Source organism: Peromyscus eremicus, chromosome 11 (genome assembly GCF_949786415.1).
Source record: "Peromyscus eremicus chromosome 11, PerEre_H2_v1, whole genome shotgun sequence".
Taxonomy (NCBI): Eukaryota; Metazoa; Chordata; class Mammalia; order Rodentia; family Cricetidae; genus Peromyscus; species Peromyscus eremicus.
Window position 1 is genome coordinate 940,130 of NC_081427.1, and position 72,089 is coordinate 1,012,218.

At 47.0% G+C, this 72,089-nt stretch overlaps 1 protein-coding gene and 1 non-coding gene across 2 annotated transcripts; both read right to left on the reverse strand.

The window, feature by feature from the left end:
* Positions 1–8,465: 8,465 nt before the first annotated feature.
* Positions 8,466–8,569, reverse strand: LOC131922076 (U6 spliceosomal RNA). Its single transcript, XR_009382192.1, has one exon. It is a non-coding gene; the product is annotated as a U6 spliceosomal RNA (small nuclear RNA).
* Positions 8,570–18,853: 10,284 nt separating this feature from the next.
* Slc6a3 (solute carrier family 6 member 3) lies at positions 18,854–55,342 on the reverse strand. Its single transcript, XM_059276626.1, has 14 exons — positions 55,057–55,342; positions 52,863–52,994; positions 47,933–48,164; positions 37,040–37,178; positions 36,008–36,142; positions 33,302–33,405; positions 31,842–31,966; positions 29,498–29,610; positions 28,315–28,443; positions 27,643–27,742; positions 25,860–25,960; positions 24,384–24,551; positions 23,260–23,331; positions 18,854–18,877 (listed from the first exon to the last, which is right to left on the reverse strand). Exons 1-14 carry the CDS (start codon positions 55,340–55,342, stop codon positions 18,854–18,856), a joined length of 1,860 nt encoding a protein of 619 aa, XP_059132609.1.
* Positions 55,343–72,089: the final 16,747 nt, after the last annotated feature.

A 72,089-nucleotide genomic window follows, 5' to 3' on the forward strand; every position in this document is an offset into this window, starting at 1 on the left:
AGGCTTTGGCATCAGTGACAGAGCAGGCAGATGGGTCAGCAGAGCAGAGAGGAGAGTTCAAAACTTGACCCATGGGAGTGCAGTCAACTTGCCTTTCACTTAGGAGAAAGGCAGGTCACTGAAAGGAAGATGGGCCTTTCAATAAAGGGCAAGCAGCAACAGATAGCCACATATAAAAACACAAATTAACTTCACATGCATAAGACCTAAAGCTATAATGAAGAATGACAAATTTCCTGGAAGATAATATGAAGAAAAAACAAAAACAGATGCATTTTTGTAGGAAAACACATCCAAGGCCCAATCCAGAACAGAATAAGCTGGACAAATGTGCTGTTGTGTGGGGTAGTAATGGAAAACGTTCAGGCTATAGGGGGAGAATGTGGGAAGCCTTTGCCTTCTGGTCAGGTTTTCTGTGAACATAAACTTGCCCTGACATTTTTATATTAAGAAAAGTAATATTGAAATGTGCATGAATTCTTCACTTCCTCCTCTATCAGGTTCAGTGTATATGGTTTTATGTTGAGGTCTTTGATCCTTTTGGACTTGAGTTTTGTGCAGCATGATAAATATGATCTATTTGCATTCTTCAGGACACCAGGAGAACATGGCCCACAGAATCAACTAAGCATGGCTCATAGGGGCTCTCAGAGACTGAAGCAGCAATTACCAAGGCTGCATGGGTCTACACTAGGTCCTCTGCATATATGTTATAGTTGTTAGTCTCATGGTGTTTTTTTGGACTCCTAACACTGGGGCTGGGGGTGTCTCTGACTCATACACCTGCCCTTGGGAACTTTTTCCTCCTACTGGGTTGCCTTGCCCAGCCCTGATACAAAGGTTTGTGTTTAGTCTTATTGTAGCTTGTTATGGTGTGTTCAGTTGATATCCCTGGGATGTCCACTCTTTTCTGAAGGGAAACACAGGAGGAGTGGATCTGGGGGAAGAGGGGAACTGTGTGTGTGGGAACTGGGAGGAGTGGAGGGAGGGGAAACTGCATTTGGAATGTATTGTATGAGAGAAGAATTAAAAAAAAAAGTGTGCATGAATTAGGTCACCATGAACAAATCAACAGCAGACATCTCCTGAACCAACAGAGACATAGGGCAAGTGCTGGAGTGCCTACCACCACACAGTGAAGGATGGAAGTTCAGAAGGAATGCAGATCATAGCCTCCTGCCTTTCTATGGGTGCAGCTGGTAGGTGTGAGGACACAGCCAGGGTATTCTGTAGGACTCAAACCCTGCCCTGTCATTCCTGGAATGTTGAGTGGATGTGGCTCTCTCGGTAGCAGCAGAGAGTAATTGCAAGAGCAGAGGACTGTGGAAGACCCACACATATGACAACAGGGAGAGGCCACGTGTCTCAAAGAAGCAGGAGTGAGGCTTTTCCACTTTGGAAGCTGCAAGCCTGAGATCATAGTGTCTTCAGCTCCCACTTTGATGGGAATTGACTCTTCCCTACCTTTCTCTGGCTTCTTAGGTTGCTGGAAAGAGGTGGCGTTCCTTGGCTTATGGGCACACCACTCAATACCTGCTGCATCCTACATTCTCTCTTAAGCTCTCTTATGAGGACATGTCAGTTCTTAGATTTAGGTTCAGTCTCCATCTAACATATCTTAACTATCAGGTCCTTGTGAAGTGGTGCCCAGGCCTCTCCATGGTGCCGCCGCCACTTGTTCTTTTCCTTGGGGTGAGACTTGGTGACTAAGCCACAGGCCACTGCTTATCTTGTTTCTGGACACTAATCTTAATGTCCTTTGATGACTCTGGCTCAAACATTATTGTGCTGTTTGATGAATGGCCATTCCTGGTTCCCATCACTCTTGGGTCTGGCCTTTCATGTGTTTCAGGTTGACTTTGTCCTTTGGGCATACCACTTTGGAGCACTGCCTTACTTGTGGGGAACAGGTACTCTAGGGTCATCACAACGGCCCTGTCTGGAAAAAAGGTGTAATAAACACTTGGGATATGGGAGTACCCACGGGCAATGGTTATCCTAGTGTCAGGTTTTTTTTTAAGGAGGTAGGATGAGATACATGCTGTCATGCCAACATCTATGCTGTGTTTCATCCCACATGTCAGTTGGCTGTGTGTCTCTGTGCCATTTATGTCCAATTCCATAGTTTAGCCTGCTGCCTTCTCTCCATCCTGATCATTTTCCCCATTCACAGCCAGGTCTTTCCAGGGCAATGCTGTCCACATGACAGCTTATGGCTACAATAGGCCTTGCCTTAGCACAGAGGAGAGGACATGTTTAACTCTCTCTCTCTCTCTCTCTCTCTCTCTCTCTCTCTCTCTCTCTCTCTCTCTCTCTCTCTCTCTGTGTGTGTGTGTGTGTGTGTGTGTGTATGTATGTGTTTTGTCTAGGATCTTGAATGTGCTGAGCAACTACTCTACCCCTAAGTTACATCCACAGCCCCTGGCTGTTTTAAGCCAGGGTCTAACTATGTTGCCCAAGCACTGAAGTGACAGGGTATGACCTCCCCTGAGCTCCTGACTCTTGATGTGTTCTAGGCAAGGGCCTCAAATGCACCTTTTGCATCGGTCCCCACAAATTATGTCACTTGTTCTGATTGCCTATAATGTGTTTGTTTGCCTCTCATTTCTGGAACACACACAGTGATTGCAGAATTGCTACGTCTCATCTCTGTGCAGCCCAGCTTCACAAATGAGGTCAATGCACAGCTACTCCTGCCTTTCTTCTACTGTCAGAACTCTACCTCCACAAGAGCAGTTCACTGACTCCTCATACCAGTCTAGGGACTCCCTGGTTAATATTAACCATGTTTCTTTGGAGAGTCTATTGCATTTCTGTGTTCCTCCAGAAGGAATACCAAGTCCTTCTCAGCACTTGCTCCTCCAGACAGGAAGATCCCTGTTTTGTTCTCTCCCCTGACCCTTTCACTCTTGCAAGGGGTGGACATTCAATTGGAAGGAGAATAAAGATGGCAGGGCTGCAGAGGAGTGAGGGTTCCTTAGGTCCTGGTGCAGGGTGCCTAGTGGCTGGCCATACACAGGCAAGGTAAATATTCCCTGGACATTGATGTGGGGAACAGCCCAGCCAGGGGTGCCCAGGCGAGGCAAAGAGGGGCTCAGGCTGGGCAGGGAGTCCAGGGACTCATGAGGGTACCAAACTCTAGCTGTGCCTGATGGGGAGGCTGTGCAGATGGTAACACCCACTTTAAACCCCATAGGCAGAGTCTCTGTTGAGTTCTGAGGAGACCTGGGTGGAGGAAGACAGGATCAACACCAGTGGAAGGGCCACCCTTCCCCCACCAACACCAATGGACACTGACACCCCAGGAAAGGACATCTGAGACCAAGGTATAAATGCTAACACTCCACAGGGAGCCAATGCAGAGCCTTCCCTACTTTGCCTGACACACCTGGATCCTTGACCAGAAAATGCCACCTCTTCATTAGCAGGATCCATAAATATCCACTGTCCCCAGGTCAGTTGACTCACCTTTTACCCACTCTTTCCTAGGTGGATTCATGGTGATCAGACATAAAGGCTGGTTGCTATGGCTTGGTGGTGATGCCTTTTCTGATCTCTCTCTCTCTCTCTCTCTCTCTCTCTCTCTCTCTCACTCTCTCTCTCTCTCTCTCTCTCATCTATCTATCTGTCATATCATCTTTCTCTCTCTCTCATCATCTATCTATCTATCTATCTATCTATCTATCTATCTATCTATCTATCTATCTATCATCAACCTTGATGTGATATTAAGGGGTGGAGCAGCAGCTGTGGTGATGCACACACATAGTCACAGATACTTAGGAGGCTGAAGCAGAAGGATTACTTCAGTTCTCAAGTTTGAGACCAGCCTGAGCAATAGAACAAGATCTTGTCTCAATAAAGGGGACTGTGGGTACAGCTCAATGGTAGAACCCTTGTTTAGCACAGGTGAAGCCCCTTCAACAAAACGGAAAACAAAAAATGTAAGGGGCTTTAGGAGACGAAGGAGCTGTGGAGTCCTTGGTGAATGAACACGGGGGTAGTTTGTAGTCCTCCCCGCCACCACATATCAAGTCTGAAAGTGCTTGGGCTCATGCCTTCAGAGTGATGAACAGTAAACTTCTACTTAGGTCACCAACCTCAGGAGTCTCTGACATAGCTCGTCTTCACCATCACAGTGTGGCTTAGACATATTCTACCATCTTCCTCATAGGGATGAAACTCAGGTTCTAGGAATTGAGGATGGATGATGGGGCTAACCTTTTGCCACTGTGAAAAGGGGGAGCCAGGAACAAAGTCCAGAGCTTCCCCTGAGTGGCTGAACCCAGGCACGTTGGAATTGTGGCTCTCTAGCTTGGGGTCCCGAGTCCCAGAAAGCATGTCTTAGTGTCTCAGCAGGTCTGATCCTCAGCTCGACACAAGGTCCTAACCCTGTGTGTGGTGATATTTTATATGTATGTTAATAAATAAAGTTTGTCTGGAGATCAGAGGACATAGCCAGCCATAAACAAAAGTCAGGCAGTGGTAGCACATGCCCTTAATCCGATCAAATGGCAGGCCAAGTCTCTATGTATTCAAGGACACACTAGGGAACAACCAATCATGGTGATACATGCCTTTAATCCCAGTACCAACCATAGAGACCTGGAGGTCTGTACAGACGGGCAGTGACAAGGAAGTGAGGTAGCTGGGCTAAGAGCCAATGAGAGGGCAGAACAGCAAGGCAATAAAAGCCTGGCGGTGGTGGCGCACGCCTTTAATCCCAGCACTCGGGAGGCAGAGCCAGGCGGATTTCTGTGAGTTCGAGGCCAGCCTGGGCTACCAAGTGAGTTCCAGGAAAGGTGCAAAGCTACACAGAGAAACCCTGTCTCGAAAAAACCAAAAAAAAAAAAAAAAAAAAAGAAGCCTGGGTAGACGGGAAGTAGCTCTCTCTCTCTCGGGAAGCTATGGTGGCATGGTGAGCTAAGGTTGTCTGGTGGCTCTCACTATTTCCCTGGTCTCTACGGCTTTCACCCCTATATTTGACTTTGTGTTCCTTATTTAATAAGACTGTTTAGAAATTCATCTACACCTGTGTGGATGTGGAAATCTGGGGATGAATGCTGGGCAGCTCTGGAGCCCTTTCAAGGGCCTGTTTCCTGCTGTGCTTCAACCACAGATTTCGGTGGCTACTTCTGTCCATTCTGTGAACCTTTCCCCTAATACTAAACTCTCTGGCTGAATGGCCACATGGACCCTGCCTCTAGATCCTGCTCCTCTCCAGATTTCACAAGAAAAGCAGTGTGCTTTCTTTGCATATTTCTCTCCCTGGCCAATTTGTGCTCTTTACCCATGTGTTGGGGGACAGTAACAGGACACAGGTGAGTGTTCCAGGGTCCTCTCAGTACTCTCTCAGAGCACATACACACTCAGATGTGCACACACGTGGATTCACCCATACATGCATTCCTATATGCAAGCACACACAAATTCACTCCACACTCCCATACATACATGCCCTCACATATACATATACCTTACATACACGTATTGCCAACTCCAGTAGTGCTGCTGACACTGGAGATGTACACCTCTCTGCTCTGTACTGTGGAATACTGTGCAGTGTCCATGGCCTCTTCACCCCACAGAGTAAGAGTCTAGTAGCTCAGCTGAGCTTACCTTGATTGTGTTCTGTGGGTTGAAGAGGGTTGTAATACAGGCATGATATGAAGATGTATGAGCTCGGGGTTGGAGTGTCTGACAACTTGGCCTGCACTTAGGAGGTCCTGATGGTGACGGTAGTTATGACAGGTGTATTAATTTACTTTCTCATTGCTGTGAAAAATGCCTGGAAAGGAACAACTTAGAAAGGATTTATTTGGACTCATGGTTTGAGGGTACCCATAGTGGTGGGAAAGCATGGTGGTTGAAGTGGCTCATGCCTGCTGTGGCAGGAGCATGAGGCTGCTTCCTCATCTTGGGAGACCATGAAACAGAGAGAGAGAGAGAGAGAGAGAGAGAGAGAGAGAGAGAGAGAGAGAGAGAGAGAGAGAGAGAGAGAGAGAGACTGGAGCCAGAACTAGGACAAGGCTTGCCCTCCCGTGACCCACTTTCTCTAGATAGGCCTCTACCTCCTAAAGATTCCGCAACCTTCCCAAACAGCATTATCATCTGGGGACCAATTGTCCCACCATGTGAGCATATTGTGGACATTTTACATCCAAAGACTAACAACAGGGATCTAAATCGACTCAGGTATAGAACCCATGTATTCCTGAGCCCCCTGGCAGCCAATCTGAAAGGGACTGACTGAGAACACACACACAAGCACATGAGGGTCCTTGTCATAGAGAGGCTAGGCAGAGAACCCCTCCCAAGGTTTGCTGCTGCATCTGGTCTGCTCCATGGACATGCCTACGAGTCCAGGGCTGGTCCTTCTAGGTGGCAAATGGCTAAGCTTGCTTCTCTAGTGTGTTACTTCTTCTGATTCTCCTAGGGCCATGCTGATCTTCCCTTACCTTTTGAGAGCACAGACAGCTGAAGAAGCGGCTCCTAACAGCCTGGCATGTTTGGACAGAGCCAGCCTGAAGGACAGTGGCTTTCCTGAGCCTTCGCTGCCCAGCTTGAACAGGCACTTGCAGACAAGTATGTGCTGCAGCTGCTCCTTCCACCAACACTGCATCAGAAACCAAGGCAGTTTTAGCCTCTTGTTAGACTCTGACACATCTGCTGGGTCACTAGCCAGTCTTCGAGAACTGACAAATCATATTAGTCTAGGGACCACACTGAGTCAGGACACTGGCACTCCATGCTCCTTTCTAAGTGTTTGCATCATTTAATGCCTGTGGTCCTTTCAACAACCCACTGTGCTGGATACCAGATCCCTATGAACAGACGAGTAAAGCGAGGGTCGGCAGCTGGGATCCTTGTTTAGGAAGGAAGGAGAATCTGTTTAACTTGGGCTGTGTGGCCCCAAGTCCTACCTGTTTCCTTCCTGTGCACCCTAAGTAAACAATCATTCATGGGAACTGAGAACTAGGAATGAGTCTAGAGCAAGGTGTTGTTTGCTGCCTTTTGGTCATGGATCACAAGTGGTTGATTTCCCTCTTTCCCCCCTAAGCCTTTAAAATGAGCACCTTTGGAATGACAGAACTTTAAGATTTTAGATTTCATCTCCCTGTGTCCACAAAGCTTCCAGGGTATCTGCATACTCAGAGGCTGATGACCACAGTCCAAATGTCAACCTCAAGCTCAGAGCCAGACATGGGCTTAACCATGGACCTGCAGGACTTGGTTGATGCAGTGTGCAGCTGACGGGCCCGTTGAGGCCAGAAGCATGATTCTAAAAAGGGCATTTCTGCCTCACTGATACTGTGTAAATATGTACACCATCCAAATGTAATCAAATAAAATGTTCTGTCTGATGGAAGCCTTCTCCTATATGGCAAATAACTCCAAGGAAAAAGGAGCTTAGCTCCTGGAATAATAAGTAAAATTATTTAAATTCTAGATAAACACCTTTGACGTTTGATACATTCAACATTGGTTCTGTGTATGAAGTTTAGTTATAAGTGGAATCTTTTGCATTCACTCAGGAGAAAAGCATTTTTAAGCAAATGTAGTTTGGGGATTTTCCTTGCATACCATCTGTTTGCTGGTGTCTGACACCTGTATTGGGGACCTTCTGGACTAGTGTCTTTAAGGGATGGCTCTAAGTGCCTCTCCAGGACATGCTGCACCCACCCAGGGGCTTAGGATGGACTCTTGGGGTGGTCATTTATCCTCTGTTAATTTAGCCATTTGAGGCCAGACAGGAAAGAGCAGAAGCATTCTTGCTGTTTCATCTGGGCATGGGGGTGGGCATGTATGGCCTGAACTTGGTATGAGATCCTGTGGGATATATTTGTTGTGTCTTTCTTTCTTTCTTAGTTCTTAGAGAATTTCATACAGTGTGTTTAGATAATATTCAACTACCCCTACCCCAACTATTCTCATCCACCCAAATTTATATCCTTTTTGAAAACATCCATCAAGACCAAATATTCTTGGATATGTGTCCTATCCCTGGAGTGTGGTCAACCTACCAGGGGTAGAAAACTCTCAGAGAAAATTATATCTCCTTCTCTCAGCAGCTAACAATTGCCAATAGCTTCAGGGTGTTACTTATACACTGGGGACCACCAGTGCTAGTTCCTCAGGATGGCATGACCAGCTCCCTCTCAATACTGGGATTTGTTCTGGCTTGGGCTTACTCATGTCTTATACCTACTGTCACAACCACTGTGAATTCAGATGTGCAGATGAATTGCTGTGTCCAGAAGACACTGCTTCCTTGTAGTCATGAACTACCTCTGGCTCTTACTTTTTCTGCTCTCTGTTCTGCAATGATCTCTGAGCCTTGGGAAGATGGGGTTCAGTATATATGTTCCATTTAGGGATGAACATTTTCCAATCTCTTATTGTCTGCATCTTGGCTAGTTGTGAGTCTGTGTTAATCATCATATACTACAAATATAAGCATCTCTGAGAATATAGAACACTTGACAGATTTGTGTGTCAGCCTTGTGCAAGGACCATGCTAATTTTCTCTGTATTCCAATTTTAGTATATGTATTGCTGAGGGGAGTAGTGACATGTATCTTTTTACAACTCCTTGGGTCTCAGAGTCAAGGTTGAGTGTCCAGCTGTCCTGTCTGCACAGAAGGCTTTTGCCAAGTGAAGACACAAGGAAGTGACGCAGGACAGCCCAGCTCCTAACTTTGTCACAAGCCATTGGTTTATGAACATTTCTCCTTGGAAGGTGACCTGGGGCCCCTGAGCCATGGACAGCAGGCCCTCTGGGACAGCGCTGTGCTTGACTTACATACAGGCCAGGGCTTGGCTTGTGCTGTGTGTGGCCTGTATGAGATGATGTTGCACTGGAAGCATTCAGGGATGGCTAGAGGTAGCCCCATCACCAATGACCTCGACTCTATGCACTGCAATGTGGATGAAGCTCCAAATGTGGCTCTCTGGTCTTTCAGCTGTGTGAAAGGTGGTGGAACACAGAGCTGTTGGCCCAGGGCAGCTCCCATTCACTCCCTTGCTGGCCTCTGGGATACTGTGGCTGTCGTTATTTTAGCCACGAAGAGTTAGTAGCTGCTGGTGCCCTCAATAATTCTGATGAATACAGCTGCTGATGTTGATGTTTCATTAGTTTACCCAAGTAGAGGTCTACATTTCTGACTTATGTTTCTTTGAGGTTTAATGGTTCTGGAAGTTAACAACACCCTCTCTGGGGAGTTAACCCTAGACCCTGTAGGTCTCCAGTTCTGTTCTCTGGTCACACTTGGCCTTACTGTGCAGATTTCTTGGTGCTCTGCCTTGATTCCAGTTGCAGAGATGCTATGAGCATTAGAACATAAAGGTGTTTGTTGAATTTTGAGACAGGGTCTCATGTAGCCCAGACTGGCCTTGAACTCAGCCTTCTGCCAATGCTGATCTTGATCTTTTTGGTCTTCTTTGCTTCCACTTCCAAAGTGCTGGGATTACAGGTCTGCACCACCATACCTGACACATGAAGGCATCCATAAAGGCATCCAACATGGGGCTGGGGCTGACTGATCATGCTCTTTTAACAACCCCTCCTCATCTCAGTTGGTATAAAACACAGTTTTTGCCTCTGAGGGTATAAGAGATGGTTTATTCCAAATATGAGTGATCATGGCCAGTGAACACAGATTTATGCCACTCCAAATTCCATGTTTTAATGTGTTAACAGTTTGATGAAGTTTTTATAGTAATGGAACAAAGAAAGTCATAACTTTTTAAGGCACTTTTCAAATACATTGGTGGAAACATTAAGTAGATATGTTGAACCAAAGCAAGGAACTCTTGTGCTCTAGGCCTTAGATGCTATATGATGGATCTTTGTCTTTTTAGCTAGTGTAAACTGGGGTTCTGTTAAGGTGTTCCAAAAGATTTTATGTTAGGTACAGGATGTTAGGTCAGACACAGAGATGGGCAAAGAATGGCTTGCATGAGAACAGCTAAAGGTAACCCAAGATAAATTGTCATTAGGCTCTGGACCTGCAACATACCAACCTCTCCTCATTTATATTCTAATCAGTTAATCAGCCTGGCAGAAGGTTTGGTGGAGGGTACAGCTTCTGAGAAGTTTTGTTCACACTCTGCTTACTGAATGCCATGGCCTTCAACAGCTAGGACAGCCAGGAGATGCACAGCCTAACTCCTCCACCGCCTCCACTTGCGGCTCCATGGCTTTTACAATTTCCCTGCTTTGAGACCTTGCCACTTTTGAACTTAGGGCATAACAGGTTAGTGGTGCTAAGGATGAAAGTGACTCCTGAAGTCCTGGGAAGCCTGGGATAGCTGGTCACCCACCTAGGTGAGGGCATCCAAGCTTTGATCCTGATCTAATCTCATATTTGGCACTGAGAATTTCTTAGTTTGTCTTGCTCTTCATTCCCCCCTCCACCCACAAGTTCATAGCAGGACCTGCCCCACTACCAGCACCAGCTGGCTTTTGCATCTTGAGTAATGACTGAGAAGTTGCTTGCTGTGTTGGCCCTACCCAACTAGCCGTGGTCAGTGAAAAACAGGCTACAGAAGTCAGGGGGTCCATCTTACTTCTGTTTTGGTGGCTCCCTGGGTCAGACCCCAGCACTGGCAGTTTGGTGTTGGTGTGAGGTCTGCTTGGAGAGCCTGAGACTTTTAAACCTCTAACACTGAGATCGATTTGGCATTATAGCTACAGTGTCAGGTTGGCTGTGGTTGTGACCTGGAACCCTGGGAAGAGGAAAGCAAGCGGCACACCTGAGGTCCACAGGGACCAGGGACACAAAACTTACTAATTATCCATTTTTTTTCAAGGATGGAACCATTTTTTTTCTGTAGTCAGTAATCAGGGAGCAGGTAGATGCTGTGACCTTTGGGCAGGGCCAGTCAGACAAATCTGCAGAGACTGAAGGAGGATTGCAGGGAAAAAAGCCAAACAGGAATCTGTTTACCCTTTAAGCCAGGTATTTCACTGTTGCAGAGCTTTTATTAAAATGCTTCTCTCAGAGGAATCACGTGGCTTTTCTGGGCTTGAATACTCAGACTTTGTGTCTAAAGGTCAGTCAGCAAAGAGCTCAAATCCGATGGTAAAGAGCAGAGGTGGTGGTGAGGCCCCACTGAGCAGAAAGAAGCGGTACAGCGGCCCTCCCCATTTGAGAGCTCAGCTCCAGCACCCAGTTAATGCAAGAAGAGAATTCTGCTTCATGTATTTCAAAATTAACACAACAGTCCAGCCTCTCTTTGGAGAACAAATGCCAAATATAGCATTCACACGTCCAGTCATATAGGAGAAATGGATCGGACCAGACTTGTGGATGTAATACAAGACCACCTATCCACCCACCCACCCATGCACACACCGGTCTATCCACATACCCATCCATCTACACACATATCCATCTATCCACCCACCCATATCTACCCACCAATGAACCAAACTCACCTACCCATCACCCCTCTGCTCACCAATCTACCCACCCATCCACATACCTACTCACCCACCTATATATCTATCTGCTCTTCTGCCTGTCCACTCATCAGTTCACCACATTCACCTATCCATCCACCTACTCACCCGCCCACTCATTCATCCTCCTGTACATATATAAACATATTCGGTGTCCCAGGCCTTTTCAAGACACCATTGGAAATGAATGAAAACAAGCCAGCGTCTGCTCCCAGCCAAACTTGGAAGGAAGAGGAAGGGCAAACTTTATACAAAATGACACCTAATGGTGAAGTCTGAGGAGAATGGTGGGTTCAAGGAGTGTGGACCATGGGCCAGAACCTTGAAGCTTTGGTCAGTCTGACTTCTAGGGGTGATATCTGAAGGAAAATTGGCTGAGGTAGAGTTTGGAGAGTGGTGGGTGGGGTGGGAAAGAAAAATTTTCCAAATGTAGGGAACAAGTGGGTAGTATAAGACACGGACAGAGTGAAGCCTGGATAAGCACCATTGAGCTTTGCAGTCTGGTGATTTGATTTCTTCAGCACCTGTAAGCCAAATCCTGGGGCTTCCTGGGCTACTGTGATGGTTCTCCAACAATACAAGTCTATTTAATATGGAGATCTTGAAGACTTGAACAATTTGGAAAAACTCTCAGAAGAATTACGTAGGTTATTTGGAAATCAATATGGTGGTTTTTCAGAAAATTCGGAATTGATCTACCACAAGACCCAGTTATACCACTCTTGGGTGTATACCCAAAGGATGCTCAATTATACCACAAGGACACTTGCTCAACTATGTTCAAAGCAGTTTTATTTGTAATATCCAGAACCTAGAAACAATCTATATGTTCCTCAACTGAAGAATGGTTAAAGAAAATGTGGTACATTTACACAGTGGAGTATTAATCAGCTGTTAAAAACAACGACATCATGAAATTTGAAGGCAAATCGATGGAACTAGAAAAAAATCATCCTGAGTGAGGTAACCCAGACCCAGAAAGACAAACATGGTATGTACTCAATTATTAGCTGTAAAATAAAGGATAACTATACTACAATCCACAGACCCAGAGACTCACTAGGTAACAAGGAAGGTTCAAGGGGGGAATGTCCAGATCTTCCTGGGAAGGGGAAATAGAGGAGACTTTGTGAGTGGACTGCAGGTGGGTGGGGATGGGAACATGAGAGATCAGGCTATGGGGGTAAAGGGGGAGAGTACCAAAAGAGACTACTGGAAGGGGGTGTGTGTTTCAGGGTCAGATTAAAAACCTGGTGTGAGGGAATCTCCCAGGAATCTACAAGGATGACTCCAACTAAGATTCCTAGCAACAGTGGATACATAGCCTGAACTGGCCATCTCCTGTGACCAGGCAAGACTTCACGTGGAGGGAGTGGGAAACCAACCCAGCCACATAAACTTCGATCTACAGTCTGTCCTGCCTATGGGATGTGCTGGGGTAAGGGTGGTCTAGAGATTGAGGGAGTGGTCAACCAATGACCTGTCTAGCCTAAAACCCATGGCAGGTGAGTCATGAAACCCCTGAAAATGCCTAGAGCACTAAGACCCACAGGCTAGATGACCCAGAGACCTGTGATGGAACCAAACATGACTGGAGGGGAAAATGTCCGTGTAATGATGCCTAATGATATTCTGATATACTCATAGATTGGTGCCCAGCCCAACTGTCATTAGAGAGGCTTCATCCAGCAACTGAAGGAAACAGATGCAGACCCACAGACAAACATTAGGTGGAGCCTGAGGAATCCTGCAGAAGAGGGGGAGAGAAGATTTTAGCCAGAGGGGTTAAGGATACTGCAAGAAAACCCACAGAATCAATTAACCTGGGCTCACAGAAACTGAACCGACAACCAAGGAGCCTGTGTGGGTCTGACCTAGGCATTCTCTATATATGTTACAGTTGTGTAGTTTGGTCCTCTTGTGGGATTCCTAACAGTGGGAGCTGAAACATGAATCTTAAATTGTCTTATAATAAAAAACCAGGAACCAGATATTGAGGTAAATGCTGAAAGATCAGAGAGACAAAGGAACAACCCACTGCCATGTCTTACCTCTAGGACTCCTCAGCCTGAAAAAGTCTTTAGTTTCTGTCTCCTCATGCCTTATATACCTTTCTCCACCCAGCCACTAAAGGCATGTGTGCTTCCCAAGTACTGGGATTAAAGGTGTGGGACACCACTGCCTGGCTCTGTTTCTCTCCTACACTGGATCAATCTCATGTAGTCCAGGGTGGCTTTGAACTCACAGAGATACAGATGGATCTCTACCTCCCAAGTGCTAGGATTAAAGGTGTGTGCTACCATTACCTGGCCTCTATGTTTAATCTAGTGGCTTGTTCTGTTCTCTGATCTTCAGGCAAATTTTATTAGGGTACACAGTATATTACCACAGGGAGCGTGGGCTGTCTCTGACTCTTTTACTAGCTTTTGGGACCCTACTACTCATACTGGGTCATCTTGCTTATCTTTTATACATGGGAGGTGCTTAGTCTTACTTCAACTTGATATGCCATGTTCTGTTGATATCCATGGGAGATATACCCTTTTCTGAACACAAACAGAGGAGTGGATTGGGGGTTGAGAATGGGAGTGGTGGGGAGGGACTGGGAGGAGAGGAGGGAAGAGAAACTGTGGTCAGGAGGTAAAATAAGCAAATCAATCAATTAATTAAAAAAGAATTACATAGCCGGGCGGTGGTGGCGCACGCCTTTAATCCCAGCACTCGGGAGGCAGAGCCAGGCGGATCTCTGTGAGTTCGAGGCCAGCCTGGGCTACCAAGTGAGTCCCAGGAAAGGCGCAAAGCTACACAGAGAAACCCTGTCTCGAAAAACCAAAAAAAAAAAAAAAAAAAAAAAAGAATTACATAGGTCAGAAATAATAACAAAATGAAGAAAAAAATTGAACGACATCCTTTTCCTGTGTTTCTATCATGGAGTCTTTCTCCTTCCTCATTAGGATTCCAGTCACATTGGATTTAGGGCCATCCATAATAACATCTGTGGTACCTCTATCTTCTGCTTAAATCACCTTTGAGGGCAGTAAGATGGCTCAGCAATCGGAACTCAGTCCTGATGGCCTGAGTTCCATGCTTGGGACTCTTATGGTAGAAAGAGAGAATTAGCTCCTTCAAGTTGTTCTCTGACCTCCACACACATGCTTTGGTATGCTTATGTGAATTCATGTGCACATATACAACAAATGCAATAAAATATCTATAAAGTCACCTTTGCAGGTATTAGGGAGCAGGACTTCTTCAGGTATGTGGGAGCCATTCAACAGTTCAACCTATAGCCCTGCCCTATAAGTCCGTGTCATTAACTAAAGGTTCTACCTTACACCAAGCAGGAATCTGTTTAACGCTAACTGTGCCCAGTATGGACGTTTATGAACACTTGTGCATGTGTGTCAGTGTGGACTCTGGCACATCATTGGTGCACCCAAGACGAACACATGACCTCTGGTGGGTACAAAAGGATATACCACAGGGCTTGGGTTTGACACATGACCCTTGGTGGGCACACTGAGGTAGATTGCAGCCTTAGGTGGACACATATCTGAGGTTGGAACTCCTGAGAGTTCCTGAGCAAGATTCTTGCACCCTCACTTCATGGTGGGGCTCTTGTGAGAAAATTAGAAAGAGTTAAGAAAATAGGACAAGGAAATGAAGGGGCTAGGAGCAAGCATGGATTCAGGTGGAGTCCAACTCACCCTGGTGCCAAAGGGATGTCAGATAGGGTTGGCTTGGTGATAGGCTAGGCCTGAGGCAGGCCCTGGGGCCAGGCCACAGTGTAGGCTAGTGGAGCATCACCACAGTGTGTGTGGGGTGTCACAGCTGATGGGTGAAGGAAATCCCACACATGGGGAGAGGCTCCAACAGTACCTACAACTAGAAAGTCGACTTTCCTGGATGATGCCACACCCTCCTCAAGCCACCACACTGATGCATGTTTTTACCCAGAATGCACCAGTGCTCTTGGCCCCCATCCTCACCTACACACACTGTCAGACTTTTTAGGGTTAGCTGTTTCAGGACTGTGAAGGTTTCCTTGTGGTTCTTTGATAATGAGTGAGTCTGAGCCCTTTCACTGGATTCTGACCACTTAGCCACCCTCCTTTGGAGTGAATCTGCTGGTTAGGATCTGGATTGTACCCAAATGGACCTCTGTCCTAAAGGCTTGGCTTCTAGTTTCACATTGTTAGGAGGTGGTTGACCCTTTAGGAAGCAGAGGCTAGTGGAGGGGGTTAGGTCAGAGGCAATGCTCTTGAAAGAGATAGTGTTCCTGTTCTAACCTCCTGTTCTTCCTCCCTTTCATGTCCCATCCCATGATGGATCCATTTTGATACTCATGGTTGCCATGATGGTTGTGCTGCTGCTGCCCTGAGCCAGTAGGACCAACCAACCAGTCATGGACTGGAATCTCCAAAGCTGTGAGCCAAAACAACCCTTTTTTCTTTATGAGCAGGTTTCCTTGGGTGTTTGCTTCAGTACTAAAGATGAATCACTCGGTATCCATTCATGATTTTTGTCTGTTTTCCTCAAAGAACCACCATTTTATTGATTTGTAAGAGCTCTTTACATATTCAGAGCATACACCTCCCACTCCCTTGCTCCTTAGGACATTTTCTGAATCATGTGTTGTAGTGAGCACTAGGCAAGTCAATCTCCAGCCATGATGTTCTTCACAGCTCCTTCTAGGTTTGGATGCCTGTAAAGCTTGGAAGAGCAGCTAATGTTTCCAAGGATTGGTGTAGTGGCTGCCCCAGTCCTGAGGCATCGTCTACATAGGGTTCCCTGTGTTTTCTCAAGGTGCTTGTCCACATCACTCATCTCTGAGAGCTCTGGCTGCCACTTAGCCCCCATGCTTTCTCCTCTTGTGCTGTGCAGGGTATAGTGTGAACAGCTAAAAGCTGGAGGCTGGGAAGGGGGGGGATAGGAAGTAGTTCCAGCCCTGTGTATGTCCTGAGCCACAGACATTGGCTAGTGCACCCCTCCCCAAACCCCTCAGCAAGCACAGCGGTATGTATAGCTTCAGAGTGGCTTGCAGTATAAACAGTGGCCACAATCAAACAGGAAGTTGATCGATCACCCTTGAGGCTGCTACGGCCAGCATTCAGGCAGTGGGCCCTGGCAGTGAGGCTTTTGCTCACTCTGTGGATCTGGGGTCAAGGTAGTTGATTCCCTAATAACTTTTCAGTGGACCAAAACCTGAAGGAAGTGAGGTTGTTTTTTTGGGGGGAGGGGGTCTGGCATAGGTCATGTGGATGGAAGTGTTTGTTCTATCATGGGTTATAGGGAGACTATTGTATTGTTATGGTGTCGATGACTACATAACTTGTTACAAGTCACACTAAACCAAGCATAAGGTTTCCTTTAGGTGTGGCTTGGTCTCTCAATGTCCAAGGAATCCCTCCAGTCACAGAATAGGATATAGAACCTAGAGGCCCACTCAGAAGATCCCAGGATTTGTCTCTGAAAGGAGATCTCAGACAGCTGTTGTGGTTGGGCTGCGGGACAGAATCTGGATGTGGAGGGAGCTGACAGGATGCTGATTGGAGAAAGACTGGAGGAAGGTGGGCAGGTAGACAGTGTGTCCTACTGAAATGAGCAGGTGAGTGCCACATACATCTCAGGGGTATAGACCTGGAACAGGGTCATTACTATACCTAGCACACATGTGAGAGAGTCCCACATATGAACTTGCTCCAGGTTTGGGAGAAGCAGGTGTGGAGGTGCATGGGAAATGTAAAGTGAGGTAGGAGACATGCTGAGGGGTATTTAGATGGAAGAATTCTCTCTAGGGGAGCTGGACACACCCCTCTTTCCCATGTATGAGCAGGTAAGCTGGATGCTGTATATAACAGCCAAGAAACACATGGCAACAAGGATGAGCCTGTTTCCAACATATATTTCTTTTATTGTTTGTAAGGACCCATACAAGGTACTATGAAGACAAAAAGCAGATGCTGACAACACCTGGATATCTACATGGAGCCATTCCTCCCAGAGGAGGCAGTAAGCCTGATCCTTCTCAGACACACTGCACTCCTGAAGCCAGTAGCCCTGCATTTCCACCTGGTGGCACACTCAAATCCCTCATGCCAATGCCTGCTTGCAGAGAACACCAAGTTTGGCTCTCCCAGACAGACATGTGGTACCATTTCTGTGGGATACAGGCCAGGCCAAAGTTCACATTTATTAACTCAAAGGAAAATCATAACATCCACTTTTTACTCCAGGGGCTAAAGCCAGCACTCTGTGGGAAGGTGGTTCTTGGTCTACCTTCTTCCTATGGCATTGCTAATTACTCTTGTAAACAAAAACAGGGACATCAGCAAACAGATTTGAACAAACTAACCTTGCATTTTGAGAATAATTTTGATTCACACATACATATGATTTTAAAAAGCCATTTATAATATGGATAATGTCCATTGATGTGATGGGAGCCTCTGGGAAATCAAACCCATGAGTGGGTGTTTCCCCAAAGATCAGGCAGGACTCCAGGCCAAGGATATGATCTTTTTCTTTGGGACCCTGTGCAGAGCAGGTGTCCAGGGGTTGGGACACACTGTGAGGAACACACTTTTTCTGTGGCCTTCAATTCCATACTGAAATGACCACAGCTGAGCAGGTCTCCCAGGGGCTAGGAGTAGGGGTTGTATCCCAACCTTATTTCATGTCTATTTATCTTAGCTATAAAGGAAAAAACATAGAATCTCTGGCCACTTGCACCAAGTCCCTTGTCTTCCGTGGCTCAGAACAGACCCTGTGTGTGTGTGTGTGTGTGTGTGTGTGTGTGTGTGTGTGTGTGTGTGTGTGTAATGTATGATCAGGATGCTAAGGTCACAGTGTCTGCTCAGAGCCAAGCACCAGGAAAGCACTTGGCATGTGTTAACTGTCTTTTCTACCTTCTACACAGCAGAAAAAACAGGATACTTGACATTGTAAATTTGAGCAAAAGAAAGGGTCTAGGCAGCTACTGTGAGCACGAGGATTCTGGCACAGTGTATATACAGGTACCAAGGTCCCTCTCCTAGATTGCAGGGGACAGTAAGACCTGTTCTTCCAGGGTGACCACAGATGGGGGAGTGAGCCTTGCAGGGACCAGATACCAGCCAAATATTTTCCATCCAGTAGGGACAGGGACACAGTTGACCTCACTGTGTAGAGATGTGTGTTCTTACAACCACATACACACAGAGGCCTCTTCCTTTGTAGCATGGATTAGGTGTGAACAGTCAAACACTGAAGCCCGAGCTTTGATTGTTTTTCCATACAGCAAAGGGGAAGGGTAGAAGCGGCCCTCCTTTCTTGATGCCTGGGTTTCCTTTAGTGGCTCCCTGTCCTGCTGTTGTGAGATGGCCCACTTGGCTGCTGTCCCCTTCCACTTTACACCAACAGCCAGTGGCGCAGCTGGAAAGAAAGCATCATTTATTCAGAAGTGAGGAACAGACCTTACAATTGTCACTTATGGGCCAGTGGCCCTGTGATGAAATCAAGATGGACTCAACTCAACAGGTGGCACCACTACCCTATGGGGAGCTTACCACTGGTGGATGCCACTCTTGAGGGGCACCAAGAGCCAATGGCCTGGTAAACTTTAAAGTACTAAATTGCTTGATGAAGAAGAGACATGAAAACTAGGTGCAGTGGCTAATGTCTGTAATCGTAACACTTAGGAGGCTGAAGCAGGAGGATTGCTATGAGTTTGAGGCTAGTCTGGGCTACAGTAAGATTCTGTCACAACAAAAGAAAAAAAAGCAGAATAAAGCAAAAATAAAACAGAACAAACATAACAACAAATAATCATGCCTGTGGAGCTCAGTTGCTTAGAAGGCCAGAGTACTGGCCAGCATATTTGTGACCAGCAGTTGGAGTGAGATATGCAGTACATCTTTAGATCCAGGGCTAGCTCCATATTATCCTCCTACTGAGTTGGGAGTAGCCCAGTAGTGTCCTTCTCCCTTGCATGCTAAAACTCTGTTGGGTCCATTCCAGGGGGTGCTGCACTCCGAAGCCTGTTTTGCTGGGTGTGGGCCAGGTGCTAGTGGAGGGGGCATCGTGGATGGTGCTTATGGTGCTGACGGTGCTGATGATGCTGATGGTGTGGATGGTGTTGATGATGCGGGGACTGAGACCAGAAGCCTCCTGTTCTGCTGTCTGCTCAACTTGTTTCTGATCATGAGCCAGTTGTGGACAATCACTGACTGGAGAGATCCGTGCTGCTAAGTGTTTTCAAAACATGGCTCATAAGTCTGTTGTCTGACACACTGAATCAGAGATAGGAGAGAGGCCATGGCCATTGCTGCCACATGATAATCTTTTGGTTTCCTCTCAAATGGCTCTTTGGGGCTTCTTCAGTTCTGGTCTGAACATGCCACAGCATGGCCCGAGGTGGGCAGAGCCTAAGGCAATCTGCAGGTTAGGCCCACACAGGCACTGGCCAACTGTGGCTTGGGGCCCAGAAAAAAAAACAGAATTCTGGCTGAGGGTACACAGAGAAGGGCCAGAACCCAGAATTCTGTCCAAGTGCAGCAGATCTGGGGACAGCCCCACTCCCTCTGTCCCTGTCACCAACAGAAGCAGGCAATTAGGTGATAGCCAGAGAAAGGAGGGCACAGGGTGACTTATATTTTAAAAACCAGGAACATTGAGCTCTGAGCAAGGATCATCAAGAACTAGAACCCAGAACCTAGAGCCTAGCGTTCAGGGTCCAGGACAGGAGATGTTGCAGCTGGCACAATGGTTATGTGCGGGATACTAGAAAAAGTGACTGACGTGTATGAATCCAGAGATAGAGCAAATGAGGCTCAAATGGTAGCTACTAGAGCAGTGGGTTTGATTAGAGAGACAGGGCTAAATTATGGGCTGTTGACATAGTGGAATATTACTGAGCAGGCAAAATGGATGGACCAGAGCTACACTCAGATTTCTGACCAAAGGGGAATGACAAGACTGAATTTACCATCTGAAACAGCTTCAGTTGAACACCACAGATATCCATGGGGTTTGAAAACACTGGACATCAGATGGCCATGGTTAAATGATACCTCAGGACGAATGAATGAGGCAGCCACCCAGACTGCTGCCTGGAGGGTCTCTGGATTTCAGAGTGCAGTCAGAGCCCAGAAAACTCCCTGGAATGTGAAGGACCTACGTGGCTGGAGCTTGCTGGACAGAGCAGCAAAGAGTACCTACAGAGATGGGCTGAGTCCTGAGCAGCAAGTGTGACACCAGAGGAGCCTTGGGACAGGGTATGGGAACTGGCCTGGGACCTGTGGGGCTGGATCAGTGCCTGCCCCTGCAGCTGTATTGGAAACCCTTACTCAAGCCTGTGAGATGGCTGAGAGACAGATCTATGCCAATGCTTCTTGGGGCCCACCCAACAAGTCTTAAAAAGCATACCTCCAAAGATCCAAGGAGCTCCAAGGATATTTAAAGGTATTGAAAATATTCAGTTAGGTGTGGTGACATATTCCTCTAATACCAGCACTCAGAGAGCTGAAGCAGGTGTATCTCTGTGAGTTCAAGACCAGCCTGGTCTGTATAACAAGTTACAGACCAGCCAGAGTTACATAGTGAAACCCTGTCTAAAATAAAAACCAAACCAAAACAAAATATCCAATATATAGGGGTCTGGGAGAGGGCTCAGTTGGTAAGTGCTTGCTTTGCTGGCACGAGGGCCTGTGTTCACCCCAGGAATCTGTAGAAATGTCAGGCATGGTCCTGAGGACGACACCAGAATATCCTAGGGTGTTTTTCCAGCCTCTACAGACATGCACACCTACACATGCATGCACTGACTCCCACCCCAGCATGCACACACAGATGTTAAAAAAATATCCAGGATGCAATGAGAAAAAGGCACATGCCTTGGCTCTGATTAAACTTTACCAGAAACAAAAAGCAAAACTTAAAAAAGCTCTAGTGAGCAAAGCCTGACACTGACCCCAACTGACAGAAAAGTTCAAATCTCAGATGATCTCACTGTGTTTGTTCAAAAAGTTAAGAGGAGACATGGAAGATACAAAAGGACCCCAAACAAACCTCAAAGAAGAAACTGTAACAGGCAAGAGGGTAAGCCTTCTGCACAGGCTCACAGAAGATTACACATTCCAGAAAAACACCAACTAATTTTAAAACGAGTGGATGGATCAATAAAGGCAGAGGAAGTTCCCAGTGATTCAGTAGGCACAGAAGCATGGGCAGGGAGATACATCAGAAAGCATCCAAAGGGTACAGAGGAAAATTCAGGGAGTGAGCAGATAATGTATAGACCAGTGACCAGAGCCACTGTGCAACTGCGCCCCTGAAATCCAAATGTGAAAGCATCCAAGTGTGGATAGGTGTCCCAAAGGGCCCAGGCACGTACTCTAGAGTCCAGGGACAAAATAGAAGAGTAAAGGGGGGTTTTAAAGCACAGCTGTGAAGGGCCCTTAGGACCGGGGGGCTGTGAGCAAAGTGAAAGGATCATAGACACCTGAAGGTGGGGAGTAGGTTGTGAGAGCTCATTAAGGAGATGTCTCAAGGATCTGTTTTTAAGAACCCAGAAAATGATCCAGGAAGGAAAAATGCACACTGAAAATGTGGTGAAGTCACATCGTCAACCCCAGGTCATGGTTCGCACAAAGCAGTAACACAGTAAACCCACAGCAGCAATGTCTAACTCGTGGGCTAAAAGGATGGGCATGGAACCTAAGACAATGATCTGGTAACCAGTAGCAGGGTTAAGTCGTCGTAATTGATATTTAAAAGGTGAGTTGAGATATTAACTTTGGACTTTGAGGGAACTATGTGCCACCCTCAAAGACAACTATTTAAAGAATTAAAACATGCAGGTTCCAAGCAAGTGGAAACAGATGAGTGGAGTAAGAAAAAGCAAAAAGCTCAACCAAGAAGGCAACAAGGAGGAAATAAAAACAAAACAGGACAAACAACTAAAGGTATCAAGATGAAGCTCCCCTGTATGTGAGTGGCTCAGTCGACCTTGTCGGATCATCAGGGTGAAACTTGAGGCTTATGTTAGTGTTGAAAAAGACACCCAAGTCTTTGGGCCACGGAGGAAGCGAAAGGGATGGTTTTACAAAAGCCAAAGATACCAGGTGCAGCTACATTCACCGTCAGAGCATTGTGCGAGGGACAGCCTCTGCACATGCAGCTCACGGCACATGTCACCCACCTGTGGGACACAAGAACTCACCTGGCCTCAGAGAGGGCAGAAGTGAACCCAGGGGTCTGAGGATCCTACTCTTTCGTTGGTGCCTCCCCGGCCTGCCTGCTTTCCCATGGACGCCTGACCAGGCCTGACTATTCTCACTCAGTTTGGCCTCCCTGCCCTCAGGTACCCTGATGGACATCTGACTAACTCCAGGCTTTCATGAGCCTTTCCTTGTGAACCCCAGCCCTTCTGGCCCTGCTTCCTGAGTTACTTCAGGCCCTCTGTCTCATGGTCCTTTTCTTGTCATCTCTCCAAGAATGGAGGGCATAGATCCCAGGGACCCTCACATTTGTCCCTGCAGGGCTCTTCCCCTCATGCAGGCATCCCTGCCAATGTCACCCTGGCTGCTCATCTCCATGAACAACTTCTACTGCCCTGTCCACCACCTCAGGCTTCTGGGTGGCCCTAGATAGCATCAAAGATCTGCTGGTGTGGCAAGTGCGTTTCTGTACACAGCTTCCCGGTCTTCTGGGGCTGCTAGAGCAGCTGTGGGTCCTATGGGTGTTAGAGCAGTTAGAGGATACTATTCAAGTCTCTCTGAATCCCCTCCGAGGGTTGAACAGGGTGTCAGACTCACCGTGAACTGGCGCACCTCCCCTCTGTCCACTAGCTGGCGGTCTTTCTCAGGTGTGATGGCATAGGCCAGTTTCTAAGAGAGAATGGGGTTGTTGGTATGGCATGGGGCCCAGGTTGGCACAGACCAGCCAGCACCCACTATAACAATGAGGACTCCCACAAAAGGAGTCAGGCTCAGGGGCCACACCTCAGGTCCTTAACTCTGAATGAGAGCAAACCAACGACGCTCTGAAACACAGTGAGTGCAGTGCTAGCTGAGATCTCGATCCCTCAGTGGATTCACGCAGGTCCCTCAGGGTCTGTTACTTACCCCTTACAGGAAGTATTGCTTCCTTCTACTCATCCGTTCTTAGAGCCTAGATGTCACCTGGGCCCCCAGAATAGACTTCAGGTCCCAGGATTGTCTTTGATTCTCAGCTGGACACTGTGGCAGCCCTATTCCTTCTAAGTTTGGCAGAAGGGCTGTCCTCTGACCACACACTCTGCTTCTGTTCTAGACCCAGTATGGCCAGACTGACAGAGGGACCTCTGAGTGCCAACCTGTGAGATGAGGGACCTGCTGCAGTGTCCAACACCAAGGGACACTGGGGCTCCATGGTGGAGTCCTTGGGCCCTACAAGTACAAAGGGCTTTGCTGCTCAATCCAGGGAAACCGCTTTAAGGAGGCCCTGGAACTCAAGTGTGAATGGTCTCTGGGAACTATTAGTCCACACACAATTCCATCATATAAGTTATTCCTCCAGGAATAGTAGCCAGGGCGGGTCAAACAGGACATGTAGGCATAGACTGGTATCACATAGACACATGGGTGCACAGAGGCAAATCATATATACACACTGGCACACATGTGCACACAAGACAAATAAGTATGTATAGTCAGTCATAGATGTGATGTGCATGCACACACACACACACACACACACACACACACACACACGGTCACAATTGTAGGCACACCAGCACACACAAACATAAATATGGCATACACATACATACTCCTCTTTCCTGTTACAACAGCCCATTATTGCCATCATGGCCCCACCTCCAGCCTCCTGCTGGCTGAGATGGTCCAGGGATGGGGACACCTGAACTATTAGGGTGAGGAGCCCTCTTGAAAACACCCACCTCTCGGAAGGACCCTGGCAGGCTGCAGAACTTATAGGTTGCATAAATGGGCACCATGGCCATTGAGGATGTGGCAATGATCCAGCCCAGTGCATTGGCCCAGTCTGGGAAGATGTAGTCTCCATAGTGTGGGGGTCTGAAGGTCACAATGCTGACCACGACCACATACTGAAATAAATGGGCACAGAGGTCAGGCACACAGGCAGGTGTGAGGATAGAGCACAAAATCAGCAAGTGATCCACAGGTTTCCTAGCCACACAGGCCACAAGTGCCATCCCCGCTAGGCTACCTGGGCCTGGCCCAAGCAATACAACATCTTCCTGAGGCACCAATGGCATACCTACACACATGCTGTGTAACTACACATGTGCTTCATTCCTACATATGTGTGCTTACATGTGTGCCTACCTGACTGCTTGTGCCTAGACTGCACCCAATACATGCACTATGTATTTATACCCTGTGCTTGCACATGTACAGTGTACTTAAACATGTGCTTCATACTACACCTGTACTTTGTACCTATACATGATTGGCATGAACTGCATAATTACACATGGTCTTTGTACCTGGGCACAATAGCCCTTCCCAAACATAGGAAGTCCAGTCATGTGCATTAGGATGCATTTTTAGGAGCCAATTCTCACTTGTGTATTTCTCAGGGTCAGCAAAGTTTACTGTCCATCTTGGAAAATGCATTTGGACAAACATATCTCATACTTGGTTTTTGTTCCAACAGATGACACATTTCTTAGAAAGCACTGTGTCTGACAAAGCTACACCCCTACATGTAAGTTGATTTTGATCTGGTCAGTTTGTTGGGGAGTATGATCTGCTGCAGAGGTCACATAATAACATGCCTTCAGTGTGTACTGCATGCTGTGGCCAGGAGATAGATAACACAGTGACTTAGAGGAACACGAGGTAACATTTTATTTTCTGCTAAGATCGTAACTTTATATGAAATGGGTTTTAAATTGGGCTTAAAATTACATAAATTATGCTTCCATGAAGTTGGTGGGATGAACTGCTTAGCATAATTTATAGGTTTTATCTAATACCATGAAGCAATATAGAATGGAGCTCAAATACTTCATCGTGTCTCCTAAGATCGAGGTCAGCTCTTTCATGTTGGGGAGGGGCCTTGTCAACTAGGAGATAGGATAGTTAAAAAAGGATCAACTGTTTCAGTCAGAGACAAGAAGCCAGTGCTGTGGGGGTTCCCAGGCAGGTCCCCCTGGCCATTGATACTGGCTGTATCCTACCTATGACCAACTGAGTGGGTGCAAGAGTTTCCCTCAGGCTGCAGAGGGCTGTGAGCTGGCTTGTGTAGCTACATATATCAGTTGGATCTACGTCACTGCTAATTGCTGCATGAAGCCAGGTGAGCTCTCTGACATCTTTCTCAGTGATCTCAAGGCATTGGAATGGATTCAAGGGCAGAGGCAGGAAGTGTCTAGGCTCATGGTTCTCACCAGGAGGAAGCAGGGGCTGACCAGTTTCCAGCATAGCCGCCAGTACAGGTTGGGTCTCTGCCCTGTCATCTGCTTGATGTCATCGCTGAATTGCTGGACACCTAAGGAGGAAGAGATAGCCATGGGACTGGTCATGAAACTGGGCATACATAGGTTCTTCTTGACACTAGGGTCCTCACTCCTCAGACCCCATACCCCTGATTATACTCAGCCTACACTAATTGACTCTGATGATGCTTCCAAGAGGCCTGTGGTGAGTTGAGGGCCCAGCAATACTCCGTCCCTACCCTGCTAGAGCTCCTTCTCCAGGTCCCACATCCTCCCTACCTCCTTCTGCAACAGCAATTTCCCACCTGTCAAACACTGTGGCAAAACACATCCAACACGAAACTTACTATTTTGAGGATCAACTCAGTGGCTACCATCATTACTTTCCATCTTCAGAGTTTTCTAATCTTCCCCAACTGAGATTCTGTCCATTCAACTCCAAATCCCACCCCAACACTTAGCATTCCACTCTGTTTCTAGGGACTTGGTCCCTTGAGGGATCATATGTAGGTGGCACCACAGTATATGTCCTTTGGGGACTTGCTTGCCTCAGTTAGCATGTGTCCCTGGGGTTCATCCATGTTGGAGCATGTGCCAGAATCTCTTCCTTTTTAAAGGCTGAGTATTCCAGTGTGTGTGTGTGTGTGTGTGTGTGTGTGTGTGTGTGTGTGTGTGTGTGTGTATCTGTGTGTGTGTGTGTGTGCGCGCACGCGTGTATGTGTGTAATGATTTTTAATTTAAAGCTATCTCTAGACATTTAATAAATGGTATTTCTCTCAGCCGTACACTTTAGAAACATCCTTCAGCAATATTATTCAGCTTTTCTTATTCAGGAATTGGTAAGGAGATCTCAACAGTAACTCTCTTCACCACTTCTGGCCTGGTCTCTGGCTCATGGGACTGCAGTAGGGTGCCCAGCTTTGAAAAACTCAGCAGACCTCATGGTCTCATCAGAAAGAGTCTCTGACTGGAGCTCCGATCAAGGTCTCCTGCTTAGAGCTCCATTCATGTTCCAGGACACCACTAGAACCCCACTGTGGCAAAAAGACTGGGGGTGGGAGGGAAAGGGTGGACCACAGCCAAACACTTGAGGCCCCCAGGATCCTGCAGCTCTTAGGAGGCCTGTGAGCAGCTTGAGACCCCAAGGGACACTTAGCACATACATGGCTGATGGGCTATTCTCACAGGAGGACCTATGGTTCTGACTTATGCTCAAGCAACTCGGCTGGTCCAGGTTCCTGTCCAGTAGGTACATGTGAGATGCACCTGTGGGAAGTGGCCATGGTTTGACATCCCTCTCACAGACCAACTGAATTATATGACCAAGGTACCTGCAATGACAGGGAGACCACACTCTGCCCAGATGGACCTGAAGCTATTCTGTGCTTGTTGGTAGGGTCCTGGCTAGCTGGATGGGGTACCTTCCAGTTTACCTTTTGCCAGTTTGTTGTAAGGGGTCCAGCATTCAATAAACCTTACTCTCCCACACAACACACCCTCTCTGAACATCTCTAACCATGACATGGCTTCCAAGGTAGCACTTGGCTGTCCTTCTTGATCCAGTAGACAGGCCCTGGCCACACATCCTGTGATGCCACGAGAGCCGTGTCTTAAACTTCTAGAGTCCAGTGGAGTCCAAATGCCTCTTTTCAAAGTGGTTTGACAGAAAGCAAGCCAGAAGACATTAGCCCAGCTGACACACTGGTGTCACAGTGCTGATATGACCAAGACTTACCATAGAACCAGGCCACCCCAATCGCTTCAATGAGCACACCAAAGAGGATAGATGTGCCAGCTGCAAAATGGTCCAACAGTGTGAAGACATAGATGCCACCCTGGAAGAGAAGGAGCTCCTGATGAACTTGGGGACAGCTGTAGCAGCTATCTATCAAAAAAATTTCCATAAAAGGGAACCCATCCTGTGGGTTCACTCTGGAGATATATCCTATTCACCGCCATAAAGTTTGATTTGAGTCATGGATTCACACATAGCTTCTTAGAGAAACATCCGAAATAAATAAAATAGAAACCACTTTCCCCTTGATTTCCTTTCCCAGGCTCCAGATAATAAGCAACAGAGACACTCAAATTCCAAGCTTGGTGGTGTCACCTTGGTAGAAGTGGCCAAGACACCACAGACAGGCCTCCGCCACTTTCCAGCCCCTCTCCACCCCCAGGAAGGCAGCTTCAGTGGAAGGTGTGTTCTGGATGTTGTTAAGTGCTGAACTCTCTCTGGAACCAGCTTCCAGACCCGCGTTTGCCCTGCCTGTGACTACTGGTAAGTAGGTTTACTTGAGGGAGAGGATGAAGCTTCCTAGACATGATGCAGTGTGGTGTCTGTTCCCATGGCCACCAGCTGTGCTGCCAGGCACCAGGGCGGACATGACAGGAGCAGGCAACTACATACGTTGGTGACGCAGAAGAGAGACAGCAGGAAGGTGGCCAGGACAATGCCAAGAGTGAAGAGCTCTCGGTGCCGATGTAGTAGCTGGAACTCGTCAACAAGCCCAGTGATCACAGACTCCATGCCCCCCATCTGCAGGACACAGAGAATGGTGGTTGGCACTACCCTCCCAGGGCTTGATTTTTCATTTAGTGAGTATATGCTCAGGGTGGTTGTGAAGGGAATGTACAGCAGACTTGGGGTAAGACAAGAAGAGCCCTTGATGAGGCTCCCCGGCTGACACAGGCCTCAGAAAGATTCTATGGATGGCAGCCACAGTCACCTTGAAGTCACTGGGCCTACTAAGTGCCAAGTGGCTGAAAGTCTTATGAGAGTGATAGGGTAAATACATGACTAAAGGACACTCTCCCTCCCTCAAGGCTGGGCATTGGATATGTCCCCAAGTTGAACTGCAATGGGGCTGGCCAGGTAGGGCCTGGGGTCTGCAAGCAGTGCACATGAGATGTGCCATCTTGGATATGAGATAAGAAACTCATGGGCTACCTGCTGGGTGTATAATGGAGGTGGGGCTGTGGTATGAGATCCATGCTCTTGGGAAGAGGGGTTCCTGGTTCAGCCTTTCCAGGAAGCATACAATTGCTGAGCTCGGTCAGGGTGGGTAAATGGCATGGGGCAGCCCAAAGCTGCTACCAGACAATTATCTGGTATTAGGACTCATTAAATGGTCTTGAGCAGTTGATGGGGCTGAAGGGGTCTAAGAGTGCTCATTGGCCCCAGCCCTTTAAGGTTGTACACCAGGGGGCTGCAAAGAGTTTCCAAAGCTCAGCCTGGGCTACAGCCAGCCTCTGTCCATCATAAGGGGGTCCAGAGTCAGGAAATGCCTTGCTGTGCAGGGGTGGCCAGTCACTCTGTCTTTATGAGCTAACCTTTTTACTACTGGGGCTCTGCTGTGTGTGTGTTCAGACCCCGATACTGGATTTGGGAAGAAAAGAGTAAGTTACAATTCAACCACTACCACTCAGGTCCAGAGAAGGTCTCCGGTGATCATGGGGATGTTTGAACCTGACATGCAGGCTCTGTGCTAAGCACATGAGGTTTGAGGAACCTTGCCCCATATGGCATTATCTCCAGGAACAGGCCAACAAATGAGGCACAGCTTTGGAGCCTTGGGGTATGCATTACTCACAGCACTGTCGATGCCCAGAGTGAGCAACATGAGGAAGAAGACAGCAGCCCAGGCCGAGGACAGTGGGAGTGTGGCAATTGCCTCAGGGTAGATGATGAAGATCAGCCCAGGTCCTACAGGCAGAAACCCTCATCACTGCCACAAGCTTGCTCCTGGCTTCCCCACTTGTCACACCAGGAGCTCACCACGGCCACAGTTGGCCTCCCGATTCCCTACTTGTCACAGTTTGCTTGCTGCTACCCCACCACCCTGAAAGGCCACTTAGCCAGCCAATGTGGGCAGTCCTCGATCGCTTGGGACTTTCCCTCACTGCTTTCCTCTGTTTCTCCTCAGGAGTCCTACTTCCTGAGAATGTAGCAGACACTGGCTGGAGTGCCCCAAGAGCACGTGGTAGACAGTCATCTGAGAGATCTGCTCAGCCAGTTGCACCATTGTCCCCAACCCATAGGAATGGGAGGAGCAAAATAAAAACATGGATCAGAGAAAAGGATTGGCAAATACTTCTGCCTCAGACAGTCCCAGATGTCTTTCCAGTTAGCTTTCCTGCACAGATCATGCCTGCCCACACATGCACTAACACTTACACACACACACACTGACACACTCACACACACACACTCACACACTGACAAACACACAGACACACACAGACAGACACACACACACTCTCACACACACACTCACACACTCACACACTGACACACAGACACACACAGACACACACACTCACACACTCACACACTGACACACAGACACACACAGACACACACACACTCACACACTCACACACTCACACACTGACACACACACACAGACACAGACACACACACACTGTAAAGTCTGGAGACTGAACTTAGGCCCTCATGCTCTCGTGACAAGCACTTAATTGACTGAGCCATTTTCCCAGTTCTCCATGTTGAAATTTGATTGAAGATAGATTGATAATGAGGTAGCAGGGCCTTTAAGAGGTACTGGGTTAAGGGGGCACCACCCTCACAAAGAGGTTGTTTATCTATAGGATTTGAGTTAGGTCTCTCAGAATGGGTCTCTTGGGGCTGGATTGATGTTACATTTTGGATGTAGAACTTTCTGATGACTCATGTGTTGAAGACCTAGTCCACAGTTGCTGGTGTGTTGAAGGTGGTTGGATCTTGGGGAAATCAACACCATTGGTGGATGAATTCATACTGAATGGGCTCTAGCAGGGGGACCTAGCTGGGGGAAGTAGGTCATGTGCAGTGTCCCCAAACCCTCCTCTCCTTGGTTTCTTAGCCATCAGGAGCTCAGCAGCTTTTCTTACCGTGCTGACCCCACCATGAAGTTCTGTCTTGCCACATGCCCAAAGTGATGACTAAGGGATCCTGGGCTGAGATCTCTGAAACTGAGCCCAAACAAGCCTTCTCTTTTTTCAAACTGACTTTCTTATGTATTTTATCACAGTGATGGAAGGCTGATGAGTATAAGTAATTGCAGAGAGTGGGCACTTACAAAGCAAGGCTATGTATTTAGCCCATCTGCATTGGGCTTCTTCCTTTCTCTCTCTTCCATCTGGAGGCCCTCACCGAAGACATACTAACGGTTGTGTGCTCTTAGACCTCTGTGAACTAAATTAACCTTTGTAAAGCCAGCTTCGGACATTTTGTTACAGAAAAATGGATGAAAACACCACGTCACCTGGCCACACTAAGTCCTCCCCTCCTTTCCTACTCTTAGTCACAACTTCTGGGTGTGGAGAGATATTCGGTATCCAAAACAGTGTCCAAACGTCAGGCAAATGAGAAGGAAGGGGAGGTCATTCGCCAAAGACTCAAGGACTTTTCGGAACAGACCCAAATCTCATCCAAGCCTGCCATGATGTCTGGACACTTGCTAGGAAACATTGAAAGCTCATGTCAGAAACAAGCTGCTTCATTTTGGCAAGCCAAGTTGAAGCCTAGTGCCTTACTGTCCTGACACTACGTGACTAGAAAAGCTCAGTCTTCCCCTCCCCTGAGCTTTACATACTCCATCACGGCATGAACTCCTAGGGGACCCAAATGACAGTGTCTGATGATGTCCACTCAGACCTCCACACACTATCTACAGGGAACAGGCTGAGGGACTGAGGTGTTGGCTGAACCACTTGGTTTCATGTGAGCCCAGCACAGACAGTATGGAGGAAGCAGGGCAGGAAGAACCCTGCCCAGGGGCTTGGGCTGGGGCTGATAAGCCACACAACCACAGGCTGGCCATGGTGGCTCTCATTTGACTCAGCAGTTCTTATACTCAACATCCTTTGGGTCTGGGCCATGTCCCTCTGGCCTCACACCAGAGGGAGAGTGAGATGTGGTGGGTGGGCGCTCACCGTCTGTGGCCACATCCCCGATGGGCACATTGTGCTTCTGTGCCATGTACCCCAGGAAGGAGAAGACGACGAAGCCAGAGGAGAAGCTTGTCAGGGAGTTAATAGATGTGGTGATGATTGCATCCCTGTAGGAACAAGACAGATTGTCCTGGTACCAGTTAAGCTGCGGCTCTGGGAAGCCAGGCGTTATTACCCATTTTCAGCATCTAGGGAAGGGGATGGGCGGGCTCAGAGGACAGCTTCTGAGAGGAGCACTATCAAAGGACCTACAACTGGGAGAACCTGTCTGGTACTCCTGGGTTCTGTCAGGGCTCAGGACAGTGGAAAAGATAACACACAGCCATCACAGTACTGGGCCACCTCACCAAGAGTCCTGGAACCTGGGCATGCATAGGTTTCGGGGTGGGGGGGGGAGAAAGTTTTCCCGCACACATGGGCGTGCTAAAGTGGCTGCTCAGGTGAATCTACTCTAAGCCCTGACAATCAGGGATGGAGGCAAGCCTGGACACCACTGGGAAAGTCAGGGTCCCCCACTGTGGCCAGTCTACACTAGAGGACCCACCCATTTCACTGTGGAGTGCCCACCTAGGCACACACCTGGGCTCCAGGTAGGACCTGCCTCAGGACTGTGGTCCACACCCGCCCTCCACTCCATGCAACCTCCTTTGGTGACTTGGAACCATTTTTCTGTGTTTATTCTGTATTTTTAGTGCCCACTAAGCTCAAAGAGGGCAGATCTCAGGATCGACTGATTCTGTCTTTAGGAGAAAATGCTGCATTTTAGGTGTAGAACTTTCTGGTGGGGTTCCAGCATGTAGTTGCAGGTGACTCAGGCTAAGCTTCTCAGCACCAGGGACATCCTCCCAGGCCCAGGATCCCTCAGTTTAGGCTATGAGGGTTAGAGTCAAGTGCCCTAGGTGAAGGTTTTAGGTAAAACTGGACCCTGAGCAGAGGAGAGGAAATCCATGGGGGGCTAGGGGGTGGGAGAGCGAGGATGGAGAATAGCAAAAGGGAGAGAGAGATGAAGGTGTGTCTATAGAGTAGGGGCTGGCCTGCCACCTTGTCCTGGGGATCTGGCTCTTCCCTGAAGGTGACACACGTCACCGCATGTCTCAATATCTTCTTTAAAGCAAGACGCAAGATTTTGTTGGAAGATGGTATGTGAATCCAAGCATGATGATCCACACCTTTAATCTCAGTGTTTGAAAGGCTAATGTGGGAGGAAGGGCCATGACAAGGCCAGCATGGGCCACATAGTAAATTTCAGGACAACTTAGGCTATAGCTTAAAGACCTGTCTCTGAAAAACAAAAATAAAACTAAAGAGAGGAAATCTGTGTGGCTCAGAGACTTTGTGATTTTCTTCCAGGAATGCTTCATTTCCAAGAGGCAGACCCTGGGATCAGTGACACTGACTAGGTTTTGCAGACCATCTCCCAGCAACAGTAGCTCGAGGCTTACCTATAGCAGTTGTTGGTGAACTTGTTGTAACTGGAGAAGGCAATCAGCACCCCAAAACCGATGCCCAGGGAGAAGCACACCTGGGTGGCAGCATCAATCCACACCTGTCACAGCCAGAGACGGGAGAGCATGAGACACGATTAGAGAGAATTGTGGGATTTCTACCAGAGGGAAGAGAAGGAGCTGTCACCAGGCAGTCTCCCAAATGATAGCACAGGCTTCCCAGTGACACTCCATGTTCACCTCCAGCTGAGGCACCAAAAGTTCTCAGCAAATGGGATTTACATGCTTGGCGGTGGTAGGTATCTGCTGTCTCAGGAAACGAGCCTTCCTACATCCCTGGCCTGAAAGGGCATGGAGAAAGGGAGGTTGTGTGTTTGTGTATCAACTTGTGGTTTCAGGGGGCACATGCACAGAGCCCCAGGCCACCCGAGGCCAGACACAGATGCCCAGCAATAGCAGGTCCATTTTTCTATTCGTGAAAAGAAAGGTACAAGAGCTGATGGTTGTACCAAAATGATGAAGTCAGATGTAACCTGCGCGGGTTAGGGTCATGCTAAGACCTAAGGAGCTGGGCTGAATAGCCACTGTGCAGCCTTGGTGGAAGAGCTAAGAAAGAGCTCAGAAGTCCTCTCCCAGGAATCTACCACCTGAATTATTTGGGAGCTGGACAGTACCAGGAGTTGTTTCTGAGCATCATGTAGCCCAGGGTAACTCAGGGGCCTTGGCACTGAGACAAGAATATCAGAATCTGTCACTGGAATCTGCAGTGGACAAGCTGAGGATGTCTGAAGTGGCTGTCCTGAGCTCATGGAACAGAGGACCTGATGCTGCTGAGGAGACCCGCACTGTGGGAACCTAGGCAACAAGGGATATGGCATCTCTCTCCTTTGGGTAGCAATGTCAAGAGCTTTGGGATATCCTGAAGGGACTAGGTGTTTGAGGACAGCTGGTCCAGAAGGTCAAGGTTACAGAGACAACTAGGCCCTCAGCATGGTGCAGAGGTCAAGTCCAGAGTGGTTGAGCAGGTGGTCAGTAGAGGGGTCCTGCCTAGCAGTCCTGTGTGGCCCCTCTGTTACAGCAAGCTCACCCATCGAAGTGGTTCAGGTAGGAAGAGTATCACAAAGACGTTCTTGTTTCTCACTTATTCCCAGTGTTCACCCAGTTTATCCCCCCAGAGATTTTGGTGTGCTATTCATCAGGTTCTCAACATGCACACCTTGGGCCTCTGTCACACCCCACTCAGTGCCTCCCTGGGCCCTGCTCAGAAGCCTGCCTGACCTTACCCGGAGCACTTTCCCACAGGGTACTAGAGACAACTTCCTTTCTTTTTTTCCTTCGTTGGTTCTTTCTGTTTATATATTTGATTATCTAGGTACCTATTTCTATCATGTATCATTCAATCATCTATTAGCAATCAAATGTATCAATACTTATCTAGCATCTATCTACCTATTGTCTACCTTCCATCCATCCAGTCTTACCATCATCTTAATTTTTTACAACCTCTTATCTTTGTGACTTGCCTTTTTTTCCCTCAGCACCTCACATGCAGTCTCTCTGCTTTCTTTTGTGGGGTGCATGTCCGCTTGCTGAGACTCTAGTGACCTTCACTTTTTTTGTTTCTTGAATTCTCAAACACAGACTTACGACGACACAGTCACTCCCCGTTGAGTCTTCCTTACCCTGATCATCTCAGCCCATCTTGCCTGCTTCTGCCTCAGGTTTGTATCAGGCAGCAAACGCCTAAAGGGCCTCATGATTCAGACCCAGTATGGATCTGCAGCCCTTCAGCCTTCCAGCCCTCCTGCCCAACCCCATTGGAGACCCACGAACCTCCTGTCCTACCCCAGCAGAAATCTACACCCTTCTAGCAGGACTACCACAGTGTCTGAGCTTCCCTGTTGTCTTTGGGGTTTATCATCTGTCCCAGCCCAGCCCACATGACTTCCAAAAACCCCTCATGGAATTCTGTCACAAGTACATCTCAAAGATGGCTGCTTTCATTGCTCTCCGAAGATGGAGCTGCCCTTTTCCCATCTCAGGAACATCTCCTATAGCCTGGAAGAGCCCATCTCTTGATGGCCTTGAGGCCTCCAAATTTTCTAACCTAGAATAACACATTCCTTTACTTAAGATTAAGAAACCTTCAGTGATGTCAGGAATTCAGAGTCCTAAAGACGGACCCTGGTTCATGGGGCCTGAAGGCAGCTCAGCCCTAAAGAAAATTAATACAGAGCCACAGACTGTGTTCTTAATGACAACTTACACACACACACACACACACACACACACACACACACACACATACACACATACACACACACACACACACACACACACACACACACACACACACACACACCCCTCCTGGGACCAGTAGTATCACAGGTGAAGGTGAAGGGTGTTCAGGGTGCTCTGACTGGCACACCCTTCTCCCCATGGAGAGCCAGAGATGGCCATTCCCCTGTCTCCTTTCTCTCCATCTCAGCTCCCTTAAGTGTCTTATGACCCCTCCTCCACTAACCCTGCCTATGAAGGAGACAGGTATACAGGTGAACAGGCTATCCTGTATTTGCTGACCTCACAGGATAGGAAGGAATTGCTGCTGAGCCACAGGTTGGGCCCCTGAACCATATGCAGGAGCCCTGTCACACAGCCCCACTGGTTTAAAGGACTGCCAACCATGATGGGGTCTGCACTCACAGATGCCTCACAGAGCCGGTAGAAGTCCACACTGAGGTATGCTTTGATGCCATCTATGGCTCCAGGGAGGGTGACTCCACGCAGTAGCAGGGCAGTGAGGACCACGTAGGGCATAGTAGCTGTGATCCACACCACCTGGAAGAGAAGACAGTGTCTCCAAGGAGCCTAAGTCACATGCAGTGGGGCCTTGGTGGGAGCTTACATTGATGAATTTAGGGTAGTATGTGGAAAGGAGTGGATTTGAGGCATGAGGGCAGGGAAGGAGATTGGAGGGTTCCATGTATTATCACAGGTGTCAGGGTCATTTTGGTCAAATTGCCATGGGTACCCATACTCATATAACTGCCAAGTATTTTTGTCAGTTAGAAATAAAATAAGTTCACACTGTACACACCATTGTGATGTTTTTCTCAGTGCCCTGCTTCAAGCACAATGACTATCCTCATCCACCATGATCATGTGTCCACTGCTCCCACCAAATCATGGTCACATGTCCACTCTCATTCAACCTTGGCCACAGATCTCCTCCTTATCTAAACACGGCCATGTGTCCATGGCCAAACAAGCCATGGCTACTTGTCTGCTTCCTACTCAACCATACTCATGTTCCCACCCATACTCATGTTTACCTTCCTAATCATAGCCTCATGTCTATACAACCATACAAGGTCACATGCTGACCTTGGTCTCATGACCATTCATCCAATAATGGTCACATGCCCAAACACCAATCATGGCCACATATCATCCACTGACCGTGGCCACATGTTCACCCACCCACCATTACATGTCCATCCACCAACCACAGCCATATGCCACTCATTAACCATGGTCATATGTTAACCTACTCAACATGGCCACATGGCCACTTGCCAACCATAGCCAAGTGCAACCCATACAACCATAGCCACATGACCATATGTCTAACTGTGACCACATATCTGCTCACAAACCATGGCCATATGTTTACTCCCTCCTCCAGTCCCCCACCCATTGCCATGTGTTCTCAGGTCCTGTTGGCTACCACCTCACCTTTCCTGAGGTCTTTACTCCCTTCCACAGGCTGAAGTAGAGCAAGACAATGACCAGCACCAGGCAGGCTGTGAGCTGCCATCGTGGAGGGCCCAGGTCATCGATACCACGGCTCTGGTGGAGGTGCAGCACGCCACGCCTGGAGGAGAGGCAACAGATGATTCTGGAGGGAGCAATTGTCTCCCAGGACTGGAGTGGGACAGCTGAGTTAGTCTCTATTCTCCTCATCTTTGTCATATGGAAAGTACCTGGTATGATCTGACTAGAAATACCCCTTCCTGCTATGAAAGACCCAAGGCTGTCCTCTGAGTCACAGAACTGCCTTAAGATGGACAGAGAGAGAGGCTGGATGTCTTGCCAGGAAACCTGCAGGAGGTCAACACACCCTTCTCTGCTAACAGATAAGATTTTTGGAGTTGGGAGGGAATGAGAAATTTGGGCGTATAGGGAAATGGAGACCTAGAAACCAGGAGAAGGTATTGAATGAAGCCACCATGTACTGCTATCTTGCAACAGTCCCAGAATCCTTTTCAGGGGTAAAACCAGGAGAGTTCTGAGCAGTAAAGCTGCACATGCAGGTTCCTGGGCATTCTGTATTGACTTCTCTCATCCTTGCTCACACAGTTCCTGCCACTTTAAGGAGGCTCCCGAGGAATGATCTGATGGGGAGCCATGCATGGCTGCACTCATCGTTGAGGGAAGCATCTTAAAGAGAATATGTGGAAGAGAATATGTGGAAGGTACACTTGCTTCCAATGAACCTGGCAATACGGAAGTGGATGCATCACCTTCACAGACAGGGGTTTGAGTCCCAGCCTGTCCCAATGGTGCTTCTGCCAGAGGAAGTGGAGGAATGTGTCAAGAAAGGAGCCACCACAGCCCAGTTTGTGGGGCAGACGAGGTTTCTCAGGCAGTTAACGCCCAGCCTTACAATGCAACACAACCCACCCCAGCTTTCTGGAGATTTTCACCAAAAACAGGAATCATAGCACCAAGTTGGAGAACTCTGATCCTCATAGTGTAGATGTAACCAACCGTCTTATTAAATAAGATACACAGAGCCGATTCAGAGAAGAAAACCAAGAGGTCAGAGCTAAGAGCCTCACCCTTCCTGCTTCAGTGATCCTCTTCAGTCAAGAGAGCTCTCCGAAAAGGGGCCTACTTCCTGTGTGTATGTCTTTATATAGTCTAGCTGTTCTGCCTTCTCATTGGTTGTAAACCTAAACACGTGACTGCCTTGTCATTGCCTGTATGTACCGCCCTCCAGGTCCTTAAAGGCGTGTGCCACCACTGCCACACACTTGCTATGGCTCTAATAGCTCTGACCCCCAGGCAACTTTATTTATTAACATACAATTAAAATCACATTTCAGTACAAGTAAAATACCACCACATCATAGTCTAGAAACCACAATGGGGTGGTGTTAGCCGTTGCCAGCAGGGACAGTGCAGCACTGAAAATCCATCTCAGCTCTCCCCTCAAACTCTAGTATTAGTTAGGGCCAGGGTCCCCAGACAGGGGTCCCAGTGTGGTCAGAGTACCAACATTCTCTTCTTATAGAGTATAAGTGGTTTGCTTAGGATCCTGTCTACCGTAGATACTGTGCAAGCTCTTAGCATGTGGGTATACAGTGTGAATCACCTAAGTTAATGAGACACTATGAGACAGGCCAGTGCACCTCCTGGTAGAGTTACTGGCCCTATCTTGGCAGCGATGATTAAGGCACCTGCCCTTGCCCTGGGCTGCTGTCCAATTCTCCTTGCTTTGCTGTCCCAGTGGGACCTCATTTCTTAGAGCTTTCTACCAACAAGAGAAAAATTTCAGGATAACACTACCAAGTCTTAGATCCATACAGTTCATTGTGTCCTTCTCCATGCCCCAATTTCACTCCAGAGCCTTGTGTCTCACAGCATAGATCTCAGCCAAACCTTAGGAAGGTGACCATTTACTCTCTTTGCCTGGAGGGTGGTGTACAAAGAGCCAGGGGCAAGGGATGAGGGGTTCAGGTGGGCACACAACCCTACATGCCACAACTGTGCATCTCCTCCCAAAGGAAGGAGGTGGCACGCAGGGAGATTATGGCCACATGGCTTTACCAGTCCCTGCTAAGTCATTATTGACATAAGTTGGACTACACTGCTTTAGTTTCATTCTGTATAATAGCAGTCCTCGTTGCTCTGGAACGTTTAAGATCCCATGGTCTGGAAGCTGGGGAGATGGTAAGTAGGTAATGTACCTGTAACTGTGCAAGCATTAGGAACTGAGTTTGAACCCCCAGGTCTGCTGGTGCACAGCTATAACCACATAGGGTGAGATGCAGGGGACTGGAGAATCCCTGGGGCTCATTGGCTGCTAGCTAAGTCAAATCAATGAGCTCCAGGTTCAGTAAGAGACCCTGTCTCAGAAATGATAAAGTGAAGAGTGGCTGAGGAAGATACCTGATGTCAGTCTCTGAACTCCAGACATGTATGCACACACACGTACATGCAACCACATGAATATGTACATACAATACATAGGCACATCCAATAAGGTGGAAAGTGGTTAGAGAAGACAGCCAGAATTGACTTCTGTCCTCAGCATAGACATACACATACATGAATGTTGCATGTATTCACATGTGCATGCACATCTACATTGTGTTCATATCTACATAAACACACACATGCATATGCACCTACAAGTACATGTGTACACACCCATACAAACATGCACATACACTATGCACACACAAATTCATGGCACACACACACACACACACTCACAAGATCTCATGAACTATTTAGAAAGTCCAGCCCCCCCATACCATGCACCAGCCACAGCGTGGGAACCAGCCGCACCAATGGCCACAGAAAGCCCCACACTGCACAGCAGGGACAATGTTCCTGACAGTGAGTTCTGCAGTCAACAAGTAAGGTGATTGGGGCTGATGTGCAGAAATTTCTGGAGCTGTGTGGTGTGGAGGGACAGACATGGTTAGCCTGGCATCCTCACCTGCACGGAGAAGGATTTCACAGTGTGTTGTGTTGTCTTCTCCTTGAAGCTGAGCTCACAGCTATGAATCTTTTGCCTCAACAGGAATCTGTACTGAGGGTGTCAAGTACACAGTCTCCCTGACTTCCTGCCTCTTCTCTCCACTTTATAGACAGAAGAGCCAAGGCACAGAGAAGCCCCTCAAAACTCCACCAACAAGTGGCAGAACTGGGGTCTGGACCCAGATTCCTACCTCCAGCCCCCAGCTCTGCCCATGGGAGCATGTTACAATAGATGGATGAGGCAAGACTTCAGTATCACCCACAGGGGTGTGCTAAATGGCCATGTGGATAGCCTGGACCCCAGCCTTCTGGAAGGGCCCAGACACTGGACTGGAGGTAATCTAGGACTGTGACTTGGGGGAAGGGCACATGGGGATGAATCCAGCCAGTGCCCACTTCCACCTGCAGGAGTTCTCACCCCTAGAAGGTGGGACAGGGTTCTGAGATCAGTTCTGAGTCTCACTGAGTACAAGGAATGGACTGGAGCTCAGAGACCCCAAGAAACTGCACACTGCAGGGCAGAGTCTTGGAAAGAAGGGCCTTTCTAAGAAGGACCTCCACAAAGCTGCCTGCAAGGACATGAAGTCCTCACTGAACACCAGGGTGCAGCCTGAAGGAAACTGAGACCAGGAGGAGCATCCACTGGAGTGAGAGCTGACACTATCACAGCTCATTCAGGGCTAAGAGTCGTTCACTATCCGGAGGAGAGGACTTAGTGGTCACACAAAGCCACCAGAGCACAGAGGATAAACTATCCTTCAAGGGAAACTCCCAGAGCCATAATCACAAAGCTTGAAGCTGCAGAAAGACCACATTGCACCACTCACCTGACTTTCCAGAACAGATCTCATGTTCGTAAAGGAAGACAAACGCCAAATACTATCGTGGCATAAACCCACCAAGTCAACTATCTAATAAAAATGGCTGGTCTCCTTGCTGCATGGCAAAACCTCCTAGTCCCTGTAATCTCAGTACTCGGGAAGCTGCAGCCGGAGGACCATGAGTTTCAGGAGAAACTAGCCTTCGTGGCAAGACCTTGTCACAAGCCAACAAGACAGAAATGTCTGTGTTAGTCTTTCCAAGAGCAGTGTAAAGCCAACGGCCGCAGAAACGTGGTTCTTCAGGACAGCATCCTGACATTAACTCAGTGTGTTCTGACCTTGGTTCTTAGTTTATATTTGTTTCACACAGACATAGGTAGTCTACTTTATACTGAATCATTAAGACCCAAAGTGGAAATATGTAGCTGGCCTGGAAGGGATGAAGATGTTCTAAAGACACTTGTGTCCCTCTCCTTTGGCCATTAGATTATTGAAACAATGGACCCCAAGAAACTGGAGTCCCTCATGAATGTCATGCTGGTAGAAGAGGAAGCCCAGAGTCTGGGCCAGACAGAGGGGACACTTCTCTCTGAAGAGAGATTTACAACTTGCTAGACCACCTTACAGAAGAGATGACGATGGGTTAGTGTTGGTAGGGCCACACCGTGACTGACTGCTTAGTTATGCATTTAAGTCTGGCTCCTACTTAAACCTTATCCTCGTACTGGGATCCCCAAAGATAGACTTGGTGGGGATGTAGCCAAAATGCTTTGTCCCTCTTCTCAATGTGGCCACATTGAATAAACCTCTTTTTTTTTTTCTGTTTTTCACTATTAGCATGGCTCTTTTAATTGGCTTATGAAGGAGAAAAAAACATGAGAAAAAAAACAGCTGAAAACTCCACACCATATAAAAAAATTAGCTCAGAATGGATAAAAGAGCTAAAATCAAAACTGAAACTCAAACCTGGGAAGAAAACCTGGGGTAAGTCAGTGGATTCTTTGATATGACATAAAGAAAAAAAATAGACAAAATTTGATGTCATCAAGTTTAAAAACTTTCATGCTCAAAGAAAACGGGGATAAGATAACAGAGGGGTGAATATGACCAAAATACATTATAGATGTGTATGCAAATGTTATAATGAAACCTATCGCTTCATATAACACAAATAAGAAGGAGCAAAAACTTTAAAAGGATTTGAAAGGGACATGGACTCACAGTCCGTAAGTACACCCATGTTCACAGCATCACTATTTACAATAGCCATAAAGTGCAGGCCACCCGTGCGTGCATCAGCCACCCGTGTGTGCATCAGCCACCCGTGTGTGCATCAGAAGAAGAACAGAGAAGCAAACTGTGGCTTCCATCACAAAGGAGTGGAATTCTAGTGATGATGGGCTTAAAAACACATGCTAAGTAAACTAAACCAGATTCAAAGGGAAAGAACATTGTATTTACACTCAGGAAAGGTCCCTGGAAGAGTCAGATTTAAGGAGACAGGAAGCAGAAAGGTGGCTGCTGGGCTTGAGGGAGGATAGAGTTTACCTGGGACAGGGTTCCAGTTGGATGAGATGGTGGACAGTTGTGATGGCTGCACAATAGTGTGAAGGTGTTTTTTGCTGTGGAACTGTATGTTAAAAGTGGTTAGTCATGTACAGTTTACTATAACAACTCTCCCCACAAATATAGAAAAGCCCAGAGTGGGAGAATTACTTGCCAGAAAATCTACACTGTCAGAAATCTTAAAGGTGATTCTTCAGACAAAAGGAAAAGGGAACCAAATGGAAACTTCTTTGTGAAGCCCTGGAGACGCCAGGAAGGCTGATGAGGTAGGCAGAGAGTAAATCTCACGTCTCTGGCTTTTAAATTCATTTAAGCATAATTATTTAAAGCAAATGCAATGCATTGTGTTGGCTACAACTTGGAAGACCTGTGCTGACATCACACCAAAGATGCGGGGAAGGTGAGGGGAGTACAGTGGGCTCTGAAGGGTGTAGGAAGTGGGGTGAAGCCCCTGGGAGGAGGTAAGTCAAGGCCCATGGTGTTAATGTTATCCACTAAAGGTGGAATACCTACAGTTTATCACCCAATAGTGCAAATAAACCTAAGATGGAGTCAGATAATCAAAAGAAGAGAGGGAAAACAATAAACAAAGAAGTGAGACAAACAGAGAAAACACTAAGAGAAAGGCCTTGAACTCACCCATATTGAACAATAATTCTGGTAAAAAGACAGATCGCTACACTGGAGACAAATGAAAGAACCAACTCGATGCTGCCTCCCAGTCAATCACTTCAAACGTGACTCATTGAAGTCAAACTCAAAAGGATAAAAAAGATGTATCAGGCTAACTATAAAAAGGGGCAGACATATTTATAACTAGACACAGTGAACTTCACAAGGAGGCATATGACCAAAAGGGACATTTCCTGATGGTAAAAGGGGCAGAATGAAGGCTTAATATTTGGGAACATGTGCACTTTAAGACACCCAATCACCAGGTCCAGTGAGAGAGCTCAGTGAGTAAAGATTCCTATCACCAAGGAGAGAACTGACTCCTGCAAGTTGTCCTCTGACCTCCACATGTAGACCACACTGTTGTAAACAGTCTCAAGTGCATACTCAAGCGTGCGTGCACACACACACACACACACACACACACACACACACACACACACACACTAATGTACTAAAACAAAGACCAGAGCTTCAGATGAAGTAACGACCATTGATAGTATAACGACAGACGAAATCACAATTATAATTGTGATTTCAAATCCTATTCTCAGTAACTGTTTCAGCAAGTAGACAGAAAAGTCACTAAATAAATTAAGACCCAGACAACAATCTTAACATGAACAACATGTAATGCTCTATGTTGCCTAGACTAGTCTCAAACTCTTGGGCTCAAGTGACCTTACCACCTTAGACCCCCAAGTTCTGAAACCACAAGCATGTACCATGCAGCCTGGCTGGAATGCATGCAGAACTGACAGAGACCATATCATAGGCTGCAAGGCACATTTCAGTATGTATTAGCACTAAATTCTTATAAGTAAAACTTATAAAACATGCTGTCAAGACAATTAAATTAGAAACTGATAAAACATACCTAGACAACCCAAGTATTTCAAAGTTAAAAAAACAAGTATCTTTTTAAAATGTCCCATTATAAAAGTAGAAATTACCACAGAGATTGTGGGACACTCTAAACTGAACTAAAATTAAAACATCAAACAGTGAGATGCAGCTACAGCAGTCCATTAGAGGCACATTTCTAGCTTTAAATCTAACTTTCTGATAATTTGTATTAGAAAATAGGTGGAAGTGGTACTGAGCATTTATGGAAGTCAGGAAGTCTTAAGTGGCTACAGTCACATGGGCTTGTTGGGAGATCATATGCATTTCCCTGGCCTATGCTTCATATCTATTGAGTATATTCATAATTTCTTATCACAACCATGAGTATGACAGTACCAAATTTACAGTTTCTGCTAGGAGCCAGTTGTTTACGCATGTCTATTAAGAATGGACATTGGAGAAATGGCAGGACAGAAGGAGTAAGGGAACAGACATGCAGGGAGAAATGTGTAGTCCTATAAAAGGGCTCACTCCTGTAATCCCAGCACTAGGAGGTAGAAGCAGAAGGATCAGGCAGTATGTATGGACTGCATAGTAAGACCCTGATTTTAAATAAACAATAAAAAGGATGTGTCTTAGTTAGGGTTTCTATTGCTGTGAGGAAATACCATGACCACAGCAAGTTTGGGGAGGAAAGGTTTATTCCGTTTACTCTTCCACATCACTGTTCATTACTGAAGGACGTCAGGAGCAGAACTCAAGTGAGGAAGGAACCTAGAGACAGGAGCTGATGGAGGGGTGATGCTTGCTGGCTTGTTCTCCAAGGCTTGCTCAGCCTGCTTTCTTATAGAACCCAGGACCACCAGCCTAGATACGGCACCATTACTAAGAGCTTTGTCTCCCCCATCAATCTTAAGAAAATGTCCTACAGGCTCGTTTACAGCCCCATCTTATGGAAGCATTTTCTTAATTGAGGTTCCCTCCTTTCAGATGACTTTAGCTTGCATCAAGTTGACATAAAACTATCCAGCACAGAATGTAACTATGTGGTAGATTCCTTGTCTACCACATGTACACATGTACAAGGGTCCAAGTTAAAGACCAGAACCTTAAAAAAAGAGATAAATGGATTTAAGTGTCACTAAAATAAAGTAACATTGAGTTAGCCAGTTGATACTCTCTAGACTCCACATTCCCATCGAGAACACTTCTTGTCACCTTCCTCCAGGAGCAGTTTCTATCGTTTTTACCTAGTGCTGCTTCCCAAGAGGGAAGCTACTGGAAGAGATGGCTGACTGGGACATGGGGCCTTCTGTGGTCAGTCTCCATGGCATGTCTTTCATTGTTGGCTATGGTGGACATGGGCTGACTGGCTGCAGGCACAGGAACCAGTTCTGCATACAAGACTGGCCATGTCTGGGGAGCATACCTCATGCCTGGATAGCTGTGCTATCCCTGTGGAGTCAGAGCCTGGGGGTGACATGACCAGTGTTTGGTGTCTCACCAAGGCCAGGCTGCTACTCTCCAAGGATGCAGCAGACATGCTTGATACTACTCTTTCGCACACCTGTTCCTGCTGACATCTTAGTTGTCAAATCCATGATGTAGCATCACACAAATACAGGAAGGTTGGAACTGCTACTCATGGATGCCTATGTTAGAGGACAGAGCTTTCCTGTCATTAGCTTGGTTTTTACACACTTCATAGGGCAATGTAATTCTCTTCTTGTTCCCATCTCTGTCCTAGTCACCTTTAGTAATAGCTCAGTGTCCGGCCAGGGCTACAGGTCTTCATGGAGCACAGGGTTGGACACCTCTGCTCTGTGGCCTCTCTTTCCAGACTTCCACTGTGGATTTTAAAAAGATACCATTCTTTCCTCCATCATTCCTTGTCAAAAATCCCTAGACTAATGTACACGTGCCCTCTGATTTTCTTATCTGAAAATCACACAGAGGAATCAGTGCTTCCCACATCTTCCAAGGATAAATCAGGCAGTTCTCCAGGCTCCTTACTAACTCTGACATCTCTGCTCTTTCCAAGTGTTCTAAACCACATTGCAATCCATCTGGCAGTTGTGAGAGACACATGAACTCACAAACATAGTCACTCTTTTCTTTGTGTGATAAGCTAACCCAGACTCAAGCTCAAGCTTGGCTCTTAGCTTCCTTTGGTACAACTGCTGGATCCCCAAAGTGTAACTCGGCAGCTGGTGTCCTCAGGCACTGGTTCTCTCACATCCCTGCTGGTCCCTCTACTTTGGTTTGACACTTGTCCCATGGATAGGAACACATGACAAGTGTTTGTAAGGTTGGGGGCTTTTTCCCCTTGGAGTACTCAGTAAGGGAGCTGTAGTAGTGGACAGGTCTTAGAATGTACCAAAATCTACTTTGACAGATGGTGGAAGCAATCTTTGATCAATGCCATCATATTCTTGTTTGCTTGCCCTAGGAAAAAAACTATCTAAACATTCAGGGCAGTGCTTCACTCCTTCACCTCCTCAGAGTCTCAGTGGCTCTAGTGAGCACCACTTTTAAAACTTTAAAGGTGGAGCACTTTGTTTCACAAATGAACCTGCTTGCAGTTGGAGCAGAAATTATTTCTTTCCTATTGGCCAAAGCCCCTTCGGCTAAGCTTTTGATTCTCCTCTGTAGTCCAGGCCTTAAACTCGCAATCCTCCTGCCTCAGCCAGGTGAGTGTTAAGTTACAGACATCGGCTCAGCTACTGCTTCTGTTAAGTGGTAAGTGAGCTCTTCTACATTTAAACATGAGTAGTAAGACATGTTCAAACAGGCCAGTGAGAGTTCAGCCCTACAAAGAACACCAGTGTCCATGGGAAAACCCTGACCTCGACAGTGATTGCTTCTAATGCCCTTTGCTTATGCCTGTCACAGAAGCCACACTTCAGCAGACCCTGCTTCAGTCCCAAGAGAGGCAGGGCAACCCCAGAGTCAGACTCCTTCTCACATCTGTAGATTTACATCTTCATAGCTGCCATCTTGAAAATCATACAGGGGAAAACATTGCCTATGACAGTGTGGCTCTTTATGGTGAGCATTCACATCATACACAGACACATATGTGTGCATACATATACACATAAGCACAGATGTGCAGAGATGTGCATACACATACGAGTGAACTTACACATGCCTAGACTTCAAGGAAGGTCAATAGTGGGACTATGGGGTGGGTGTCACAGCCTTTCCAGGCTAGGCAACCTAGTGATAAAGGGTATAGAAGAGCTAATGGGAGACAGAAAGACTCAGGAAAAACTCCAGGAGTGGTACTAGCCTACAGGTAGACTATGAAAGGCCTAGCAAGGAGATGGTCTGGCAAGGAGACAGAAAACCAGGAAGGCTTGCTGGAGATGAGAGTGTCCCAGGATTGGGGAAGGAAGGCTAGCACCATGCATGGAAAAGGGATACAGTGAAGTAAGTAGACATTTTATAAAAGCAAAAACATCATGGCAAGGGGACAGCCCTTGCATTCTGCCAGCAGCTTGCCTATGAAGCTGAGGCACCCAGGCAGTGATGCTCACAGAGGCCCTTTCTGGAGCTAACAGAGAACTTGGTTGTTCTGTGCCCTGTGCCCTGGAAGCCCAAAGCTGGAGCTCCCCTTCATTCTAAGCAGTGATGCAGTGTCTTGGGCAGTTTCCTCCCACCTCACTATAGATGCAGAATGGAACAAGTGGGCAACAGTCCAGGGTCCATCCCTCCCAAGGCCCCCATCAATAGAGGCTGGATAAGGATGTTTAAGACCATCCCTTGCAATTCAGAAATACACTGCGAAAGGAACAGGACTCAGCAGCTCTGGACAAGGGAAGGGACTGGTTCAGCATGGTTTTGAGAACAACAAGGTGTGTGTGGGGTGTCCTCAGTGCTGCCCCTGAGTTCCCAGACAAGCCAACCCTCCATTCTCCAGGCTGACAGGACGAACTGACAACTCACTTACTCAAAGTACTCAGCAGCAGGCGTGGTCCCGAAGGTGTCATTGAGGCCCAGGCCATCACTAGAGTTGCTGGCATGGGCGTCGGAGCAGTTGGGGCTGTTCCAGGTGTTGTTGCAGTGGATCCAAGGGAGGTCCATGGTGAAGGAGGAGAAGAAGTAGTGCAGTGCCCAGGCGATGATGACGTTGTAGAAGAAGCCCACGTAGAAAGAAATGAGGATGACGGTGAAGCCCACACCTGGTGACGACAGTAGAGCCGCCATCAGCACGGTGTCCCTTCCCATCATCTACTCACTCTGAGTTGGTGCACAGACAACTTTTGCACTCCACAACACCTTAAAACACACAGGAAGAGTGGGTACCAGACCTCACTCTGTGATTACAGAGAAGGAATTGCCGCTTTTAAAATCATCTGTCTCTTCTAGAGATATCAATATGTCTCAGAGAGACATAGAGAGCCAGAGGGGTCATCAAAGGCCATCAAAGAGTATCTGAGACTACCCTATAAACATTCAGGTAGCCCTAAGGGTCAGCCATAGGTACACTAGACCATCCAGCATTACCCATAGCCATACAGAATAATGAAGTAGAAATAGTAAAATCCAAACTGTTTCCCTCAGAAAGCCTTCTCCTATATAGAATTAATCAAGATCAAACAACCCCACATTGCAATTCCATGCACCAAGATCCTTAGGAAGAAGGTTTTGATTTACAGTGAACTTATCAGGCAGCCATTTTGGGAAGCCATGCTGTTTGTCAGCCATGTTGCCAAGAAGCCATGTTGTCAGAATCCACATTTTCCCAAATCGCACAGCTGAAAGTTTTCCCTGAAAGGTGGCTAATGGTGAACGCTCCATTTGAAACCTTTTAAGGTTAAAACCTGGTATCTGAAGTCCTTAGCTTGAGACTTTAGGAACAACAACAAAAAAAACCCAACCAAACAAACAAACCAAAAACCCCTTTGATTATGTACTATGTTAGAATATAAGTACAATGTCTGAAGAAGGAGCTGACCATGCCTCTCGTCCTTTGGGGACCACTGTTGTGTGTGGCAGGAGTGTTCCATCTGGATTTACAGGACAGTGACAAGAACACCTTCCTTCACAATTGAGTAAACTCTGCCACTGACTGATGTGGCCCCCAGGGCACATGAGCTTGCAAGGGAGTACCCCCCCCATGTGTGTCTGTTCAGCTGTTCCAACTGCTGGGAAATGAAAACTGTCTCCTTAGGTAGGCAGGTGCAGGAGCTGACTATTCAGTTGGCCACTCTGAGCTCTGCTCTCAGAGATACAGAGCCCCAGCTGCTGAAGTGTAGCCCACCACCAACCTGACAACACTACTTTGTTGTAGTGTTGCTTCCTCCTTTATGTCCCATAAGACACAGCCTTTAGAAACCACACACACCTTTTTTTTTTTGTTTGCCACAGAATATTCTTACAGCTGAGTATAGTGGGATACATCTGAAATCCTAGCATTGAGGAGATTGAGGCAGGATGATCACCCTGAGTTTGAGGTCACATTCAGCCTGGGATATACAATATACACCCAGTCACAAACACACACACACACACACACACACACACACACACACACACACACACACACCAACAAAAAGAACAGTCTTGTGATGCTGTTACCATACAGCATATAGTATAACTACAGCTCCACTGGCTGCCCCTCCCTTATCATAAGCATGGGCTGCAAAAGTTATCCAGCTGAAATCAAGACAGGAGAGTGTTCTCATCAATCTAAGTGTTTTTTAGTGACTATAGTTCTTGTTCTCTCTCTCTCTCCCTCTCTCCCCCTCTCCCCCTCTCCCCCTCTCCCCCTCTCCCCCTCTCCCCCTCTCCCCCTCTCCCCCTCTCCCCCTCTCCCCCTCTCCCCCTCTCCCCCTCTCCCCCTCTCTCCCTCTCTCCCTCTGTGTGTGTGTGTGTGTGTGTGTGTGTGTGTGTGTGTGTGTGTACATTATACATTTACTCACAACAGAGACAAATATGGAGAAAGGTGACAGGAGACAGAGAAAGATTTAAGAACCCTTCTCTCAGATACCTTGTGATGTTGTCTTCAGATGCTGAAGATCATTTCAGCCTCTGTGCCCACCCTCAGAGCTGAAGCTATGCTTACTCATGGCCTCGAACGATAGCTGGCCCTGACTTTGGACTTCACTGTACCTGTACCTTACCTTCGACTTTTCTGGCCCTCACCTTGGACTTCACAGTGGCTCACTTTGGACTTCACTGTCCCTCACCTTGGGCTTCACTTTCTGGTCTTACCTTGGACTATCTGGCTATCTGGCTTTTGAAGCAGAGCTGCTCCCCTAGTTGGGAACAGGTAGATGGGCAGGGGGCAGGAGAGCTGGGTGACACGATCATACTTCAATTTTTTAATTCTACATTTTAACTGTTATCTTCACTGTCCATGTGGAACTTCAACTTATGAGCAATGAAAATACAGATAGTTTTCTTAACTAGACTTTGAAAAGATAGAGAAGGAAAGAGAAGTCATGTGGTCTGAGGGGGCCAGGAAAGCAAGCAGGAAAGACCCTCTAGGGATTGTAGCTGGTGTGATATTGAAGAATTCAAGGTGATGTGTGTGTATGTATGAAAGCCTAGGCTTTGCTCACTACCCACCGTCTTGAGATTCTCTCACCCACCTAGTCTCATGGCCACAGCCTTTTCTCTACAAAGCTATCAGTATCAACACCTGCTCAGTTCCCCTGTGCTCCAAGCCAATTTGTTAGCATTGCATAGTACTTAATGCTCTTCAAAATGGTTTATTGAGGCTTTACAAACAGCAAAATAATTTTAAAAAAATGCTTTAGCAGTTTTACTGAAGAGCTTGAGACAGCATTTTATGCTACCCAAGCTGTCCTAGAGCTTGCAGTCCTCCTGCCTCAGGTTACTTAGTGCTGGGATTGTTGCAGTACACCATTACTAATACCCAGAGACTGATGGAGAACTTTGTGCTGTGAGTAGGTCCCTGTGTGAGCTAACTAGCTTTCCTCTGCTGGCCACAGTCCTGGGCACTGAATCTGCCCTCTTTCTTAGTTTCCTGTTGGCCTTTCAGCCCTGTGGCTCCCAGTGAGGACTGAGGCACAGGATTGGCTGTATCCTGTGGAAGACTTAGGCCTTCTCCACAACCAAGGGGCATGAGCCTCAAAAAAAAAATCCAGCAGATCAAATTCTGGCATCACTGCAGTCTTCATGGCCACATGTGGCCACCAACCCTTGAGCTGTCCTCTATACAAGGATAGGCAGGCTGAGTCTCCAATTCAGTTATCAACTGCCACCTCAATGACATATTTGGTTGAAGCTCATCCCAGCAGCCACCACACCCTCAGACGTAGTGACTACTCCCTGGGTCACTTTAGCACTGCTAGATAGAGTCTAGGAGAACATGACATGGGTCATTCATTTTCATCTATAGCTCTTAGATTGAGTCTGCTGACCTTGACCTGATAAAGTTTATATAGTAAGTGGACAGTGAAACTCCACTTTAACACAAGAATTATCTCCTCGAGTCCCAGGGTTCCCAGGTGCCCCAGTGGTCCTCCATTAGGATCCAACGATGGTGTCAGACAGTCCTGTGCAGTTCATCTAAGTGCTGACTCCTACATTTTGATCACAATGGGGAACACCAGTGACAGTATGTGTCCCCAAAGGGTTTGTCTGTCTCTAAAGTTGTGCATGGAGGTAGGTTTTGGTGAGGTCCCTCTTTATACAGTTTCATTTCAGTGTAATCCAGGGAATCATTTTAGCCTGGGGAAAAATGCTATCCAACACTTACAAGACATAAATTCAAAACCCAGCAGCCTCTGCATTTCACATTTCCACTGCACAAGAGCAGCATATCCACGAAGAGTATGGCCTGAACAGCTGTGAGAAGCCCTTTGCTGCTCCTACCCAGAGCAGCAGTTTCTGGTCCTGGGTGTAAAACACTGCCCCACAAACACTGCACTGGGAACTGGGGCTTTCTTCAATGCAGTCACTGCTCAAATACTTCTGAGAAAATCCAATGCTGGTCTTTCAAGAGTCGTTTTCTTGGCAAATGCCAACTATTGGAGGGGGACCTCACCAGGTCTCTTCCAAGAAGAGCCTTGAAGTCTCCTGGAACTCCATCTCCTTGGGATGGCATTGAGTCAGAACAAAGGTGGTCTAAAGCTGGCTGGTGGTAAACAGGGCTGGGGTGGACCCAGAATTTGCTTTTAACACATGGAGAAGTCCTTAGTCTTTTCACTGTCAGTATCTCCCATGCAGAAGGCACAGTGTTCTCTACCTGGGATCTCCTGGGACCAAGGAAGGCAGGTGACATCGGGGAGTGTCAACCACTGGGCAGGCCACCTGGCTCAGTGCAAAGTACACCTGCCTCATAGTGTCGAAGCCTTGTATAAACACTCTTGGCTCTCACTGAACTGTATAGATAATTGATAGATACATGATTGATAAATGCATGACCGGTAGGTAGAGTGATAGATGAATAATAGATTATTGATAGGTGAACAGATAGGTATGTGTATAGATGATAAGTAGATAGATAAATAGAGATAGATGGTAGATGATGGTCGCACAGATAGATGATTGATAAATGAATAGACAGGTGATAGATGAAAAAGGTGCTTACTGGATGGACCATAGAGAGGTAAGTAGATGACTGATGGAAAGATGACAGATAGGTTTTTTTTTTTAAATCTTACCATTTTAATACCCTGACAAATTTATTACCACTTAGTTGCAGGGCTTAGCTGGTCTGGGAGCAAGGGAATGCTCTAGAAGATTCCTGGTCATTATGGTCTTTAAGGAAGGACCCATATTAGAAGAGCATGTGCATATGTCCACACAGTTTAGGAAAGCAGAACTTGTACATAATGTCATCATCTTTTTCTGAAGCCCCAGAGGTGTGGCCATGCCTCCTGGGGAGCCATGTCCCTGCACATTACCTTTCAGGACAGGGCAGATCTTCCAGACTCCAGCAGCTCCTTCTCTGTTGAACTGCCCAAGAGCCAGCTCCATGTAGAAGAGGGGCATCCCGGCAATAACCATGAAGAGCAGGTAGGGCACCAGGAAGGCACCTGTGTACAGGACAGCAGCTTCAGCTTGGGGCCACAGAAGGGGGTTGCTTTCATTATCTGCACGTGAGCCTTGATGTTGTACCTTTAAGTATGATCTTGTCACCCAGCTTCCTGTCTAGAGTGGGAGGCTCCCTGCATAGCTACCACCCAAGGGGATATCCTGGATGGATGGTAAACCAGGCCTCCTTGCCTGTCCCAGCTGCTGTCAGTGTTGGGCATGTTCCCTTCAATGCCTCTGATTGTCCACCCACCCTGAGTCCTGAGCTCAGCCAGAAGCAAGGCAGTTAAGGCCCTGAGCCACTTCTCAGCACTATTCCTAGCACTGCTGGACTCTTCAGGCCCAGCTGCACTTTTGCCCCTTGAGAGTTGTGGTCCTGGGATCTGTGACCTAATCCTGGCATTTAGAGTCTGCTTCTCTGGAGACCAGAGCTGAGTTTCTGCTGCCAGGAGATTCCTGGAGCCAGAATGCAGGTCTTGATCTGCTTAAACTGCACATTCTACTCCACAAAGGCTGCACACCCCTGGAGTCCCCTTGCTCCCCTCAATCCGACAGTAAGGCAGAGCTTGGTCACAGCCTTCTCCTCAGGTCTTGATGAGGAAGATGGAAGTCTTCTCACCTGTCTTTGAGTTACTTACTGGAGCTGCAGAGGCCTTGGGCCTCTCACCTTCAAGAGCACATAACTGAGCAATTGTGTTCATGGATTTACTTGACCCTTCCTTCCCAAAGCAATTCTCTGTATCCTGCAGCCAGTGAAGAAGACCAAGCCATGGAAATAGAGGCCTCTGGGCTCAACTCGAATCTCTCTGGTGACCTTGGTCTTTTTAGTTCCACTGCATAGCTATGGCTCTACCGCTGAGATTAAAAAGTGAGCTTTCTTATAAGCAAGGCTTGGTGGCATTGACCCATAATCCCAGCTACTCCAATGGCTAAAGGCAGGAAGACCATATGTTCAAGGTCTGCCTGATCTACGGAGTGAGTTCAAGAACTGCTTAGGAAGCAGTGAAATCCTGACTCAAACTAAAAAAAAAAATCAAGAGGGCTATGGATACGACTCAGTGGTAGAGTACAAACGGCTCACAAAAGGCTCTGGGTTCAGTTCCCATAACTGTATTTAAAGAAAGGAGAAGGAAGAAGACACACATATGAGAGAGAGAGACAGAGAGAGGAGAGAGGAGAGAGAGAGAGAGAGAGAGAGGAGAGAGAGAGAGAGAGAGAGAGAGAGAGAGAGAGAGAGAGAGAGAGAGAGAGACGAGAGAGAGGAGGTAGAGAAGATGGGTATATTTCAGTTCAGGGGCATCTTCTGCCCTTCTAAGTTTAACTTTGAATTTTACAAAGTCCAACAACTCTATAAACACTGCTAAAGTTGTCTGAAAACATGTTCTTTTGGTCCTTTAGAATTTTCTTCCAGAAGTGAAAATACTAGTGGAAGTAGAAGTCAGGACCCGATGCCTCCACCTACTCCCTTCTCCTTTTTGCTCTCGGGGTTCCGCATTCCTTGGCTGTCAGATTTTCTCTGAGCTGTCCAGCTTGGGAAGACTGAAAAGTGTTGCTGGTGGGGAAGCAGCCTGACCATCTCACAGGAGGACAGGGTTGTCTCACTGATAGCATTTCCTGTTGTGTGCGTGTTCCTGTGTATGCAGGAGCATGTGAGCACCTGTGAAGCTAGGCATCCTCCTTGGGTGCCAATTCCTCAGGAGCTGCCCACCTTGATTTTTAAGACAGTGTCTGTCATTGGCCTGGTGCTCTCTGGGTAGGCTAGACTGAGACTAGTTAGCTATCAATCTCCAGGGTTCTACCTGTCTCCACCTCCCCAGTGCTAACTAGCATTACAGATGTTTGCTGCCATGCCCTGCTTTTTTATTTGGGTTCTGGAGATCAAACTCAGGTCTCCATGCTTGCACAGGAAGCTCTTTACTGACTTAGTTATCTCCTCAGCCTTCACTGTGAGCATTTCTTGAGAGCACAGCCCTCATGGTACCATGACTTCTATAGCCTCCCCTGCACTCCCCACCCTTACATGACCCCACCCTTAGTAGGCACCGGAGACCAGGCAACACTCACCTCCACCATTTTTGTAGCACAGGTAGGGAAACCGCCAGACATTGGCCAGGTCCACAGCAAAGCCAATGACTGAGAGCAGGAAATCAATTTTCTTGCTCCAGGTCTCCCGCTCTTGAGCCTCCACTGGTGTCTGTGGTGGATTGATGAGGGTGGAGTTGGTCAGCTGCACTCCATTCTGCTCTTTGACCAGGATGAGCTCCACCTCTCTGGGACCCATGGCATTGGGCTCTTTAGCCGGGGCCACCACAGAGGACATCGGTCCCACGGAGCATTTGCTCTTACTCATGAGTAGCCTGGAACCCAAGGAACTCTGCTTCCTTCTTCTTGGCCTTCAGTCAACATAAAGAAACACACAGCAACACACAGATTCAGCAGCCATGTCTACAGGGTACCTGGGTTGAGCACAGAGACCTGAGGTTGTCCAAGCACCTGAGATGTCATGGCCAGGATGAAGGATAGCTGGGGGATGTTCACATTGATGGGAGAGACTGGCTAGGGAGACCAGAAATAGACACACCCCTACACATCCCTGTGGTTCCCTTTCCCACCAAAGCTGTCATTCCCATTAGTGCAGGCTTGCGTGGTTTCCAATTTGCTTCCTAATAACAGTCCCAGGTGTTGCCTGCACAACTTACCCAAATTCCCAGGGGCAAGTTTACACCTTGCCAATAGCATTCCACTCACTGCAGTCTTTGTTGAGGGTGTGCAGCTTTCTTTATACTTAGTAATACAATAAAAAGCAAAATGGATATAACTAAAATCAGCTATAGTAACTGAAAGTTTAAAACAAATGGTCATCATTATCTCCAAGGAGCATATATACAAACCACCCTGCCCATGACCACGGCTTCACAGGTCTTTGAGCTGACAGAGGGTCACCAGGAATCAGTCCACACTACAGAGCTACACTAGCAGCACTCCCAGAGAATGCCTTTCCTATGCTTCTGCAGAACCAGGGCCATGGCACATAAGGGAGGCAACAGCACTCACACCCAGTGACAGCCTGTTTCCACTGAACTCAGACAAGCACACTGATGGAAGCCCGGCATCTGGGTGGCTGCTCTAATGGGGTGACTTTCCTCTGCATCCCTAAACAAAAACTCCTGACAGAAGTTATTTTATGCACCATTTCTCTGTGGCCTCTTTACCCTGGTGACAAACCCAAATGCAAATTCCTCACACGTGTCAAAAATGGGCTAATGGATTTGCAGCTGCCAGGGAGCAGGTAGAACTGCCAGAGTAGGTTGGTTGTGAGAGGGGAAGGAGCATGGCAAAGGACCTGGTCCCAGGCTCTGCTCCCTGCTCTGTTACAGGCACACAGGTACAGGGGCACCTGTCTGCCACACTCTACACTCCTCAACTCATGGCTCAGAGGCGAGGTTTGGGCACAGATAGCAAAATGGCCCCTGGGAAAACATCGTTCTTCACCAGCTGGATCAGGAAACAGGTGGCTCATGAGCCAAGGTTCCCTGTCTTTCCCCACAACCTGAGTTCAGCCCTGGCTAACAGAAAAGACAAGAGAGAAGGTAGAGGGAGGGAGAAGAGAGATGGAGCTTTTGGCATGTTGTGAAAATTACCCCAAGGGGTGTGCTTCCTCCAGATCCCAGCCACTCAAGTGGCGTCAACCCACCACCGAGGATCCAGGATGCCCAGCCTCAGCCATAGACAGCTATGCTCCCTGGGAAGTAACAGCAACCTCCTGTGAAGAAGGTCTTGAGCCTGGGTTCTGTGGAATCCTACACTCTGAGGACAGGCGCTGAGAACACACCCCTTAGTTCTGTGTGGAAGGAGCTGCTCTCCAAAGCCCTGGCTGTTGGCGACTTGGACCCAGTACCTGGATGGCTCTGGTTCCTGCATTTCACACCGCGGCAGGGCCGTCTAGGGCCAGAGTGGGCTTCCTGCCTGTCGCCCCACCGCCTAGCCATCCACGGTCAGAGTGGGTCAGGGGTAATGGAGATGCCACCTCCAAGGATGTGCAAGGAGCGACCCTGGTCCTTACCTGCCTCCTGCTCTGAGGTCCTTGTAAGCCTTCAATCCTGCTTAACAGCTCTGGCGGGTCTCAGCCTCAAGCTCTTATCCAGTCGCGGGGTCGGTCCGCCTAGCCCCGCCCGCCGTCGGGGGCGCCCGCTGGCACTGGCTCCGCCTCTGTCCCGCCCTGGGTGGGCGGAGGACAGGCTAGGCATCGCTCCTGCATCTCTTGGGTACTCGGATGGCTGTGAGGACTCGGGGATTAATGAGCCTGAGCCTGGCCAGTATCTTGCGCGGTCCGAAAGCTTCAGCCACGTGGGAACAAGGTATATAGGTTGGACGCGTTGCAGACTAGACGGACAGTTGGTTTTCAGGAGGGAGCAGTCCAGGTCTCTCGTCCCTGCTTGCGCTCCTCGGGGTTGTCCCGCCAGCGCCTGCAAGGGGTTCCCAGGCAACTGGTTCCAACAAGGCTGCGAGAAGCAGAGGAGCTGATCCCGCTCCCCGCGGAAGAGAGCTAAGTGGCCAAAGCGCAGGGACCTGCGCGGAGCTCCTAAGGCTCACCCGGGTCTCCCCACTTCTCCCTTCGATGCTGTACAACTACCCCATCCTGCTCCCGTGGTCTTGAACAGCTTGCTGACAAGATTCTCCAACTCCAGCTCCGCGGGGGCAAAGCAAGTGGGACGCACCTCACAGTCCTGTGGTGGTGCCCCACTCATGTTCCTAGCCAGGTCGCAGCGTGTCTTGGCCCTGCTCTGGCCAATTTGCTCAGGGACTTTTCCTTCTCATTCCGTGAGCTCTGACCTTAGGGTCCAAAGTACCAATATTTTCCAATCCGTCCTGATTCTCCCCTACCACCTTTCTCAGGTACCATGGTCACAAGTGCGTGTTTGTAGTGTGTGCCTCTTCCCACCCCACCTCAGCGCTCTAGCTTGGTTCCTGGAGGCTCGCCTGAACATATTTTTACAGAGATCCGAGCCGTCTGATTCCCTCCAGTCAGCCTGCTTCAGAAACCTATTTCCCTGGAGGGGCCTATAATATAATATAGCCTGTGTGGTCAATATCCTGCTTCAGGGCCCAAAGGACATGAAGCTGGAGTTCTGCCCAGATATGTGATATGCGGACACCTAGGGCGGTCTAGGACACCCTAGGGTAAGCAGCAATGGGAGCCCTTTCTCAGAGTCCAAGCTCCCTCTCTACCCCTCCCTTCCCTGCACTCTTAGCTTCTCACACCCTTCTCTACTCTGCACTTCTCTGTTCCTTTCACTCTTCTTTTCCATTTCTGCTGTCCCCGAGAGTAGCTGAGGGCTTTGCCCAGAGCATGGGGGCCCTGGAGGGGGTGTCTCACCTGCGGGCCCCACTGAACAGAGTTCCTAGCAGTGTCTATTTTCACTTGGAACCCCTAAATAGCCTGGCTCCTCACTATTTACTCCTCTGTGCCCATGTTCTGTGGCCTCATCACTTTCCTTCAGCCCCCCAAACGTGGGGATGATGCCAGGCAGGAACCCCCCAGAGATGTTCTTCATGCGGATTAGAATGGGGATGGCGGACTGCTGTGGCTGTCGTGGTCAGCGGGAGCTGCTGTAACATTGATTTCTGTAAAGTCTTGCAAATCTCAGACCCCCAGGGCCACAGGTGTCTGGGGAGAGCTGCTCCCAGATCACAAATGGTAAGTCCTCTAGGGTCTCTCTAGGGCAGGAGTGAACAAAACTCTCCATGACTATTTTATAAGGCACAAATAACATTTCTGAAGTGGAGCCTTTGAAACCTGATCACCTTCCAAGACCTGATTCTGAATACCATCTGACATGAAAGAGTATAATTTCTACATGTAGATGGGGGTGGCAGAGTGGTTTCAGTCCTTGTCACTTTATCTGGTGTTGTGGAGTATTAATTTAAGATGTGTTACATTCGTTTATGCTGTGGAATATTTGTTTAATGATGCAAAGACGTGTTACATTTGTTTGATTAAATAAAATTAAACCTGGGGTCAGGAGGCTGAGTCAGCAACTAGCTGACAGGAAGTGGTAGGGAGGAACCATGTGTAGCTAGGGTTCTTAAGTGGAGCAGAGCAGAAGCCGAGCTGTTTTGGGAGAGACACGAGCTAGGAGAGAAGGTTAGCTACTTGCTATTCAGCCTCTGAGCAAGCAAAATTTCACCTCAACCTTTGAATCCTGAATTCTATAAAGGGATAGAGATCTAGATAAAGTTTGCTTTAGCAGTTATGAGAGAGCTGGTCCCGGAGGGAACAGAATTCCCGTCTGGCTAGCTAATCCGCTCCTGGTAGCTGTGGAGTTGCAATTGCCGGTTAGGACAGCAGTTGCTTAAGGGGCAACTACTGAATTTAAGGAAAACAACAATTGTCGCGTCCGCCTCGACCAGGAAGGAAGACGCGACGCCAGGCTCTTCTCCAAGCAGTTTATTCAGGAACCTTGAACAATCTTCTGACCCCGGGGAAAGTAATTTTCTTCTTCTCTCTCACTCATACTCTCTCTCTCTCTCACTCATACTCACTCTCCCATTCTCTCTCTCTCACTCACCTTCTCACTCTCTTTCTTACTCTCTCTCATTCTCTCTCTCTCATTCTCACTCACAGTCACTCTCATAGTCACTCTACTGGGAAAGTCAGCCCACGCCCTTTATAGCCACTGGGCAATCAACCCCGTGGTGCCACGTGGACAATGCCGATAGGGTCAGACATACGCAAGCAAGCCAGATTAGGTCCAGGTGTGCAGAAGCAAGCCAGATCCTAGCCTTAGCCAAATAAGGAGCATCTGCCATCGGGAAGGCAGAAACCAGACGCCGCGCCATCTTTGAGGCACGGCCGTGCACGGCTCTCTACAAACAATCTATTAACAGGGACGTCAGGAGATGATGGTGCCACCTCTAGTCTCTGATGCACCAAGGGCCACCTCTTTGCCTCTGTTCTGTAGCAATACAATTTTATGTAAATATCTCTTACATTCAAAGAGACTGGCTTTTTCTGGACCTCACAACCAAGTTAATAATACACTTTGCGATCACTGAACACATGCCCTGCCTTCCTACTTTGTAACCATCATGTTGAAGTTTAACTTGCCTGAAAGAGAACAATGTAACAACTAACCTTCTTTGCCTCAGTTTACCATGTAATGTACTCTCACAACCTATGTGAATACATACTTTAATCTTAAGTTATAGACTCTTCCATGACTCTGATCCAGAGTAATGAATGTGTGTATGTGTGTTTTGTGGTAATCATTTTCTGAAAGTAGCTAACAGCCTGGAAGCAATCTTGTATAGTAAATATCCATCACAATCATTGGAAGCAACCTGTGGATGTAGTTTGATAAAGTATCTTTGTAGTACTAAGTATTTCAAGGTCAATTAGAATCACTAATTTAATACCTTGCAAAACTCTCTTGAAGAGTTCTGTAAGGAATCTCTCATTTTCCATGCCATGCTTTTTGTTCTGTTCAATAAATACAGAGCAAAGCCTCCTGTTAGGGACAAACAGAAGACACAGGGGCAGAAGTGGAGGATTCAAACTTGAACTCACTAACCAGTGAAACCAATCCAAGAGGAAGTGCTGAATTTTCATTCCTTAATGTGACACCAAAGCTCTCCGATGACTCTGAGGTTCTCTTTAATGGGTTTTACCAACACATTGCTCAGTAGTAGTTCTGATGTCCAGAGGGGCAGGAGTCCACCATTGGCCCAGCTGAAGCCATCAAGAAAACAAGTGGCCAAATAAGGAAGAAATTGTGGGAATAACTAAAGAGGTCATTTAAGGATAGATACAGAGCAGAACTTAGGTTCATACAACCTATAAAACAGAAACAAAGGCCAAGAAGAAAGAAAATTTGAACACTGAGAATATGAAAGAATGGTCTGCACTACCCAGGGTGTAAGGAGGTAAATACCATGGGGCAAGGGGACCTCTAGAATACCCATGGTATGAGGAAGAAAATACCATAGGGTGAGGTGGCATACACACAAAACACACAAGTTCAGTAGTGTGAAACTCAGTGATGGGGAGTGATCACATGTCACCTATATTGGGTCAACATCTCATAGCCAGGAGCCCTCTACTGCCACACCTAACCATGCAGCTAGGACAATGGGACTTTTCATGTTCTCATAGAAAAGAGGCAAGGAGGCTGGGTCTCTAGTCTCACCACAAATGGCCGAGAGCTAAGAATGCTGGTATCTCCACCTCACTTTCTGGTTTATACAAGTAGATGCAATGTGGTCGACTCTGAGTTGATCAAATCTGATTGTACAGCCATTCTTTGCATGCTGGAACTTTGGCTAAATGCAGAGCTCAATTCCTTATAGTTGTTGCTGAGGCTGTAGGCTCAGAGCACTGGATGAAAACAGTTGGTGCTGGGGGTGTGCATGGAACGGGAGGATCATGTGGGAATGGAAGTGGGAGAGAGGGTAGTGATATAAGGGAGAGACAACTAAAAATTAAGAGGCATTTTAGGGGTAGTATGGGAACTTAATGCAGTAGAAACCTCCTAAAACATATACATATATGAAGACGATCTAAATAAAATCAACAAATAATGGGAGACAGAGACCCAACTGGCCATCTCTTGTCATCAAACGAAGTTTCCAGTATCGGGTTTGGGTCACATCTGAGTTGTTGGCCAAAGGGGTCCCACAGGAATCCCCAAATGACCAAAACTATATAGGTTGCTCTCCACAAACTGGCAGCAAGTCCTCATTGCTGAAGACAACACATACACAACTCATTGAACATGGAAGTGTTGAGCTGGTGTCTACATAGAGCTTTCACCCCTATGTTCCAGCATCTTTGTTACAAGAAGGTACTCTGCATGCTACCAAAAGAGAAATGTAAACTCTAAGCCAGCTACAAACCCTTTATCTGCAATGGTGTACCACCTGCAAGATATGCAAGGGCAATGATGGCACAAAGTTTGTGGGAGTAACCAACAGTGCTGGATAGTCTTATTTCAATTTGAAACAAGCCAGAGTTATCTGAAAGAAAGGAACCTCAACTGAGAAAAGTGCTTCCATAAGATCCAGATGTAAGGGACAGGCAGTGGTGGCACACACCTTTAATCCCAGCACTTGGGAGGCAGAGCCAGGTGGATTTCTGTGATTTTGAGGCCAGCCTGGTCTACAGAGTGAGATCCAGGACAGACACCAAAACTACACAGAGAAAACCCTGTCTCAAAAAACAAACAAACAAACAAACAAACAAACAACCAAACAAAAAAGATCCAATTGTAAGGCATTTTCTTAATTGATGATAGATGGGGGAAGATCCAGCCCATTATGAGTGATACCATTCCTGGGCTGGTGGTTCTGGGTTCTACAAGAAAGTAGGTTGAGCAAGTCATGGGGAGCAAGCCAGTAAGCAGCACCTCTCCATGACCTCTGCATCAGTAGTTGCCCCAGGTTCCTGACGAGTTTGAGTTCCTGTCCTAACTTCCTATGGTGATGGACAATGATACGGAAGTATAAGACAAAGAATCCCTTTTCTTCCCAACCTGCTTTTTGGTCATGGTGTTTCATTGCAGTAATAGAAACCCCAACTAAGACACCAATTAATAACTGATCTAATTTAAGGCCCACTCCACGAGATGGAATCCACACCTGACACTGCATAGATGTTTAAGAACCTACGACTAGATAGCCCAGGGACCTAGGGAAAAAACAAATAATACTGGTCTAAAAAGAAATGTAGTGATAAAATGACTCCTAATGACATTGTTATACTCATAGATCATTGCCTTGTTCAACTATCATCAGAGAAACTTTCTCCTGAAGGAGATGGGAACAGATATAGAGACCCACAGACAGACATTATGCAGATATTGAGAGACCTTGGAACACTCAGTCATGGATGGGATGTCTCCAACAATCCCTCTCTTCCGAGCTCAGGGAACCCTGAAGAAGAGGAGATGAAAGAATGTAAGAGCCAGAGAGGATGGAGGACATCAAGAAAATAAGGCCCTCTAAGATCAACATGAGAAAAGCTCATATGAACTCACAGAGACTGAGGCAGCATGCACAGGGCACACACAGGTCTGCACCAGGTCCTCTCTCTATAGATATTATGACTTCCAGTTCAGTGTTTTTATGGAACTCTTGAGTGTCCTAATGAATGGGTCTCTGATTCTCGTGCTCTCTCTTGGGCTCTTTTCCTTCTGTTGGTCTGTCTTTTCCAACTTCAATATGATAGTTTTTGTTTTATTTTATTATATTTAATTTTGTTATTTTCTAAAAAGTCAACAAATGAATGAATATAAACCTAGCCACTAGGGTAAAGATTTAAAGCATAATTGTCATTTATAACTGCTGGGAGAGGAAAAATCTGTTTTCTCCAATGGAATGACATTGGGTATATCAGCCACTCCAGGGCAAATCTCATGTTCAAGAGTAAGTTGAACAAAAAATAATGAACTCAACAAACAAACAAACAAACAAAAAACAAAAAAAAAGGAAGAAAGAAAAGAAAAAGAAAACAGGAGGTGCTATACGGTGGTTTGAATGAAAATGACTCCCATAGGTTCACAGGGAGTGAACCTACTTGACAGGGATTAGGAGGTGTGGCCTTGTTGGAGGAGGTGTGGCCTTGTTGGAGGAAGCCTACCATTGGGGGTTGGCTTTGGGGTTTCAAATGCTCGAGACAGACCCAGTGTCTCTTTCTCTTCCTACTGCCTGCCAATCCAGATGTGGAACTCTTGGCTCCTTCTCCATCACCATGTCTGCCTGCATGCTGCCATGCTTTCTGCCATGACAGTAATGATCTATACCTCTGAACCTGTAAGCCAGCACCAATTAAATGTTTTCCTTTGTAAGAGTTGCCGTGGTCATAGTGTCTCTTCACAGCTATAGAAATCCTAACTAAGACACTATATATAGACTCATATATTAATCATCAGGGAGTGGCACTACTTGAGAAGGATTAGAGCAATTAGGAGGTGTGGCCATGTTGGAGTGGGTGTTGGAGGAAGTGTGTCACTGGAGGTGGGCTTTGAGGTTTCAAGAGCCCATGCCAGGCTCTCTCTCCTTCTCCCCCCATCACTGTCTCTGTCTCTCTGTGTGTGTGTCTCTCTCTCTCTCAGCTTGTGGATCAGGGTGTAACTCTCAGTTACTGCTCCAGCACCACGAGTGCTGACATGCCTCCACCATGTTCCTCACTGTGGTGATAACAGACTAAACCTCTGACACTGTAAACAAGCCCCCAATGAAATGCTGTCTTTTATAAGTGTTGCCATGGTCACGGTGTCTCTTCACAGCAATAGAACAGTGACTAAAACAGTAATAGATTGCCGGCTTGAGTGCATTGGGGCTTATGATTCCAGGGGGCTAGTTTACAATGGCAAGGTGGAGGCAGCAGACAGACATAGAAGCTGGAGCAGGATTCAGAGTTCACATTCTGGACAGCAGGTAGAAGCAGAGAGAGGAGGATCTGAAACAATGCAGTTTAGGAGATCAGTAAGATGAACTTCTGGGTGTGTCTGTGAGGACATTTACAGAGGGATCACTAGGAGAGGGGAAAGCTGCCTCAAATGTGCATGGCAGCATCCCGTAGGGCAGGACAAAGGAGGAAAATACAGAGCCCACCTCGTGGAGGCATTATCTCCATTTCTCAGCCGCCAGGAGATAAGCAGCCTTCTTTCGCCAGTCCATTCTGTCAGGACACCTGGGTGCTGTGTGACTCTTCCCAGACAGGGCGCTGACAACAGATCACAGAGATGATTCCACCCTAGTCCAGTTTGGTGAGCCAGTGAGGACACTGGGCTTACTTAGAAGCATGGGTGAGGGGTTACTCTGAAAAAGTGAGTTACCTCAAATAGCTGCATTCTCAGAAAGTCCCACTCCAACTTGGGTGACAGCCTCCTGGGAGCTGCATAGATGAAGTCCTCTCCATATACCAGCCCAGAATTCCATATGGCTGGGGCAGCAGGGCAGAGCCAGGAGTGCCTGAAATCCCAGGTGAGGGTTTAATGACCCCCCTTTCCTGATAGATCATCAACTGCTATAGAATATTAGTTAAAGATGTGTTACATTTGTTTATGCCATGGAATATTTGTTTAGTGATGCAAAGATGTGTTGCATTCTTTTATGTTGCATTTGTTTAACTCTGTGAAGCTGTGTTACTTTGCCTGTCTAAAACATCTGACTGGTCTAATAAAGAGCTAAACAGCCAATAGCAAGGCAGGAGAAAGGATAGGTGGGGCTGGCAGGCAGAGAGAATAAATAGGAGGAGAAATCTGGGGAAAAAAAGATTGAGGAGCAGGATAAGGAGGAGGACTCCAGGGGCCAGCAATCCAGCTACACAGCAAGCCATGGAATAAGAAGTAAAGAAAGACATATAAAATAGAGAAAGATAAAAGCCCTGAGGCAAAAGATAGATGGGATAATTTAAGAAAAGCTGGCTGGATAGAAGCCAAGCTATAGCCGGGCATTCATAAGTAAGAATACAACTCAATGTATTTATTTGGGAGCTGGGTGACAGGCCCCCCAAAGAGCCAAGAGTCAAAAGAGTTTTTTTAAAACAACAACAACAAAAAACTACAATTAACAAGCCCAATCTGCCAAGGGTCTCCTATGGGTAATCACAGTTGCTCTGGTTAAGACAGTAATGACTGTGTTGAGTCTGGTCCCACAACATTTGGTAAGACACATACTTGCAGAAGGTTGGAAAGAAATGATAAGCAACTTTTGCCCATTGGTGGAGTTTCAGTGTGCTCATGGGTCTGGGATTGGTTAAGACATTCATTAAAAAGGTACCACTCTGTACCTGGTGGACCTATATTCAGAAGGAAGTGGGTCCTGTGGGGAGTCTGGATTTTTTGAAACAACATGGAACAAGAATGGAAATGCCTCCCACCCATTTACCATGACTTTCACTGACTGTTCAGTTTTGAACAGACCAGAGCAAGATGGATTCTGGAAGTGCAAGCATCTGTGTAAGAGGCCATGTGACGACCTACGGAAGCTTTTGAACTTAGACCACGTTGGGTTTTCCTGGATAAATTTTGATCTTCACATGCGGAGCACAGGTGGCCAGGTGGCCTTTGAGATGCATACTCAGCAGGTGACCAGTGTTTCTCTGCTGTGAGGTGCAGTCATCTAGCACAAACAATGGTGCCTGAGAGGTTGCCTCAGATGCTGCCATTACATAGTGCACATACCTGGAGTTTGAGGTAATAGCTAAATATTCTTCTGGGCACACTTTTCTCCTGTGTAAGTGTGCTGCTGTGGTATAGTTGAAACTCAAGGAGTTCCAAGTCACAATGTCACCCAAGCAGCCCACAATACCATAAAGTTTGGCACAAAAGGTTACTTGTAATTACCAGAAAGAGTATATGGCATTGCCATCACCAGAGAGAGTATATGACATTGACATTACCAGGTAGAGTGTATGAAATTAAATAAAACAGAGCTGACATTTGATGTTTGCACACACTAGAAAGATACTCTCAGAGGCAGGCAGATACTCAACCAGACTGCAGGATTGTGACTACACCCAAGGGGCTGAAGCTTTGCTGTGCATCATGTTACTGGACTGAGGAGAGAAGATCAGCTCATTGGTCTGAGTGGCCCTCAGGCATTGGCTATTGAACGGCTCCACATGCCGAGGACACAGAGAAAATTGAGACGTGGGTAAGAAGCATTGCCTCGGAAAGTTTCATGATTTCTTGTGGTTGTTTAAAGGAAATGTGTCCGATAGGCCCATATATTTAAGCACTTGATGCTCAGTTGGTGGCACTGATTGAGGAGGTCTAGGAGGTATGGCATTGTTGGAGGAAATATGTAACTGGAGGAAGGCACTGAGAGTTTAAAGACTGCATTGTTTCAGTTCCTCCTCTCTCTGCTTCTGCCTGCTGTCCGGAATGTGAACTCTGAATCCTGCTCCAGCTTCCATGCCTGTCTGCTGCCTCCACCTTGCCATTGTAAACTAGCCCCCTGGAATCATAAGTCCAAACAAACACTTTGTTCTGTAAGTTGCCATGGTCATGGTGTTTTATCACAGCCATGGCAAGTGACACACTGATATAGAAAATCCTGAGAAATCAAAATAACAGCCTGAGATAATAAGGCAACTCATTAGCAGCTCAGGGTCAAGACTACCAAATGTGGGTTCTTCCACTGATCTACAGATACAACTCAATCCCAGTCAGAAGTCTAACATTTTTTTTTTTAAGAAATTGACAAGTTGGTTATAAAATGTATCAGGAATACAAGGATCCTAAAATGAACTTCAAAAAGAAAAAGCCTTATAGAAACCCACTATGTTGTGAACTAATTAAAAATCTAATTAAAAAAGGAGTTAGAATGCAGCTACTCTGCTTGCATGGACAGTGCTCCCCCCCCACAAGACATGTATATTAAATGAAAATCTCAGTGCCAGGTATGAGATGCTTCTCTATGAGGCACTGGTCAGAAAGGCCGCCCAAACAAGACCAGCAATTGTAATTTCCCTTGGTTGCTCACCATAGCTAGACAGTAAGACCTTATTGCTGAAGACACAAGACTTGATTGGGGGACATGGAAGTCAAGCTGGAGTGCTCCTCAGTCCCTTCCTGTTCTCTTACCTGCCATACCCAGGCAACTACTGGTTCATTCGCCATGGCCATGGATCAACTTTTCTCAGACTTTTATAAAGCAGTTCTTTAGCAAATACTGTTTCATGTCTATTCTCTCTCTTAGCATATTTAAGGTGAATCCCAGCTATTGCTACCTCTGTGGATAACTTTTCTTTGCTGGGGAGTATTCCATTGTATGGATGCATTGTAATTTCCCCATAGCTACAGATAGACAGCTGTCTATTATGATAGAGCCCACAGGTCTTTGTGTAGATGTCTGCTGCCACTTCTCTTAGGTGACCTCTCAAGGAATGACTGGTCATATGGTGGGCATGTAAGTGTTTTTAAAAACAGTTAACTGTTTTTACAAAGCTCTCATGTTGCAGAAATCTGATCTTCAAGAAACCAAACAGCACTAATTGTTGGAAAGCTCATCTTTGATTATGCTGGCAGGCCCAGCCAAGCTTATGCTTTGAGGAACCCTGATCCATGGTTTATTACAACATGTATAGGCTGCATTGCATCACCTTTGTGTAGCTTAGAGTTTTCCTGCCTGGCCCACAGTCAGGACAAATCTCTCTCACCTGCCAGTCCTACAGCCACTCAGACCCGACCAAGTAAATACAGAGACTTATATTGGTTACAAACTGTATGGCCGTGGCAGGCTTCTTGCTAACTGTTCTTACAGCTTAAATTAATCCATTTCCATTAATCTATACCTTGCCACGTGACTCGTGGCTTACCGGCATCTTCACATGCTGTTTGTCATCATGGCGGCTGGCAGTGTCTCTCTGACTCAGCCTTCCACTTCCCAGCTTTATTCTTCTCCTTGTCCCGCCTATACTTCCTGCCTAGCCAATGGCCAATCAGTGTTTTATTTATTGACCAATCAGCAACACATTTGCCATACAGACCATCCCACAGCACCTTTGTCTTGCTGTTATTGGTGGGGTTAGCCTATATGACTAAGAACCGTTGATGAAAGGGCTTTGAGTTTTAGCCTACATCACTAAGGTCAATGAGCAATCATGTTTACAGGAGCAGAGACAAGGGGATTATAACAGTTATTTCATGTCTAACTGTGGGGATGGGGTCACTGATGCAGTAGGCAAGCAAGATTACAGAAATAAAACAGCATATATTACTCAGAGCCATACATGCAGTAAGAAATTTAAACTCATTTCAATCCTCCTTATTAGTTATGCCATGGGCATTTTCTACAGTGCCAGGGAATGTCCCTTACCTTGTATTCTTAGCATACTTTGCATCATGAGTCTTTTTCATCACGGATGTTCTGATACATTTGTAGTGATAGCTCATTTTGGTTTGAATTTGCATTTCTCTAGTGACTAAGATGCTTTGACAGTTCTTATCTTGGTCATCAGTGTAACTTCTTGTCAGGTGTGTATTCAAGCCCCTTTTCACATTTGAGTTTTTGCCCCGTGGTTGAATTTGTACAGTCCTCTCCATCCTCTGGAGACATACGTGTCTGCTTATTCGTTTATTTTTTGTGGTGCTGAGCATAGAACCTGAGGCCAGTCCCAGGCAGGTTATAGGCTCTTTAACAGAGCAGTGTATTGCAAATATTATCCTGATTTTGAATTGTCTCCATTATCTTAGTAGGGCCTTCTCAAAGAGTGGAAGTTATTTGATGAAGTCCAGTTTATCAGCTTTTTTTTTTGAATCCTGATTTTAGTGTTAAGACATTTTTTTAACAATCCCAAGATCACAAAGATTTCCACCTAAGTTTTTCTCAGAAAACCTTTATATCATAGACTGTACATTTGTTTATATCATCCGTTTCAAGTCAATGCAGCAGGAAGTGGATTCAAGGTCCTTGGTTTTTTCATGTGACTCTCTCCGGCACCACTTGTTGGAAATGTGACCCTCCCTCTACATGATCGCCTCTGTAATTTCCCTGAAGTCAGTTCAGCTGTGTGTTTACTTCTGGACTCTGCTCACCTACTATGATGCAAACTTTTCCGTGGCCTGCCATTCAGAGCTGACACCCCGACCTTCCAACATGACAATGCTGACTGGACCAGCACACCCTCCCCTGTCTGTGCCCTGCTGCCTCATGTCTGCACACATGAGGGGTTTTCTTGTGAGCACGCTGCCTTGGGTCTTGCTTTCACATCCAATTTGACCGTTTCTGCTTTTCATTCGAGGCATTCATACCATGAATACTTAACACGAGGACCGCTTTGATTGGAGTTAAGTCTACCAGCTTGCTCCTGGTTTTCTACCCTCCTCCCATGGTCTCAGTCCCTTTTCAGATTGAGTAGCTTTTGCTTCATTCTGCTCCTCCTCTGCAGTGTCTCATTGCTGTTCTGTTCCATCTGCTGCTTCATTGTATGCGGTATGCACCTTCTCACTATATCTGCCATCACAGATAGCATTAGCCTAACGTGTAGCAGGAACACTTGACTAGAGGGCACTCCCTTTGGGCTTTTGGGCTGCCCACCCCAAATATCTTGTTGTGCACGTTATGAACTGGAGAACGCATTGCCAACTTGAGACTAGATGACCATCCTTCAAGAGAGTTTTAAACAGTGAAGAAAAGTTCTATTATTTTCATCTCTACCTTTTCGTCTTCCCTGGTGTGAACACAGATTTCCAAACGCTCTCATTTAGCTTGTGATTGAAGAATTTGCTTCTGTGTTGAGGGACTACTGGTGATGTGTTGTTCTCTTAGTTCCTTGTGTCTGGAAGTCCTGTTTCTCTGTGTTGTAAGCTGTTTTTGCTGGGCAGAGCCTGACCAGTCAGCAGCTCCTTTGGAGTCCATGCTTTGCAGATGGTCACTTGATCCGCAGCTCTTGTCTGCACCTCAGAAGAGGGTCTTCTGGTTGAACTTTCTGTACAATCCCCTTGGCGGTGATGTTGAGCATTGCTGTGGCCTGGGGGAGTTTCCTTCATGGCTCTCCTTTCCTTTTCATACGACAGTTTAGAGTTTGTATCCAATTGGGACGACAAATTCCTCGACCTTTTTTTCTTTCCCTCTTCTCTGGGAACCTGCTGGCATGTAGGTTCAATGGCTTGAATCTCATAGATAGATAATCCTGTTTTGTTTGTTTGTTTTGTTTTTGGGGCTTTTTTCTTGATTTCATTTCTAATATGCCTCTACTTTCGAGATATTAATCTGCTTTCAATCCCAAGCAGCATATTTTGAATCTTAGGACCTAAATCTGTGTCTTTTACATCTTCCATGTGTCTCCCAAGCAAATTCAATCTCCCTCCAGCCTGCTCTCTGTGTGATAGAATGCAGTTGTGATGACTGTCAAGGAATCTGCTGCCTTGACCATCTGAGCAACTTGTGGGCCAGTTTCTGTTGTTTGCAGGTTAGTTTCCTGCCTGACTGCAGGATTTGACAGTAGACACTGTAGATTCACCCCCCCAAGACCCTTATGACCTGGAGAGGTACATCCAACACCTGTTCCTTCTGACCTGAAGCAACTTTTTGTAGCTTAGCAGTGAGCCAGCACCCAACCAGCTCTCACAGAACTGGACAGGTCGGCCCTGCTCACCACTCTAAGGCTCTTGTCATCATCTCTTAGCACACAGCTTGCATCCCTTGCTGCTGAGCGGGTTGCACAGTTCAGTTCTGTCTGTGGGCAGCTTCACGTAGATGAGAGACATACTCGTCCTGATCCAACCACTTTGGGGCTTTCTGAGTTCCAAAAGGTCAACTTTAGTCCCAGGCACATGGTCTGTGCTGCTTTGCTAGTTCCACAGAGAGGGTCATTTAAATTTTTACGTAGTTACATTCCCTTTCCCGGATGGGATCAATTTCTGAAAACTTGTCTTCAACCATGCTCACCAATCTATTGCCTTTGGACGTCCTGATGCTGCTTGACTGACTCTGAGTTATCAGGTGCACGTTCCTGAGGACTCCAGTATCTTGTGGAAGGAACCTTCCTTCTCATGAAATGTCTTTGACCTGAAAGTTCTCCTTGTCTCAGAGTTCACTAGCACAACGAAACCTTACAAGCTGGCCCACTTTCGGTCACATTAGCCTGTGGTACTACATTTCCATTCTTCTACTTTCTATCTAGGCTTACCCTGCATATACCTAGATATTTTATTTTTCATACAGCCTAACAATTCCCATGGGGAGTTTTAGTCTGAGTTTAATGGAAATACTGACATGATGAGGTTTAAATTTAGCATGTGGATATTTTATATTTGTTTTGTCTTCCTTACTGTCCTGCCTAGTTTGGATAAGACTCATGTTTTACAAACTTGTCTCCTTTGGATTTGCTATGTATTTCTTTTCATATAGCCCTGGCTATCCTGTAACTCACTCTGTAGAACAGGTTGGCCTTGAACTCAGAGACCCACCTGCCTATGCCTCCCAAGTGCTTGGATTAAAGGCATGTGCCACCACTCCTGGCTATAATATACTTTTCAACAGTGTACCTTCAGATAATACCTAGCATTTGTGCTCAGCTTCTTATATTTTTGTGATTACTATCAACACTGTTGGCAATGATGAATTGGCTCAGCTTTTGCTTACTAAAA

What these genes read in the sequence shown, in the direction of transcription:
- Slc6a3 (XM_059276626.1), bottom strand. Translation starts at nt 55,342, where the DNA reads ATGAGTAAGAGCAAATGCTCCGTGGGACCGATGTCCTCTGTGGTGGCC. An exon ending in ACCGGCTCTGTGAGGCATCT is followed by an intron (nt 33,406 to 36,007) that starts GTGAGTGCAGAC and finishes TGGCTGTGACAG; the next exon opens with GTGTGGATTGATGCTGCCAC. An exon ending in TGGGGTGGCCTGGTTCTATG is followed by an intron (nt 25,961 to 27,642) that starts GTAAGTCTTGGT and finishes CTTCCTCCTTAG; the next exon opens with GTGTCCAGCAATTCAGCGAT.